Here is a 72,089-nt window from a genome sequence, read left to right as displayed (position 1 = left end):
ATAGCTGAGACTAAACACTGACGGCGCCGGCCCTCCCCGCCCCGCAGAGGCCCGCGCGGCCTCCCTCCGCCGCGGGGACCCGGGGTGGCAGCCGCCGCAACCCCCGTCCTTCCCGCGCCCCGCGCCCTGCCGCCGCCGCCGCCGCCGCCGCCGCCGCCGCCGCCGCAGCCCGCACTCACCTCAAGGGCGCAACCGGCACAGCCGGCCGTCGGCCTCGTTCCCGCCGAAGCGTCTCGGTGCGGTACTCACTGCGCGGGCCGGTTCTTCCCCGGCGGTCGCAGGGGGTTCAGGGATGGGGGGGCGGGGAACGGCCGTCACACGAGCAACGAACCGAAGCGCCGCCTGGTGGCATTTTCCACAGGCCGGCGCCACCGCAGCCGCCTTGGGTCCGCACAGCCCCCTGCCGGCCGCAGCTCTTGCTGTCTCGCCGAGCCGACAAGCCTCCGCGGACAAGGGAGGGAGCCGCGGCGCGAGTCGGAGGCCGGGCGGGGGTGTGCGCAGACTCTTTCCTCTGGGGACTGCGCGCATGCGCACCAGCGGGGCGGGACCCGCGGACCCTGCGTGGGGGCGGGACCCGCGGCCGCTGCGAGGGGGCCGGCCCCGCCCAGGGGCGCTGGTCCGGCTCAGCCAATCGCGAGCGCCGGGTACCTCTTGGCGCGGGCGATTTGAATGGTTCGCGGCCGCCCGAGGTGGCGGCAGGTGGGCACGCCGCTGCCCTTTTGGGAGCTTCTCTGAGATCGGGAGGGGAACCCGCCCCTCGTCCTTTCGCCGGAGCCCCACCCTCCCCAGGCCGCGGGACTGGCGAAAAAAAAAAACAGCTGGGAAAGTAAAACAACACTGACTTCAGGATAACGGTTACCTCTTTGGATGCAAAGAAGGGAATGGGATAAAGGAAAGGTGAAAAAGAAACTTCAAGCATTTGTATACGATCTGATTTCTGAAAAGAAAGATTTTTAAATGCTAACGTTTTGCCACAATGCGTCAATGTTTTAAAGAAATAAAATGTTAATATGTAATTTTATTACATAAAAACCCAAAATATAGCCATGCATATGCACACAGATATGCATATTTTATATGTAAACATAAACAACATGATTCAATGAATAAAATGATAGAGATTTTCTTTATCATTGAGCTTTATTCTTTTCCTGAACTTAAGGTTATTTCAGGTACTTCAGGGCTCCAGAGCTTGCCAGGAGACGCACATGTCCAAGAAGGCCAGTCCCCAGCAGGGAAGCAGGATGGAGCCCCAGGTGCAGGTAGGTCACGGCACGATGGGGGTACTGGGGATGGTCGAAGGCAGGCAGGGAGGCTCGTGGTCAGGCAACGGGGAGGGAAGCATCGGGGTGTATGTGGGGCACAGGTAGGCCAAGGCAGGATGCAGTGAGGGGCGCTGTGTGGGACCCAAGTAGGAAGGGAGGGGAGGGGTGCTTCAGGAGCCAGGGTCGGGCTATCCCCTCCCCCCACCTCCTGCCACCTCCCAAAGCAGCAGCTGAGTCCCTCCTGAGCTCCCTGTCGGACAGGCCCAGCTTTGGCATCTGCGTCCTTGCCCCAAGTTGCTACACGGCTCCCCTCATCTGGAGCCCCCGGCCCACTTTTCTTTCCCACCACAGACCGAATGCATCTTTGGACATGTGGCTGGCTCTGGGATGAAATGTTTCCAGGGCACTTCATTGGCACTCTTAACTCGTGTCATAACACACTGAATTGTTTTATAAGTACGTTTAGAAATAGCTCATTCACAGGAATATCAAACTTCCTCACTCTTGGTCAACATTGACAGATTGTAATTTATCTTAGCATGTTATACATACTCCAGTTAAGTATTTTTCCCCCTTTGTCTGTGATCGTCTACAGAGAAAACTGGCCTGCTAGTAGCTGAGAGTCCATCTCTGCCTTTGCTCTTTCATTTTTCCTGAACTTCCCGTGTGGGATAATTTCTCATATTGCTTTCCCTGATCCTAACTTACTTATTATAATTAAGCGGGGTGTAGGAATAGGAATATAGTATAGTTATGAATGTACAATAACATATATTCCATTATTCTAAATTGATTTAAATTTACTTAAAAATTATAGTTGAAGATAGAGTGCCTCATTTGGAAGGGAAGGGGGTCTACAGAATATTTGCTTTTATAACGGGGGTATTGGGCCTGAAATGATAGCTATGGCCATAAGTTAGCAACGTTTGCTAGGAACTGGGTTGATGTTAACTCTGCTAGTTCTGATCCATAGATCATAGTCCTTTGTAGATCTATGGTCTATTGTAGACTTTGTGTGTTAGGTGCAGCATTTATCACATTTTATGTACCGCATTATATATATGACATTCAGTAGCTTACCCTTCTAAATGAAAAGATAAAAGGACTATAGATGAGTAGATTCTTAGTGAGCTGTTCCCCGCCCTCTCCCATTCCCACTAATTTGCTTAGAGATAGCCAATACAGAAGATTCCTTAAACATGTGGATGAGGATAGAAACTCAATCCTTAACCATTACACAGTTTCAGGACTGCGTTTAAATTAAATTTTAGGCTATCATTAGCAGTGTACCGCTATTCTCAGGTTTCTTTTATAGTCTCTTGTTTCGATGACCTTTTCGTACTTCGGTCTTTGCTTAATTTCATTCAGAGGTAGAAAATACGGTAATTTTTAACAACTCCTTGGTAATTCTGCAAATACAAAGGAAGTTTTAAAAAGGCAGATTTAAAAAGAAAAGAATTGATTTGATTCCAAAGCTGGTATTAACATATTTTAATGCAGAGGAAAGATAAGGAGCAAGATGAATCTTAAGGTTATAAGAGGCCCATCAAATTGACCTACATGAGCTCACAGAAGTTACACGTTTCCTAAGGCCAAGGAACTGTTTCATGACCTTGAAGGGTATATTAGTATTTCTATTCAAGTCATTACATTTTCAAACATTGGAACTGCTCAGATTTGGTTCACTGCACAAACCAATCACTTAGAATGTTAAAGAGCATGACTTTGGTCTCCTGGAGACAGCTCTTCTGTGATTGAGCTCTCCTTTGCACGGCCTGTCTACCTTCCCTTTGAATTTTTTTTTCTTGTTGTTGTTGTTTTTTTTTTTTTTTTCCCCTTGTCAGCCTACATTGTGAATGCAACTGATAGAACAAACACCAACACCTAACACTGGAAACTCTCTCCTCTGAACTCATTTGAAACACATGCTGAGGTTCTCAATCGGCAAGTTTTATAAAATGTCAGAACGTTTTATTAGAGTTGGGAGTGATTGTTGGACTCATTATAATCACACAGGGAGCTTAAGAAAATACTAATGCCTCAGCCCCACCTTCAGAAATTCTGAATTAACTTGTCTGGGGAAGGCTGCAGGCCCCTATGTTTTTAAAAAGTTTTCCAAGCAATTTGAATGTCCAGCCAATTGGAGAACCACTGGGCTAGTCCCATGCGATCAGATAAAAACAGAAATTCATATAGGATTGGACATAGCAAAGGGCACAAAACTAGACATCAGAATAGCTGAGACTAAACACTGACGGCGCCGGCCCTCCCCGCCCCGCAGAGGCCCGCGCGGCCTCCCTCCGCCGCGGGGACCCGGGGTGGCAGCCGCCGCAACCCCCGTCCTTCCCGCGCCCCGCGCCCTGCCGCCGCCGCCGCCGCCGCCGCCGCCGCCGCAGCCCGCACTCACCTCAAGGGCGCAACCGGCACAGCCGGCCGTCGGCCTCGTTCCCGCCGAAGCGTCTCGGTGCGGTACTCACTGCGCGGGCCGGTTCTTCCCCGGCGGTCGCAGGGGGTTCAGGGATGGGGGGGCGGGGAACGGCCGTCACACGAGCAACGAACCGAAGCGCCGCCTGGTGGCATTTTCCACAGGCCGGCGCCACCGCAGCCGCCTTGGGTCCGCACAGCCCCCTGCCGGCCGCAGCTCTTGCTGTCTCGCCGAGCCGACAAGCCTCCGCGGACAAGGGAGGGAGCCGCGGCGCGAGTCGGAGGCCGGGCGGGGGTGTGCGCAGACTCTTTCCTCTGGGGACTGCGCGCATGCGCACCAGCGGGGCGGGACCCGCGGACCCTGCGTGGGGCGGGACCCGCGGCCGCTGCGAGGGGGCCGGCCCCGCCCAGGGGCGCTGGTCCGGCTCAGCCAATCGCGAGCGCCGGGTACCTCTTGGCGCGGGCGATTTGAATGGTTCGCGGCCGCCCGAGGTGGCGGCAGGTGGGCACGCCGCTGCCCTTTTGGGAGCTTCTCTGAGATCGGGAGGGGAACCCGCCCCTCGTCCTTTCGCCGGAGCCCCACCCTCCCCAGGCCGCGGGACTGGCGAAAAAAAAAAACAGCTGGGAAAGTAAAACAACACTGACTTCAGGATAACGGTTACCTCTTTGGATGCAAAGAAGGGAATGGGATAAAGGAAAGGTGAAAAAGAAACTTCAAGCATTTGTATACGATCTGATTTCTGAAAAGAAAGATTTTTAAATGCTAACGTTTTGCCACAATGCGTCAATGTTTTAAAGAAATAAAATGTTAATATGTAATTTTATTACATAAAAACCCAAAATATAGCCATGCATATGCACACAGATATGCATATTTTATATGTAAACATAAACAACATGATTCAATGAATAAAATGATAGAGATTTTCTTTATCATTGAGCTTTATTCTTTTCCTGAACTTAAGGTTATTTCAGGTACTTCAGGGCTCCAGAGCTTGCCAGGAGACGCACATGTCCAAGAAGGCCAGTCCCCAGCAGGGAAGCAGGATGGAGCCCCAGGTGCAGGTAGGTCACGGCACGATGGGGGTACTGGGGATGGTCGAAGGCAGGCAGGGAGGCTCGTGGTCAGGCAACGGGGAGGGAAGCATCGGGGTGTATGTGGGGCACAGGTAGGCCAAGGCAGGATGCAGTGAGGGGCGCTGTGTGGGACCCAAGTAGGAAGGGAGGGGAGGGGTGCTTCAGGAGCCAGGGTCGGGCTATCCCCTCCCCCCACCTCCTGCCACCTCCCAAAGCAGCAGCTGAGTCCCTCCTGAGCTCCCTGTCGGACAGGCCCAGCTTTGGCATCTGCGTCCTTGCCCCAAGTTGCTACACGGCTCCCCTCATCTGGAGCCCCCGGCCCACTTTCCTTTCCCACCACAGACCGAATGCATCTTTGGACATGTGGCTGGCTCTGGGATGAAATGTTTCCAGGGCACTTCATTGGCACTCTTAACTCGTGTCATAACACACTGAATTGTTTTATAAGTACGTTTAGAAATAGCTCATTCACAGGAATATCAAACTTCCTCACTCTTGGTCAACATTGACAGATTGTAATTTATCTTAGCATGTTATACATACTCCAGTTAAGTATTTTTCCCCCTTTGTCTGTGATCGTCTACAGAGAAAACTGGCCTGCTAGTAGCTGAGAGTCCATCTCTGCCTTTGCTCTTTCATTTTTCCTGAACTTCCCGTGTGGGATAATTTCTCATATTGCTTTCCCTGATCCTAACTTACTTATTATAATTAAGCGGGGTGTAGGAATAGGAATATAGTATAGTTATGAATGTACAATAACATATATTCCATTATTCTAAATTGATTTAAATTTACTTAAAAATTATAGTTGAAGATAGAGTGCCTCATTTGGAAGGGAAGGGGGTCTACAGAATATTTGCTTTTATAACGGGGGTATTGGGCCTGAAATGATAGCTATGGCCATAAGTTAGCAACGTTTGCTAGGAACTGGGTTGATGTTAACTCTGCTAGTTCTGATCCATAGATCATAGTCCTTTGTAGATCTATGGTCTATTGTAGACTTTGTGTGTTAGGTGCAGCATTTATCACATTTTATGTACCGCATTATATATATGACATTCAGTAGCTTACCCTTCTAAATGAAAAGATAAAAGGACTATAGATGAGTAGATTCTTAGTGAGCTGTTCCCCGCCCTCTCCCATTCCCACTAATTTGCTTAGAGATAGCCAATACAGAAGATTCCTTAAACATGTGGATGAGGATAGAAACTCAATCCTTAACCATTACACAGTTTCAGGACTGACTTTAAATTAAATTTTAGGCTATCATTAGCAGTGTACCGCTATTCTCAGGTTTCTTTTATAGTCTCTTGTTTCGATGACCTTTTCGTACTTCGGTCTTTGCTTAATTTCATTCAGAGGTAGAAAATACGGTAATTTTTAACAACTCCTTGGTAATTCTGCAAATACAAAGGAAGTTTTAAAAAGGCAGATTTAAAAAGAAAAGAATTGATTTGATTCCAAAGCTGGTATCAAGATATTTTAATGCAGAGGAAAGATAAGGAGCAAGATGAATCTTAAGGTTATAAGAGGCCCATCAAATTGACCTACATGAGCTCACAGAAGTTACACGTTTCCTAAGGCCAAGGAACTGTTTCATGACCTTGAAGGGTATATTAGTATTTCTATTCAAGTCATTACATTTTCAAACATTGGAACTGCTCAGATTTGGTTCACTGCACAAACCAATCACTTAGAATGTTAAAGAGCATGACTTTGGTCTCCTGGAGACAGCTCTTCTGTGATTGAGCTCTCCTTTGCACGGCCTGTCTACCTTCCCTTTGAATTTTTTTTTCTTGTTGTTGTTGTTTTTTTTTTTTTTTCCCCTTGTCAGCCTACATTGTGAATGCAACTGATAGAACAAACACCAACACCTAACACTGGAAACTCTCTCCTCTGAACTCATTTGAAACACATGCTGAGGTTCTCAATCGGCAAGTTTTATAAAATGTCAGAACGTTTTATTAGAGTTGGGAGTGATTGTTGGACTCATTATAATCACACAGGGAGCTTAAGAAAATACTAATGCCTCAGCCCCACCTTCAGAAATTCTGAATTAACTTGTCTGGGGAAGGCTGCAGGCCCCTATGTTTTTAAAAAGTTTTCCAAGCAATTTGAATGTCCAGCCAATTGGAGAACCACTGGGCTAGTCCCATGCGATCAGATAAAAACAGAAATTCATATAGGATTGGACATAGCAAAGGGCACAAAACTAGACATCAGAATAGCTGAGACTAAACACTGACGGCGCCGGCCCTCCCCGCCCCGCAGAGGCCCGCGCGGCCTCCCTCCGCCGCGGGGACCCGGGGTGGCAGCCGCCGCAACCCCCGTCCTTCCCGCGCCCCGCGCCCTGCCGCCGCCGCCGCCGCCGCCGCCGCCGCCGCCGCCGCAGCCCGCACTCACCTCAAGGGCGCAACCGGCACAGCCGGCCGTCGGCCTCGTTCCCGCCGAAGCGTCTCGGTGCGGTACTCACTGCGCGGGCCGGTTCTTCCCCGGCGGTCGCAGGGGGTTCAGGGATGGGGGGGCGGGGAACGGCCGTCACACGAGCAACGAACCGAAGCGCCGCCTGGTGGCATTTTCCACAGGCCGGCGCCACCGCAGCCGCCTTGGGTCCGCACAGCCCCCTGCCGGCCGCAGCTCTTGCTGTCTCGCCGAGCCGACAAGCCTCCGCGGACAAGGGAGGGAGCCGCGGCGCGAGTCGGAGGCCGGGCGGGGGTGTGCGCAGACTCTTTCCTCTGGGGACTGCGCGCATGCGCACCAGCGGGGCGGGACCCGCGGACCCTGCGTGGGGGCGGGACCCGCGGCCGCTGCGAGGGGGCCGGCCCCGCCCAGGGGCGCTGGTCCGGCTCAGCCAATCGCGAGCGCCGGGTACCTCTTGGCGCGGGCGATTTGAATGGTTCGCGGCCGCCCGAGGTGGCGGCAGGTGGGCACGCCGCTGCCCTTTTGGGAGCTTCTCTGAGATCGGGAGGGGAACCCGCCCCTCGTCCTTTCGCCGGAGCCCCACCCTCCCCAGGCCGCGGGACTGGCGAAAAAAAAAAACAGCTGGGAAAGTAAAACAACACTGACTTCAGGATAACGGTTACCTCTTTGGATGCAAAGAAGGGAATGGGATAAAGGAAAGGTGAAAAAGAAACTTCAAGCATTTGTATACGATCTGATTTCTGAAAAGAAAGATTTTTAAATGCTAACGTTTTGCCACAATGCGTCAATGTTTTAAAGAAATAAAATGTTAATATGTAATTTTATTACATAAAAACCCAAAATATAGCCATGCATATGCACACAGATATGCATATTTTATATGTAAACATAAACAACATGATTCAATGAATAAAATGATAGAGATTTTCTTTATCATTGAGCTTTATTCTTTTCCTGAACTTAAGGTTATTTCAGGTACTTCAGGGCTCCAGAGCTTGCCAGGAGACGCACATGTCCAAGAAGGCCAGTCCCCAGCAGGGAAGCAGGATGGAGCCCCAGGTGCAGGTAGGTCACGGCACGATGGGGGTACTGGGGATGGTCGAAGGCAGGCAGGGAGGCTCGGGCTCAGGCAACGGGGAGGGAAGCATCGGGGTGTATGTGGGGCACAGGTAGGCCAAGGCAGGATGCAGTGAGGGGCGCTGTGTGGGACCCAAGTAGGAAGGGAGGGGAGGGGTGCTTCAGGAGCCAGGGTCGGGCTATCCCCTCCCCCCACCTCCTGCCACCTCCCAAAGCAGCAGCTGAGTCCCTCCTGAGCTCCCTGTCGGACAGGCCCAGCTTTGGCATCTGCGTCCTTGCCCCAAGTTGCTACACGGCTCCCCTCATCTGGAGCCCCCGGCCCACTTTCCTTTCCCACCACAGACCGAATGCATCTTTGGACATGTGGCTGGCTCTGGGATGAAATGTTTCCAGGGCACTTCATTGGCACTCTTAACTCGTGTCATAACACACTGAATTGTTTTATAAGTACGTTTAGAAATAGCTCATTCACAGGAATATCAAACTTCCTCACTCTTGGTCAACATTGACAGATTGTAATTTATCTTAGCATGTTATACATACTCCAGTTAAGTATTTTTCCCCCTTTGTCTGTGATCGTCTACAGAGGAAACTGGCCTGCTAGTAGCTGAGAGTCCATCTCTGCCTTTGCTCTTTCATTTTTCCTGAACTTCCCGTGTGGGATAATTTCTCATATTGCTTTCCCTGATCCTAACTTACTTATTATAATTAAGCGGGGTGTAGGAATAGGAATATAGTATAGTTATGAATGTACAATAACATATATTCCATTATTCTAAATTGATTTAAATTTACTTAAAAATTATAGTTGAAGATAGAGTGCCTCATTTGGAAGGGAAGGGGGTCTACAGAATATTTGCTTTTATAACGGGGGTATTGGGCCTGAAATGATAGCTATGGCCATAAGTTAGCAACGTTTGCTAGGAACTGGGTTGATGTTAACTCTGCTAGTTCTGATCCATAGATCATAGTCCTTTGTAGATCTATGGTCTATTGTAGACTTTGTGTGTTAGGTGCAGCATTTATCACATTTTATGTACCGCATTATATATATGACATTCAGTAGCTTACCCTTCTAAATGAAAAGATAAAAGGACTATAGATGAGTAGATTCTTAGTGAGCTGTTCCCCGCCCTCTCCCATTCCCACTAATTTGCTTAGAGATAGCCAATACAGAAGATTCCTTAAACATGTGGATGAGGATAGAAACTCAATCCTTAACCATTACACAGTTTCAGGACTGACTTTAAATTAAATTTTAGGCTATCATTAGCAGTGTACCGCTATTCTCAGGTTTCTTTTATAGTCTCTTGTTTCGATGACCTTTTCGTACTTCGGTCTTTGCTTAATTTCATTCAGAGGTAGAAAATACGGTAATTTTTAACAACTCCTTGGTAATTCTGCAAATACAAAGGAAGTTTTAAAAAGGCAGATTTAAAAAGAAAAGAATTGATTTGATTCCAAAGCTGGTATTAACATATTTTAATGCAGAGGAAAGATAAGGAGCAAGATGAATCTTAAGGTTATAAGAGGCCCATCAAATTGACCTACATGAGCTCACAGAAGTTACACGTTTCCTAAGGCCAAGGAACTGTTTCATGACCTTGAAGGGTATATTAGTATTTCTATTCAAGTCATTACATTTTCAAACATTGGAACTGCTCAGATTTGGTTCACTGCACAAACCAATCACTTAGAATGTTAAAGAGCATGACTTTGGTCTCCTGGAGACAGCTCTTCTGTGATTGAGCTCTCCTTTGCACGGCCTGTCTACCTTCCCTTTGAATTTTTTTTTCTTGTTGTTGTTGTTTTTTTTTTTTTTTTCCCCTTGTCAGCCTACATTGTGAATGCAACTGATAGAACAAACACCAACACCTAACACTGGAAACTCTCTCCTCTGAACTCATTTGAAACACATGCTGAGGTTCTCAATCGGCAAGTTTTATAAAATGTCAGAACGTTTTATTAGAGTTGGGAGTGATTGTTGGACTCATTATAATCACACAGGGAGCTTAAGAAAATACTAATGCCTCAGCCCCACCTTCAGAAATTCTGAATTAACTTGTCTGGGGAAGGCTGCAGGCCCCTATGTTTTTAAAAAGTTTTCCAAGCAATTTGAATGTCCAGCCAATTGGAGAACCACTGGGCTAGTCCCATGCGATCAGATAAAAACAGAAATTCATATAGGATTGGACATAGCAAAGGGCACAAAACTAGACATCAGAATAGCTGAGACTAAACACTGACGGCGCCGGCCCTCCCCGCCCCGCAGAGGCCCGCGCGGCCTCCCTCCGCCGCGGGGACCCGGGGTGGCAGCCGCCGCAACCCCCGTCCTTCCCGCGCCCCGCGCCCTGCCGCCGCCGCCGCCGCCGCCGCCGCCGCCGCAGCCCGCACTCACCTCAAGGGCGCAACCGGCACAGCCGGCCGTCGGCCTCGTTCCCGCCGAAGCGTCTCGGTGCGGTACTCACTGCGCGGGCCGGTTCTTCCCCGGCGGTCGCAGGGGGTTCAGGGATGGGGGGGCGGGGAACGGCCGTCACACGAGCAACGAACCGAAGCGCCGCCTGGTGGCATTTTCCACAGGCCGGCGCCACCGCAGCCGCCTTGGGTCCGCACAGCCCCCTGCCGGCCGCAGCTCTTGCTGTCTCGCCGAGCCGACAAGCCTCCGCGGACAAGGGAGGGAGCCGCGGCGCGAGTCGGAGGCCGGGCGGGGGTGTGCGCAGACTCTTTCCTCTGGGGACTGCGCGCATGCGCACCAGCGGGGCGGGACCCGCGGACCCTGCGTGGGGGCGGGACCCGCGGCCGCTGCGAGGGGGCCGGCCCCGCCCAGGGGCGCTGGTCCGGCTCAGCCAATCGCGAGCGCCGGGTACCTCTTGGCGCGGGCGATTTGAATGGTTCGCGGCCGCCCGAGGTGGCGGCAGGTGGGCACGCCGCTGCCCTTTTGGGAGCTTCTCTGAGATCGGGAGGGGAACCCGCCCCTCGTCCTTTCGCCGGAGCCCCACCCTCCCCAGGCCGCGGGACTGGCGAAAAAAAAAAACAGCTGGGAAAGTAAAACAACACTGACTTCAGGATAACGGTTACCTCTTTGGATGCAAAGAAGGGAATGGGATAAAGGAAAGGTGAAAAAGAAACTTCAAGCATTTGTATACGATCTGATTTCTGAAAAGAAAGATTTTTAAATGCTAACGTTTTGCCACAATGCGTCAATGTTTTAAAGAAATAAAATGTTAATATGTAATTTTATTACATAAAAACCCAAAATATAGCCATGCATATGCACACAGATATGCATATTTTATATGTAAACATAAACAACATGATTCAATGAATAAAATGATAGAGATTTTCTTTATCATTGAGCTTTATTCTTTTCCTGAACTTAAGGTTATTTCAGGTACTTCAGGGCTCCAGAGCTTGCCAGGAGACGCACATGTCCAAGAAGGCCAGTCCCCAGCAGGGAAGCAGGATGGAGCCCCAGGTGCAGGTAGGTCACGGCACGATGGGGGTACTGGGGATGGTCGAAGGCAGGCAGGGAGGCTCGGGCTCAGGCAACGGGGAGGGAAGCATCGGGGTGTATGTGGGGCACAGGTAGGCCAAGGCAGGATGCAGTGAGGGGCGCTGTGTGGGACCCAAGTAGGAAGGGAGGGGAGGGGTGCTTCAGGAGCCAGGGTCGGGCTATCCCCTCCCCCCACCTCCTGCCACCTCCCAAAGCAGCAGCTGAGTCCCTCCTGAGCTCCCTGTCGGACAGGCCCAGCTTTGGCATCTGCGTCCTTGCCCCAAGTTGCTACACGGCTCCCCTCATCTGGAGCCCCCGGCCCACTTTCCTTTCCCACCACAGACCGAATGCATCTTTGGACATGTGGCTGGCTCTGGGATGAAATGTTTCCAGGGCACTTCATTGGCACTCTTAACTCGTGTCATAACACACTGAATTGTTTTATAAGTACGTTTAGAAATAGCTCATTCACAGGAATATCAAACTTCCTCACTCTTGGTCAACATTGACAGATTGTAATTTATCTTAGCATGTTATACATACTCCAGTTAAGTATTTTTCCCCCTTTGTCTGTGATCGTCTACAGAGGAAACTGGCCTGCTAGTAGCTGAGAGTCCATCTCTGCCTTTGCTCTTTCATTTTTCCTGAACTTCCCGTGTGGGATAATTTCTCATATTGCTTTCCCTGATCCTAACTTACTTATTATAATTAAGCGGGGTGTAGGAATAGGAATATAGTATAGTTATGAATGTACAATAACATATATTCCATTATTCTAAATTGATTTAAATTTACTTAAAAATTATAGTTGAAGATAGAGTGCCTCATTTGGAAGGGAAGGGGGTCTACAGAATATTTGCTTTTATAACGGGGGTATTGGGCCTGAAATGATAGCTATGGCCATAAGTTAGCAACGTTTGCTAGGAACTGGGTTGATGTTAACTCTGCTAGTTCTGATCCATAGATCATAGTCCTTTGTAGATCTATGGTCTATTGTAGACTTTGTGTGTTAGGTGCAGCATTTATCACATTTTATGTACCGCATTATATATATGACATTCAGTAGCTTACCCTTCTAAATGAAAAGATAAAAGGACTATAGATGAGTAGATTCTTAGTGAGCTGTTCCCCGCCCTCTCCCATTCCCACTAATTTGCTTAGAGATAGCCAATACAGAAGATTCCTTAAACATGTGGATGAGGATAGAAACTCAATCCTTAACCATTACACAGTTTCAGGACTGACTTTAAATTAAATTTTAGGCTATCATTAGCAGTGTACCGCTATTCTCAGGTTTCTTTTATAGTCTCTTGTTTCGATGACCTTTTCGTACTTCGGTCTTTGCTTAATTTCATTCAGAGGTAGAAAATACGGTAATTTTTAACAACTCCTTGGTAATTCTGCAAATACAAAGGAAGTTTTAAAAAGGCAGATTTAAAAAGAAAAGAATTGATTTGATTCCAAAGCTGGTATCAACATATTTTAATGCAGAGGAAAGATAAGGAGCAAGATGAATCTTAAGGTTATAAGAGGCCCATCAAATTGACCTACATGAGCTCACAGAAGTTACACGTTTCCTAAGGCCAAGGAACTGTTTCATGACCTTGAAGGGTATATTAGTATTTCTATTCAAGTCATTACATTTTCAAACATTGGAACTGCTCAGATTTGGTTCACTGCACAAACCAATCACTTAGAATGTTAAAGAGCATGACTTTGGTCTCCTGGAGACAGCTCTTCTGTGATTGAGCTCTCCTTTGCACGGCCTGTCTACCTTCCCTTTGAATTTTTTTTTCTTGTTGTTGTTGTTTTTTTTTTTTTTTTCCCCTTGTCAGCCTACATTGTGAATGCAACTGATAGAACAAACACCAACACCTAACACTGGAAACTCTCTCCTCTGAACTCATTTGAAACACATGCTGAGGTTCTCAATCGGCAAGTTTTATAAAATGTCAGAACGTTTTATTAGAGTTGGGAGTGATTGTTGGACTCATTATAATCACACAGGGAGCTTAAGAAAATACTAATGCCTCAGCCCCACCTTCAGAAATTCTGAATTAACTTGTCTGGGGAAGGCTGCAGGCCCCTATGTTTTTAAAAAGTTTTCCAAGCAATTTGAATGTCCAGCCAATTGGAGAACCACTGGGCTAGTCCCATGCGATCAGATAAAAACAGAAATTCATATAGGATTGGACATAGCAAAGGGCACAAAACTAGACATCAGAATAGCTGAGACTAAACACTGACGGCGCCGGCCCTCCCCGCCCCGCAGAGGCCCGCGCGGCCTCCCTCCGCCGCGGGGACCCGGGGTGGCAGCCGCCGCAACCCCCGTCCTTCCCGCGCCCCGCGCCCTGCCGCCGCCGCCGCCGCCGCCGCCGCCGCCGCAGCCCGCACTCACCTCAAGGGCGCAACCGGCACAGCCGGCCGTCGGCCTCGTTCCCGCCGAAGCGTCTCGGTGCGGTACTCACTGCGCGGGCCGGTTCTTCCCCGGCGGTCGCAGGGGGTTCAGGGATGGGGGGGCGGGGAACGGCCGTCACACGAGCAACGAACCGAAGCGCCGCCTGGTGGCATTTTCCACAGGCCGGCGCCACCGCAGCCGCCTTGGGTCCGCACAGCCCCCTGCCGGCCGCAGCTCTTGCTGTCTCGCCGAGCCGACAAGCCTCCGCGGACAAGGGAGGGAGCCGGGGCGCGAGTCGGAGGCCGGGCGGGGGTGTGCGCAGACTCTTTCCTCTGGGGACTGCGCGCATGCGCACCAGCGGGGCGGGACCCGCGGACCCTGCGTGGGGGCGGGACCCGCGGCCGCTGCGAGGGGGCCGGCCCCGCCCAGGGGCGCTGGTCCGGCTCAGCCAATCGCGAGCGCCGGGTACCTCTTGGCGCGGGCGATTTGAATGGTTCGCGGCCGCCCGAGGTGGCGGCAGGTGGGCACGCCGCTGCCCTTTTGGGAGCTTCTCTGAGATCGGGAGGGGAACCCGCCCCTCGTCCTTTCGCCGGAGCCCCACCCTCCCCAGGCCGCGGGACTGGCGAAAAAAAAAAACAGCTGGGAAAGTAAAACAACACTGACTTCAGGATAACGGTTACCTCTTTGGATGCAAAGAAGGGAATGGGATAAAGGAAAGGTGAAAAAGAAACTTCAAGCATTTGTATACGATCTGATTTCTGAAAAGAAAGATTTTTAAATGCTAACGTTTTGCCACAATGCGTCAATGTTTTAAAGAAATAAAATGTTAATATGTAATTTTATTACATAAAAACCCAAAATATAGCCATGCATATGCACACAGATATGCATATTTTATATGTAAACATAAACAACATGATTCAATGAATAAAATGATAGAGATTTTCTTTATCATTGAGCTTTATTCTTTTCCTGAACTTAAGGTTATTTCAGGTACTTCAGGGCTCCAGAGCTTGCCAGGAGACGCACATGTCCAAGAAGGCCAGTCCCCAGCAGGGAAGCAGGATGGAGCCCCAGGTGCAGGTAGGTCACGGCACGATGGGGGTACTGGGGATGGTCGAAGGCAGGCAGGGAGGCTCGTGGTCAGGCAACGGGGAGGGAAGCATCGGGGTGTATGTGGGGCACAGGTAGGCCAAGGCAGGATGCAGTGAGGGGCGCTGTGTGGGACCCAAGTAGGAAGGGAGGGGAGGGGTGCTTCAGGAGCCAGGGTCGGGCTATCCCCTCCCCCCACCTCCTGCCACCTCCCAAAGCAGCAGCTGAGTCCCTCCTGAGCTCCCTGTCGGACAGGCCCAGCTTTGGCATCTGCGTCCTTGCCCCAAGTTGCTACACGGCTCCCCTCATCTGGAGCCCCCGGCCCACTTTCCTTTCCCACCACAGACCGAATGCATCTTTGGACATGTGGCTGGCTCTGGGATGAAATGTTTCCAGGGCACTTCATTGGCACTCTTAACTCGTGTCATAACACACTGAATTGTTTTATAAGTACGTTTAGAAATAGCTCATTCACAGGAATATCAAACTTCCTCACTCTTGGTCAACATTGACAGATTGTAATTTATCTTAGCATGTTATACATACTCCAGTTAAGTATTTTTCCCCCTTTGTCTGTGATCGTCTACAGAGAAAACTGGCCTGCTAGTAGCTGAGAGTCCATCTCTGCCTTTGCTCTTTCATTTTTCCTGAACTTCCCGTGTGGGATAATTTCTCATATTGCTTTCCCTGATCCTAACTTACTTATTATAATTAAGCGGGGTGTAGGAATAGGAATATAGTATAGTTATGAATGTACAATAACATATATTCCATTATTCTAAATTGATTTAAATTTACTTAAAAATTATAGTTGAAGATAGAGTGCCTCATTTGGAAGGGAAGGGGGTCTACAGAATATTTGCTTTTATAACGGGGGTATTGGGCCTGAAATGATAGCTATGGCCATAAGTTAGCAACGTTTGCTAGGAACTGGGTTGATGTTAACTCTGCTAGTTCTGATCCATAGATCATAGTCCTTTGTAGATCTATGGTCTATTGTAGACTTTGTGTGTTAGGTGCAGCATTTATCACATTTTATGTACCGCATTATATATATGACATTCAGTAGCTTACCCTTCTAAATGAAAAGATAAAAGGACTATAGATGAGTAGATTCTTAGTGAGCTGTTCCCCGCCCTCTCCCATTCCCACTAATTTGCTTAGAGATAGCCAATACAGAAGATTCCTTAAACATGTGGATGAGGATAGAAACTCAATCCTTAACCATTACACAGTTTCAGGACTGCCTTTAAATTAAATTTTAGGCTATCATTAGCAGTGTACCGCTATTCTCAGGTTTCTTTTATAGTCTCTTGTTTCGATGACCTTTTCGTACTTCGGTCTTTGCTTAATTTCATTCAGAGGTAGAAAATACGGTAATTTTTAACAACTCCTTGGTAATTCTGCAAATACAAAGGAAGTTTTAAAAAGGCAGATTTAAAAAGAAAAGAATTGATTTGATTCCAAAGCTGGTATCAACATATTTTAATGCAGAGGAAAGATAAGGAGCAAGATGAATCTTAAGGTTATAAGAGGCCCATCAAATTGACCTACATGAGCTCACAGAAGTTACACGTTTCCTAAGGCCAAGGAACTGTTTCATGACCTTGAAGGGTATATTAGTATTTCTATTCAAGTCATTACATTTTCAAACATTGGAACTGCTCAGATTTGGTTCACTGCACAAACCAATCACTTAGAATGTTAAAGAGCATGACTTTGGTCTCCTGGAGACAGCTCTTCTGTGATTGAGCTCTCCTTTGCACGGCCTGTCTACCTTCCCTTTGAATTTTTTTTTCTTGTTGTTGTTGTTTTTTTTTTTTTTTTCCCCTTGTCAGCCTACATTGTGAATGCAACTGATAGAACAAACACCAACACCTAACACTGGAAACTCTCTCCTCTGAACTCATTTGAAACACATGCTGAGGTTCTCAATCGGCAAGTTTTATAAAATGTCAGAACGTTTTATTAGAGTTGGGAGTGATTGTTGGACTCATTATAATCACACAGGGAGCTTAAGAAAATACTAATGCCTCAGCCCCACCTTCAGAAATTCTGAATTAACTTGTCTGGGGAAGGCTGCAGGCCCCTATGTTTTTAAAAAGTTTTCCAAGCAATTTGAATGTCCAGCCAATTGGAGAACCACTGGGCTAGTCCCATGCGATCAGATAAAAACAGAAATTCATATAGGATTGGACATAGCAAAGGGCACAAAACTAGACATCAGAATAGCTGAGACTAAACACTGACGGCGCCGGCCCTCCCCGCCCCGCAGAGGCCCGCGCGGCCTCCCTCCGCCGCGGGGACCCGGGGTGGCAGCCGCCGCAACCCCCGTCCTTCCCGCGCCCCGCGCCCCGCGCCCTGCCGCCGCCGCCGCCGCCGCCGCCGCCGCCGCCGCCGCCGCCGCCGCCGCCGCCGCAGCCCGCACTCACCTCAGGGGCGCAACCGGCACAGCCGGCCGTCGGCCTCGTTCCCGCCGAAGCGTCTCGGTGCGGTACTCACTGCGCGGGCCGGTTCTTCCCCGGCGGTCGCAGGGGGTTCAGGGATGGGGGGGCGGGGAACGGCCGTCACACGAGCAACGAACCGAAGCGCCGCCTGGTGGCATTTTCCACAGGCCGGCGCCACCGCAGCCGCCTTGGGTCCGCACAGCCCCCTGCCGGCCGCAGCTCTTGCTGTCTCGCCGAGCCGACAAGCCTCCGCGGACAAGGGAGGGAGCCGCGGCGCGAGTCGGAGGCCGGGCGGGGGTGTGCGCAGACTCTTTCCTCTGGGGACTGCGCGCATGCGCACCAGCGGGGCGGGACCCGCGGACCCTGCGTGGGGGCGGGACCCGCGGCCGCTGCGAGGGGGCCGGCCCCGCCCAGGGGCGCTGGTCCGGCTCAGCCAATCGCGAGCGCCGGGTACCTCTTGGCGCGGGCGATTTGAATGGTTCGCGGCCGCCCGAGGTGGCGGCAGGTGGGCACGCCGCTGCCCTTTTGGGAGCTTCTCTGAGATCGGGAGGGGAACCCGCCCCTCGTCCTTTCGCCGGAGCCCCACCCTCCCCAGGCCGCGGGACTGGCGAAAAAAAAAAACAGCTGGGAAAGTAAAACAACACTGACTTCAGGATAACGGTTACCTCTTTGGATGCAAAGAAGGGAATGGGATAAAGGAAAGGTGAAAAAGAAACTTCAAGCATTTGTATACGATCTGATTTCTGAAAAGAAAGATTTTTAAATGCTAACGTTTTGCCACAATGCGTCAATGTTTTAAAGAAATAAAATGTTAATATGTAATTTTATTACATAAAAACCCAAAATATAGCCATGCATATGCACACAGATATGCATATTTTATATGTAAACATAAACAACATGATTCAATGAATAAAATGATAGAGATTTTCTTTATCATTGAGCTTTATTCTTTTCCTGAACTTAAGGTTATTTCAGGTACTTCAGGGCTCCAGAGCTTGCCAGGAGACGCACATGTCCAAGAAGGCCAGTCCCCAGCAGGGAAGCAGGATGGAGCCCCAGGTGCAGGTAGGTCACGGCACGATGGGGGTACTGGGGATGGTCGAAGGCAGGCAGGGAGGCTCGGGCTCAGGCAACGGGGAGGGAAGCATCGGGGTGTATGTGGGGCACAGGTAGGCCAAGGCAGGATGCAGTGAGGGGCGCTGTGTGGGACCCAAGTAGGAAGGGAGGGGAGGGGTGCTTCAGGAGCCAGGGTCGGGCTATCCCCTCCCCCCACCTCCTGCCACCTCCCAAAGCAGCAGCTGAGTCCCTCCTGAGCTCCCTGTCGGACAGGCCCAGCTTTGGCATCTGCGTCCTTGCCCCAAGTTGCTACACGGCTCCCCTCATCTGGAGCCCCCGGCCCACTTTCCTTTCCCACCACAGACCGAATGCATCTTTGGACATGTGGCTGGCTCTGGGATGAAATGTTTCCAGGGCACTTCATTGGCACTCTTAACTCGTGTCATAACACACTGAATTGTTTTATAAGTACGTTTAGAAATAGCTCATTCACAGGAATATCAAACTTCCTCACTCTTGGTCAACATTGACAGATTGTAATTTATCTTAGCATGTTATACATACTCCAGTTAAGTATTTTTCCCCCTTTGTCTGTGATCGTCTACAGAGAAAACTGGCCTGCTAGTAGCTGAGAGTCCATCTCTGCCTTTGCTCTTTCATTTTTCCTGAACTTCCCGTGTGGGATAATTTCTCATATTGCTTTCCCTGATCCTAACTTACTTATTATAATTAAGCGGGGTGTAGGAATAGGAATATAGTATAGTTATGAATGTACAATAACATATATTCCATTATTCTAAATTGATTTAAATTTACTTAAAAATTATAGTTGAAGATAGAGTGCCTCATTTGGAAGGGAAGGGGGTCTACAGAATATTTGCTTTTATAACGGGGGTATTGGGCCTGAAATGATAGCTATGGCCATAAGTTAGCAACGTTTGCTAGGAACTGGGTTGATGTTAACTCTGCTAGTTCTGATCCATAGATCATAGTCCTTTGTAGATCTATGGTCTATTGTAGACTTTGTGTGTTAGGTGCAGCATTTATCACATTTTATGTACCGCATTATATATATGACATTCAGTAGCTTACCCTTCTAAATGAAAAGATAAAAGGACTATAGATGAGTAGATTCTTAGTGAGCTGTTCCCCGCCCTCTCCCATTCCCACTAATTTGGTTAGAGATAGCCAATACAGAAGATTCCTTAAACATGTGGATGAGGATAGAAACTCAATCCTTAACCATTACACAGTTTCAGGACTGCCTTTAAATTAAATTTTAGGCTATCATTAGCAGTGTACCGCTATTCTCAGGTTTCTTTTATAGTCTCTTGTTTCGATGACCTTTTCGTACTTCGGTCTTTGCTTAATTTCATTCAGAGGTAGAAAATACGGTAATTTTTAACAACTCCTTGGTAATTCTGCAAATACAAAGGAAGTTTTAAAAAGGCAGATTTAAAAAGAAAAGAATTGATTTGATTCCAAAGCTGGTATTAACATATTTTAATGCAGAGGAAAGATAAGGAGCAAGATGAATCTTAAGGTTATAAGAGGCCCATCAAATTGACCTACATGAGCTCACAGAAGTTACACGTTTCCTAAGGCCAAGGAACTGTTTCATGACCTTGAAGGGTATATTAGTATTTCTATTCAAGTCATTACATTTTCAAACATTGGAACTGCTCAGATTTGGTTCACTGCACAAACCAATCACTTAGAATGTTAAAGAGCATGACTTTGGTCTCCTGGAGACAGCTCTTCTGTGATTGAGCTCTCCTTTGCACGGCCTGTCTACCTTCCCTTTGAATTTTTTTTTCTTGTTGTTGTTGTTTTTTTTTTTTTTTTCCCCTTGTCAGCCTACATTGTGAATGCAACTGATAGAACAAACACCAACACCTAACACTGGAAACTCTCTCCTCTGAACTCATTTGAAACACATGCTGAGGTTCTCAATCGGCAAGTTTTATAAAATGTCAGAACGTTTTATTAGAGTTGGGAGTGATTGTTGGACTCATTATAATCACACAGGGAGCTTAAGAAAATACTAATGCCTCAGCCCCACCTTCAGAAATTCTGAATTAACTTGTCTGGGGAAGGCTGCAGGCCCCTATGTTTTTAAAAAGTTTTCCAAGCAATTTGAATGTCCAGCCAATTGGAGAACCACTGGGCTAGTCCCATGCGATCAGATAAAAACAGAAATTCATATAGGATTGGACATAGCAAAGGGCACAAAACTAGACATCAGAATAGCTGAGACTAAACACTGACGGCGCCGGCCCTCCCCGCCCCGCAGAGGCCCGCGCGGCCTCCCTCCGCCGCGGGGACCCGGGGTGGCAGCCGCCGCAACCCCCGTCCTTCCCGCGCCCCGCGCCCCGCGCCCTGCCGCCGCCGCCGCCGCCGCCGCCGCCGCCGCCGCCGCCGCCGCCGCCGCCGCCGCAGCCCGCACTCACCTCAGGGGCGCAACCGGCACAGCCGGCCGTCGGCCTCGTTCCCGCCGAAGCGTCTCGGTGCGGTACTCACTGCGCGGGCCGGTTCTTCCCCGGCGGTCGCAGGGGGTTCAGGGATGGGGGGGCGGGGAACGGCCGTCACACGAGCAACGAACCGAAGCGCCGCCTGGTGGCATTTTCCACAGGCCGGCGCCACCGCAGCCGCCTTGGGTCCGCACAGCCCCCTGCCGGCCGCAGCTCTTGCTGTCTCGCCGAGCCGACAAGCCTCCGCGGACAAGGGAGGGAGCCGCGGCGCGAGTCGGAGGCCGGGCGGGGGTGTGCGCAGACTCTTTCCTCTGGGGACTGCGCGCATGCGCACCAGCGGGGCGGGACCCGCGGACCCTGCGTGGGGGCGGGACCCGCGGCCGCTGCGAGGGGGCCGGCCCCGCCCAGGGGCGCTGGTCCGGCTCAGCCAATCGCGAGCGCCGGGTACCTCTTGGCGCGGGCGATTTGAATGGTTCGCGGCCGCCCGAGGTGGCGGCAGGTGGGCACGCCGCTGCCCTTTTGGGAGCTTCTCTGAGATCGGGAGGGGAACCCGCCCCTCGTCCTTTCGCCGGAGCCCCACCCTCCCCAGGCCGCGGGACTGGCGAAAAAAAAAAACAGCTGGGAAAGTAAAACAACACTGACTTCAGGATAACGGTTACCTCTTTGGATGCAAAGAAGGGAATGGGATAAAGGAAAGGTGAAAAAGAAACTTCAAGCATTTGTATACGATCTGATTTCTGAAAAGAAAGATTTTTAAATGCTAACGTTTTGCCACAATGCGTCAATGTTTTAAAGAAATAAAATGTTAATATGTAATTTTATTACATAAAAACCCAAAATATAGCCATGCATATGCACACAGATATGCATATTTTATATGTAAACATAAACAACATGATTCAATGAATAAAATGATAGAGATTTTCTTTATCATTGAGCTTTATTCTTTTCCTGAACTTAAGGTTATTTCAGGTACTTCAGGGCTCCAGAGCTTGCCAGGAGACGCACATGTCCAAGAAGGCCAGTCCCCAGCAGGGAAGCAGGATGGAGCCCCAGGTGCAGGTAGGTCACGGCACGATGGGGGTACTGGGGATGGTCGAAGGCAGGCAGGGAGGCTCGGGCTCAGGCAACGGGGAGGGAAGCATCGGGGTGTATGTGGGGCACAGGTAGGCCAAGGCAGGATGCAGTGAGGGGCGCTGTGTGGGACCCAAGTAGGAAGGGAGGGGAGGGGTGCTTCAGGAGCCAGGGTCGGGCTATCCCCTCCCCCCACCTCCTGCCACCTCCCAAAGCAGCAGCTGAGTCCCTCCTGAGCTCCCTGTCGGACAGGCCCAGCTTTGGCATCTGCGTCCTTGCCCCAAGTTGCTACACGGCTCCCCTCATCTGGAGCCCCCGGCCCACTTTCCTTTCCCACCACAGACCGAATGCATCTTTGGACATGTGGCTGGCTCTGGGATGAAATGTTTCCAGGGCACTTCATTGGCACTCTTAACTCGTGTCATAACACACTGAATTGTTTTATAAGTACGTTTAGAAATAGCTCATTCACAGGAATATCAAACTTCCTCACTCTTGGTCAACATTGACAGATTGTAATTTATCTTAGCATGTTATACATACTCCAGTTAAGTATTTTTCCCCCTTTGTCTGTGATCGTCTACAGAGAAAACTGGCCTGCTAGTAGCTGAGAGTCCATCTCTGCCTTTGCTCTTTCATTTTTCCTGAACTTCCCGTGTGGGATAATTTCTCATATTGCTTTCCCTGATCCTAACTTACTTATTATAATTAAGCGGGGTGTAGGAATAGGAATATAGTATAGTTATGAATGTACAATAACATATATTCCATTATTCTAAATTGATTTAAATTTACTTAAAAATTATAGTTGAAGATAGAGTGCCTCATTTGGAAGGGAAGGGGGTCTACAGAATATTTGCTTTTATAACGGGGGTATTGGGCCTGAAATGATAGCTATGGCCATAAGTTAGCAACGTTTGCTAGGAACTGGGTTGATGTTAACTCTGCTAGTTCTGATCCATAGATCATAGTCCTTTGTAGATCTATGGTCTATTGTAGACTTTGTGTGTTAGGTGCAGCATTTATCACATTTTATGTACCGCATTATATATATGACATTCAGTAGCTTACCCTTCTAAATGAAAAGATAAAAGGACTATAGATGAGTAGATTCTTAGTGAGCTGTTCCCCGCCCTCTCCCATTCCCACTAATTTGGTTAGAGATAGCCAATACAGAAGATTCCTTAAACATGTGGATGAGGATAGAAACTCAATCCTTAACCATTACACAGTTTCAGGACTGCCTTTAAATTAAATTTTAGGCTATCATTAGCAGTGTACCGCTATTCTCAGGTTTCTTTTATAGTCTCTTGTTTCGATGACCTTTTCGTACTTCGGTCTTTGCTTAATTTCATTCAGAGGTAGAAAATACGGTAATTTTTAACAACTCCTTGGTAATTCTGCAAATACAAAGGAAGTTTTAAAAAGGCAGATTTAAAAAGAAAAGAATTGATTTGATTCCAAAGCTGGTATTAACATATTTTAATGCAGAGGAAAGATAAGGAGCAAGATGAATCTTAAGGTTATAAGAGGCCCATCAAATTGACCTACATGAGCTCACAGAAGTTACACGTTTCCTAAGGCCAAGGAACTGTTTCATGACCTTGAAGGGTATATTAGTATTTCTATTCAAGTCATTACATTTTCAAACATTGGAACTGCTCAGATTTGGTTCACTGCACAAACCAATCACTTAGAATGTTAAAGAGCATGACTTTGGTCTCCTGGAGACAGCTCTTCTGTGATTGAGCTCTCCTTTGCACGGCCTGTCTACCTTCCCTTTGAATTTTTTTTTCTTGTTGTTGTTGTTTTTTTTTTTTTTTTCCCCTTGTCAGCCTACATTGTGAATGCAACTGATAGAACAAACACCAACACCTAACACTGGAAACTCTCTCCTCTGAACTCATTTGAAACACATGCTGAGGTTCTCAATCGGCAAGTTTTATAAAATGTCAGAACGTTTTATTAGAGTTGGGAGTGATTGTTGGACTCATTATAATCACACAGGGAGCTTAAGAAAATACTAATGCCTCAGCCCCACCTTCAGAAATTCTGAATTAACTTGTCTGGGGAAGGCTGCAGGCCCCTATGTTTTTAAAAAGTTTTCCAAGCAATTTGAATGTCCAGCCAATTGGAGAACCACTGGGCTAGTCCCATGCGATCAGATAAAAACAGAAATTCATATAGGATTGGACATAGCAAAGGGCACAAAACTAGACATCAGAATAGCTGAGACTAAACACTGACGGCGCCGGCCCTCCCCGCCCCGCAGAGGCCCGCGCGGCCTCCCTCCGCCGCGGGGACCCGGGGTGGCAGCCGCCGCAACCCCCGTCCTTCCCGCGCCCCGCGCCCCGCGCCCTGCCGCCGCCGCCGCCGCCGCCGCCGCCGCCGCCGCCGCCGCCGCCGCAGCCCGCACTCACCTCAGGGGCGCAACCGGCACAGCCGGCCGTCGGCCTCGTTCCCGCCGAAGCGTCTCGGTGCGGTACTCACTGCGCGGGCCGGTTCTTCCCCGGCGGTCGCAGGGGGTTCAGGGATGGGGGGGCGGGGAACGGCCGTCACACGAGCAACGAACCGAAGCGCCGCCTGGTGGCATTTTCCACAGGCCGGCGCCACCGCAGCCGCCTTGGGTCCGCACAGCCCCCTGCCGGCCGCAGCTCTTGCTGTCTCGCCGAGCCGACAAGCCTCCGCGGACAAGGGAGGGAGCCGCGGCGCGAGTCGGAGGCCGGGCGGGGGTGTGCGCAGACTCTTTCCTCTGGGGACTGCGCGCATGCGCACCAGCGGGGCGGGACCCGCGGACCCTGCGTGGGGGCGGGACCCGCGGCCGCTGCGAGGGGGCCGGCCCCGCCCAGGGGCGCTGGTCCGGCTCAGCCAATCGCGAGCGCCGGGTACCTCTTGGCGCGGGCGATTTGAATGGTTCGCGGCCGCCCGAGGTGGCGGCAGGTGGGCACGCCGCTGCCCTTTTGGGAGCTTCTCTGAGATCGGGAGGGGAACCCGCCCCTCGTCCTTTCGCCGGAGCCCCACCCTCCCCAGGCCGCGGGACTGGCGAAAAAAAAAAACAGCTGGGAAAGTAAAACAACACTGACTTCAGGATAACGGTTACCTCTTTGGATGCAAAGAAGGGAATGGGATAAAGGAAAGGTGAAAAAGAAACTTCAAGCATTTGTATACGATCTGATTTCTGAAAAGAAAGATTTTTAAATGCTAACGTTTTGCCACAATGCGTCAATGTTTTAAAGAAATAAAATGTTAATATGTAATTTTATTACATAAAAACCCAAAATATAGCCATGCATATGCACACAGATATGCATATTTTATATGTAAACATAAACAACATGATTCAATGAATAAAATGATAGAGATTTTCTTTATCATTGAGCTTTATTCTTTTCCTGAACTTAAGGTTATTTCAGGTACTTCAGGGCTCCAGAGCTTGCCAGGAGACGCACATGTCCAAGAAGGCCAGTCCCCAGCAGGGAAGCAGGATGGAGCCCCAGGTGCAGGTAGGTCACGGCACGATGGGGGTACTGGGGATGGTCGAAGGCAGGCAGGGAGGCTCGGGCTCAGGCAACGGGGAGGGAAGCATCGGGGTGTATGTGGGGCACAGGTAGGCCAAGGCAGGATGCAGTGAGGGGCGCTGTGTGGGACCCAAGTAGGAAGGGAGGGGAGGGGTGCTTCAGGAGCCAGGGTCGGGCTATCCCCTCCCCCCACCTCCTGCCACCTCCCAAAGCAGCAGCTGAGTCCCTCCTGAGCTCCCTGTCGGACAGGCCCAGCTTTGGCATCTGCGTCCTTGCCCCAAGTTGCTACACGGCTCCCCTCATCTGGAGCCCCCGGCCCACTTTCCTTTCCCACCACAGACCGAATGCATCTTTGGACATGTGGCTGGCTCTGGGATGAAATGTTTCCAGGGCACTTCATTGGCACTCTTAACTCGTGTCATAACACACTGAATTGTTTTATAAGTACGTTTAGAAATAGCTCATTCACAGGAATATCAAACTTCCTCACTCTTGGTCAACATTGACAGATTGTAATTTATCTTAGCATGTTATACATACTCCAGTTAAGTATTTTTCCCCCTTTGTCTGTGATCGTCTACAGAGAAAACTGGCCTGCTAGTAGCTGAGAGTCCATCTCTGCCTTTGCTCTTTCATTTTTCCTGAACTTCCCGTGTGGGATAATTTCTCATATTGCTTTCCCTGATCCTAACTTACTTATTATAATTAAGCGGGGTGTAGGAATAGGAATATAGTATAGTTATGAATGTACAATAACATATATTCCATTATTCTAAATTGATTTAAATTTACTTAAAAATTATAGTTGAAGATAGAGTGCCTCATTTGGAAGGGAAGGGGGTCTACAGAATATTTGCTTTTATAACGGGGGTATTGGGCCTGAAATGATAGCTATGGCCATAAGTTAGCAACGTTTGCTAGGAACTGGGTTGATGTTAACTCTGCTAGTTCTGATCCATAGATCATAGTCCTTTGTAGATCTATGGTCTATTGTAGACTTTGTGTGTTAGGTGCAGCATTTATCACATTTTATGTACCGCATTATATATATGACATTCAGTAGCTTACCCTTCTAAATGAAAAGATAAAAGGACTATAGATGAGTAGATTCTTAGTGAGCTGTTCCCCGCCCTCTCCCATTCCCACTAATTTGCTTAGAGATAGCCAATACAGAAGATTCCTTAAACATGTGGATGAGGATAGAAACTCAATCCTTAACCATTACACAGTTTCAGGACTGCCTTTAAATTAAATTTTAGGCTATCATTAGCAGTGTACCGCTATTCTCAGGTTTCTTTTATAGTCTCTTGTTTCGATGACCTTTTCGTACTTCGGTCTTTGCTTAATTTCATTCAGAGGTAGAAAATACGGTAATTTTTAACAACTCCTTGGTAATTCTGCAAATACAAAGGAAGTTTTAAAAAGGCAGATTTAAAAAGAAAAGAATTGATTTGATTCCAAAGCTGGTATTAACATATTTTAATGCAGAGGAAAGATAAGGAGCAAGATGAATCTTAAGGTTATAAGAGGCCCATCAAATTGACCTACATGAGCTCACAGAAGTTACACGTTTCCTAAGGCCAAGGAACTGTTTCATGACCTTGAAGGGTATATTAGTATTTCTATTCAAGTCATTACATTTTCAAACATTGGAACTGCTCAGATTTGGTTCACTGCACAAACCAATCACTTAGAATGTTAAAGAGCATGACTTTGGTCTCCTGGAGACAGCTCTTCTGTGATTGAGCTCTCCTTTGCACGGCCTGTCTACCTTCCCTTTGAATTTTTTTTTCTTGTTGTTGTTGTTTTTTTTTTTTTTTTCCCCTTGTCAGCCTACATTGTGAATGCAACTGATAGAACAAACACCAACACCTAACACTGGAAACTCTCTCCTCTGAACTCATTTGAAACACATGCTGAGGTTCTCAATCGGCAAGTTTTATAAAATGTCAGAACGTTTTATTAGAGTTGGGAGTGATTGTTGGACTCATTATAATCACACAGGGAGCTTAAGAAAATACTAATGCCTCAGCCCCACCTTCAGAAATTCTGAATTAACTTGTCTGGGGAAGGCTGCAGGCCCCTATGTTTTTAAAAAGTTTTCCAAGCAATTTGAATGTCCAGCCAATTGGAGAACCACTGGGCTAGTCCCATGCGATCAGATAAAAACAGAAATTCATATAGGATTGGACATAGCAAAGGGCACAAAACTAGACATCAGAATAGCTGAGACTAAACACTGACGGCGCCGGCCCTCCCCGCCCCGCAGAGGCCCGCGCGGCCTCCCTCCGCCGCGGGGACCCGGGGTGGCAGCCGCCGCAACCCCCGTCCTTCCCGCGCCCCGCGCCCCGCGCCCTGCCGCCGCCGCCGCCGCCGCCGCCGCCGCCGCCGCCGCCGCCGCCGCCGCCGCAGCCCGCACTCACCTCAGGGGCGCAACCGGCACAGCCGGCCGTCGGCCTCGTTCCCGCCGAAGCGTCTCGGTGCGGTACTCACTGCGCGGGCCGGTTCTTCCCCGGCGGTCGCAGGGGGTTCAGGGATGGGGGGGCGGGGAACGGCCGTCACACGAGCAACGAACCGAAGCGCCGCCTGGTGGCATTTTCCACAGGCCGGCGCCACCGCAGCCGCCTTGGGTCCGCACAGCCCCCTGCCGGCCGCAGCTCTTGCTGTCTCGCCGAGCCGACAAGCCTCCGCGGACAAGGGAGGGAGCCGCGGCGCGAGTCGGAGGCCGGGCGGGGGTGTGCGCAGACTCTTTCCTCTGGGGACTGCGCGCATGCGCACCAGCGGGGCGGGACCCGCGGACCCTGCGTGGGGGCGGGACCCGCGGCCGCTGCGAGGGGGCCGGCCCCGCCCAGGGGCGCTGGTCCGGCTCAGCCAATCGCGAGCGCCGGGTACCTCTTGGCGCGGGCGATTTGAATGGTTCGCGGCCGCCCGAGGTGGCGGCAGGTGGGCACGCCGCTGCCCTTTTGGGAGCTTCTCTGAGATCGGGAGGGGAACCCGCCCCTCGTCCTTTCGCCGGAGCCCCACCCTCCCCAGGCCGCGGGACTGGCGAAAAAAAAAAACAGCTGGGAAAGTAAAACAACACTGACTTCAGGATAACGGTTACCTCTTTGGATGCAAAGAAGGGAATGGGATAAAGGAAAGGTGAAAAAGAAACTTCAAGCATTTGTATACGATCTGATTTCTGAAAAGAAAGATTTTTAAATGCTAACGTTTTGCCACAATGCGTCAATGTTTTAAAGAAATAAAATGTTAATATGTAATTTTATTACATAAAAACCCAAAATATAGCCATGCATATGCACACAGATATGCATATTTTATATGTAAACATAAACAACATGATTCAATGAATAAAATGATAGAGATTTTCTTTATCATTGAGCTTTATTCTTTTCCTGAACTTAAGGTTATTTCAGGTACTTCAGGGCTCCAGAGCTTGCCAGGAGACGCACATGTCCAAGAAGGCCAGTCCCCAGCAGGGAAGCAGGATGGAGCCCCAGGTGCAGGTAGGTCACGGCACGATGGGGGTACTGGGGATGGTCGAAGGCAGGCAGGGAGGCTCGGGCTCAGGCAACGGGGAGGGAAGCATCGGGGTGTATGTGGGGCACAGGTAGGCCAAGGCAGGATGCAGTGAGGGGCGCTGTGTGGGACCCAAGTAGGAAGGGAGGGGAGGGGTGCTTCAGGAGCCAGGGTCGGGCTATCCCCTCCCCCCACCTCCTGCCACCTCCCAAAGCAGCAGCTGAGTCCCTCCTGAGCTCCCTGTCGGACAGGCCCAGCTTTGGCATCTGCGTCCTTGCCCCAAGTTGCTACACGGCTCCCCTCATCTGGAGCCCCCGGCCCACTTTCCTTTCCCACCACAGACCGAATGCATCTTTGGACATGTGGCTGGCTCTGGGATGAAATGTTTCCAGGGCACTTCATTGGCACTCTTAACTCGTGTCATAACACACTGAATTGTTTTATAAGTACGTTTAGAAATAGCTCATTCACAGGAATATCAAACTTCCTCACTCTTGGTCAACATTGACAGATTGTAATTTATCTTAGCATGTTATACATACTCCAGTTAAGTATTTTTCCCCCTTTGTCTGTGATCGTCTACAGAGAAAACTGGCCTGCTAGTAGCTGAGAGTCCATCTCTGCCTTTGCTCTTTCATTTTTCCTGAACTTCCCGTGTGGGATAATTTCTCATATTGCTTTCCCTGATCCTAACTTACTTATTATAATTAAGCGGGGTGTAGGAATAGGAATATAGTATAGTTATGAATGTACAATAACATATATTCCATTATTCTAAATTGATTTAAATTTACTTAAAAATTATAGTTGAAGATAGAGTGCCTCATTTGGAAGGGAAGGGGGTCTACAGAATATTTGCTTTTATAACGGGGGTATTGGGCCTGAAATGATAGCTATGGCCATAAGTTAGCAACGTTTGCTAGGAACTGGGTTGATGTTAACTCTGCTAGTTCTGATCCATAGATCATAGTCCTTTGTAGATCTATGGTCTATTGTAGACTTTGTGTGTTAGGTGCAGCATTTATCACATTTTATGTACCGCATTATATATATGACATTCAGTAGCTTACCCTTCTAAATGAAAAGATAAAAGGACTATAGATGAGTAGATTCTTAGTGAGCTGTTCCCCGCCCTCTCCCATTCCCACTAATTTGGTTAGAGATAGCCAATACAGAAGATTCCTTAAACATGTGGATGAGGATAGAAACTCAATCCTTAACCATTACACAGTTTCAGGACTGCCTTTAAATTAAATTTTAGGCTATCATTAGCAGTGTACCGCTATTCTCAGGTTTCTTTTATAGTCTCTTGTTTCGATGACCTTTTCGTACTTCGGTCTTTGCTTAATTTCATTCAGAGGTAGAAAATACGGTAATTTTTAACAACTCCTTGGTAATTCTGCAAATACAAAGGAAGTTTTAAAAAGGCAGATTTAAAAAGAAAAGAATTGATTTGATTCCAAAGCTGGTATTAACATATTTTAATGCAGAGGAAAGATAAGGAGCAAGATGAATCTCGACTGTATAAGAGGCCCATCAAATTGACCTACATGAGCTCACAGAAGTTACACGTTTCCTAAGGCCAAGGAACTGTTTCATGACCTTGAAGGGTATATTAGTATTTCTATTCAAGTCATTACATTTTCAAACATTGGAACTGCTCAGATTTGGTTCACTGCACAAACCAATCACTTAGAATGTTAAAGAGCATGACTTTGGTCTCCTGGAGACAGCTCTTCTGTGATTGAGCTCTCCTTTGCACGGCCTGTCTACCTTCCCTTTGAATTTTTTTTTCTTGTTGTTGTTGTTTTTTTTTTTTTTTTTCCCCTTGTCAGCCTACATTGTGAATGCAACTGATAGAACAAACACCAACACCTAACACTGGAAACTCTCTCCTCTGAACTCATTTGAAACACATGCTGAGGTTCTCAATCGGCAAGTTTTATAAAATGTCAGAACGTTTTATTAGAGTTGGGAGTGATTGTTGGACTCATTATAATCACACAGGGAGCTTAAGAAAATACTAATGCCTCAGCCCCACCTTCAGAAATTCTGAATTAACTTGTCTGGGGAAGGCTGCAGGCCCCTATGTTTTTAAAAAGTTTTCCAAGCAATTTGAATGTCCAGCCAATTGGAGAACCACTGGGCTAGTCCCATGCGATCAGATAAAAACAGAAATTCATATAGGATTGGACATAGCAAAGGGCACAAAACTAGACATCAGAATAGCTGAGACTAAACACTGACGGCGCCGGCCCTCCCCGCCCCGCAGAGGCCCGCGCGGCCTCCCTCCGCCGCGGGGACCCGGGGTGGCAGCCGCCGCAACCCCCGTCCTTCCCGCGCCCCGCGCCCCGCGCCCTGCCGCCGCCGCCGCCGCCGCCGCCGCCGCCGCCGCCGCCGCCGCCGCCGCAGCCCGCACTCACCTCAGGGGCGCAACCGGCACAGCCGGCCGTCGGCCTCGTTCCCGCCGAAGCGTCTCGGTGCGGTACTCACTGCGCGGGCCGGTTCTTCCCCGGCGGTCGCAGGGGGTTCAGGGATGGGGGGGCGGGGAACGGCCGTCACACGAGCAACGAACCGAAGCGCCGCCTGGTGGCATTTTCCACAGGCCGGCGCCACCGCAGCCGCCTTGGGTCCGCACAGCCCCCTGCCGGCCGCAGCTCTTGCTGTCTCGCCGAGCCGACAAGCCTCCGCGGACAAGGGAGGGAGCCGCGGCGCGAGTCGGAGGCCGGGCGGGGGTGTGCGCAGACTCTTTCCTCTGGGGACTGCGCGCATGCGCACCAGCGGGGCGGGACCCGCGGACCCTGCGTGGGGGCGGGACCCGCGGCCGCTGCGAGGGGGCCGGCCCCGCCCAGGGGCGCTGGTCCGGCTCAGCCAATCGCGAGCGCCGGGTACCTCTTGGCGCGGGCGATTTGAATGGTTCGCGGCCGCCCGAGGTGGCGGCAGGTGGGCACGCCGCTGCCCTTTTGGGAGCTTCTCTGAGATCGGGAGGGGAACCCGCCCCTCGTCCTTTCGCCGGAGCCCCACCCTCCCCAGGCCGCGGGACTGGCGAAAAAAAAAAACAGCTGGGAAAGTAAAACAACACTGACTTCAGGATAACGGTTACCTCTTTGGATGCAAAGAAGGGAATGGGATAAAGGAAAGGTGAAAAAGAAACTTCAAGCATTTGTATACGATCTGATTTCTGAAAAGAAAGATTTTTAAATGCTAACGTTTTGCCACAATGCGTCAATGTTTTAAAGAAATAAAATGTTAATATGTAATTTTATTACATAAAAACCCAAAATATAGCCATGCATATGCACACAGATATGCATATTTTATATGTAAACATAAACAACATGATTCAATGAATAAAATGATAGAGATTTTCTTTATCATTGAGCTTTATTCTTTTCCTGAACTTAAGGTTATTTCAGGTACTTCAGGGCTCCAGAGCTTGCCAGGAGACGCACATGTCCAAGAAGGCCAGTCCCCAGCAGGGAAGCAGGATGGAGCCCCAGGTGCAGGTAGGTCACGGCACGATGGGGGTACTGGGGATGGTCGAAGGCAGGCAGGGAGGCTCGGGCTCAGGCAACGGGGAGGGAAGCATCGGGGTGTATGTGGGGCACAGGTAGGCCAAGGCAGGATGCAGTGAGGGGCGCTGTGTGGGACCCAAGTAGGAAGGGAGGGGAGGGGTGCTTCAGGAGCCAGGGTCGGGCTATCCCCTCCCCCCACCTCCTGCCACCTCCCAAAGCAGCAGCTGAGTCCCTCCTGAGCTCCCTGTCGGACAGGCCCAGCTTTGGCATCTGCGTCCTTGCCCCAAGTTGCTACACGGCTCCCCTCATCTGGAGCCCCCGGCCCACTTTTCTTTCCCACCACAGACTGAATGCATCTTTGGACATGTGGCTGGCTCTGGGATGAAATGTTTCCAGGGCACTTCATTGGCACTCTTAACTCGTGTCATAACACACTGAATTGTTTTATAAGTACGTTTAGAAATAGCTCATTCACAGGAATATCAAACTTCCTCACTCTTGGTCAACATTGACAGATTGTAATTTATCTTAGCATGTTATACATACTCCAGTTAAGTATTTTTCCCCCTTTGTCTGTGATCGTCTACAGAGGAAACTGGCCTGCTAGTAGCTGAGAGTCCATCTCTGCCTTTGCTCTTTCATTTTTCCTGAACTTCCCGTGTGGGATAATTTCTCATATTGCTTTCCCTGATCCTAACTTACTTATTATAATTAAGCGGGGTGTAGGAATAGGAATATAGTATAGTTATGAATGTACAATAACATATATTCCATTATTCTAAATTGATTTAAATTTACTTAAAAATTATAGTTGAAGATAGAGTGCCTCATTTGGAAGGGAAGGGGGTCTACAGAATATTTGCTTTTATAACGGGGGTATTGGGCCTGAAATGATAGCTATGGCCATAAGTTAGCAACGTTTGCTAGGAACTGGGTTGATGTTAACTCTGCTAGTTCTGATCCATAGATCATAGTCCTTTGTAGATCTATGGTCTATTGTAGACTTTGTGTGTTAGGTGCAGCATTTATCACATTTTATGTACCGCATTATATATATGACATTCAGTAGCTTACCCTTCTAAATGAAAAGATAAAAGGACTATAGATGAGTAGATTCTTAGTGAGCTGTTCCCCGCCCTCTCCCATTCCCACTAATTTGCTTAGAGATAGCCAATACAGAAGATTCCTTAAACATGTGGATGAGGATAGAAACTCAATCCTTAACCATTACACAGTTTCAGGACTGACTTTAAATTAAATTTTAGGCTATCATTAGCAGTGTACCGCTATTCTCAGGTTTCTTTTATAGTCTCTTGTTTCGATGACCTTTTCGTACTTCGGTCTTTGCTTAATTTCATTCAGAGGTAGAAAATACGGTAATTTTTAACAACTCCTTGGTAATTCTGCAAATACAAAGGAAGTTTTAAAAAGGCAGATTTAAAAAGAAAAGAATTGATTTGATTCCAAAGCTGGTATTAACATATTTTAATGCAGAGGAAAGATAAGGAGCAAGATGAATCTTAAGGTTATAAGAGGCCCATCAAATTGACCTACATGAGCTCACAGAAGTTACACGTTTCCTAAGGCCAAGGAACTGTTTCATGACCTTGAAGGGTATATTAGTATTTCTATTCAAGTCATTACATTTTCAAACATTGGAACTGCTCAGATTTGGTTCACTGCACAAACCAATCACTTAGAATGTTAAAGAGCATGACTTTGGTCTCCTGGAGACAGCTCTTCTGTGATTGAGCTCTCCTTTGCACGGCCTGTCTACCTTCCCTTTGAATTTTTTTTTCTTGTTGTTGTTGTTTTTTTTTTTTTTTCCCCTTGTCAGCCTACATTGTGAATGCAACTGATAGAACAAACACCAACACCTAACACTGGAAACTCTCTCCTCTGAACTCATTTGAAACACATGCTGAGGTTCTCAATCGGCAAGTTTTATAAAATGTCAGAACGTTTTATTAGAGTTGGGAGTGATTGTTGGACTCATTATAATCACACAGGGAGCTTAAGAAAATACTAATGCCTCAGCCCCACCTTCAGAAATTCTGAATTAACTTGTCTGGGGAAGGCTGCAGGCCCCTATGTTTTTAAAAAGTTTTCCAAGCAATTTGAATGTCCAGCCAATTGGAGAACCACTGGGCTAGTCCCATGCGATCAGATAAAAACAGAAATTCATATAGGATTGGACATAGCAAAGGGCACAAAACTAGACATCAGAATAGCTGAGACTAAACACTGACGGCGCCGGCCGTCCCCGCCCCGCAGAGGCCCGCGCGGCCTCCCTCCGCCGCGGGGACCCGGGGTGGCAGCCGCCGCAACCCCCGTCCTTCCCGCGCCCCGCGCCCCGCGCCCTGCCGCCGCCGCCGCCGCCGCCGCCGCCGCCGCAGCCCGCACTCACCTCAGGGGCGCAACCGGCACAGCCGGCCGTCGGCCTCGTTCCCGCCGAAGCGTCTCGGTGCGGTACTCACTGCGCGGGCCGGTTCTTCCCCGGCGGTCGCAGGGGGTTCAGGGATGGGGGGGCGGGGAACGGCCGTCACACGAGCAACGAACCGAAGCGCCGCCTGGTGGCATTTTCCACAGGCCGGCGCCACCGCAGCCGCCTTGGGTCCGCACAGCCCCCTGCCGGCCGCAGCTCTTGCTGTCTCGCCGAGCCGACAAGCCTCCGCGGACAAGGGAGGGAGCCGCGGCGCGAGTCGGCGGCCGGGAGGGGGTGTGCGCAGACTCTTTCCTCTGGGGACTGCGCGCATGCGCACCAGCGGGGCGGGACCCGCGGACCCTGCGTGGGGGCGGGACCCGCGGCCGCTGCGAGGGGGCCGGCCCCGCCCAGGGGCGCTGGTCCGGCTCAGCCAATCGCGAGCGCCGGGTACCTCTTGGCGCGGGCGATTTGAATGGTTCGCGGCCGCCCGAGGTGGCGGCAGGTGGGCACGCCGCTGCCCTTTTGGGAGCTTCTCTGAGATCGGGAGGGGAACCCGCCCCTCGTCCTTTCGCCGGAGCCCCACCCTCCCCAGGCCTTGGGACTGGCGAAAAAAAAAAACAGCTGGGAAAGTAAAACAACACTGACTTCAGGATAACGGTTACCTCTTTGGATGCAAAGAAGGGAATGGGATAAAGGAAAGGTGAAAAAGAAACTTCAAGCATTTGTATACGATCTGATTTCTGAAAAGAAAGATTTTTAAATGCTAACGTTTTGCCACAATGCGTCAATGTTTTAAAGAAATAAAATGTTAATATGTAATTTTATTACATAAAAACCCAAAATATAGCCATGCATATGCACACAGATATGCATATTTTATATGTAAACATAAACAACATGATTCAATGAATAAAATGATAGAGATTTTCTTTATCATTGAGCTTTATTCTTTTCCTGAACTTAAGGTTATTTCAGGTACTTCAGGGCTCCAGAGCTTGCCAGGAGACGCACATGTCCAAGAAGGCCAGTCCCCAGCAGGGAAGCAGGATGGAGCCCCAGGTGCAGGTAGGTCACGGCACGATGGGGGTACTGGGGATGGTCGAAGGCAGGCAGGGAGGCTCGGGCTCAGGCAACGGGGAGGGAAGCATCGGGGTGTATGTGGGGCACAGGTAGGCCAAGGCAGGATGCAGTGAGGGGCGCTGTGTGGGACCCAAGTAGGAAGGGAGTGGAGGGGTGCTTCAGGAGCCAGGGTCGGGCTATCCCCTCCCCCCACCTCCTGCCACCTCCCAAAGCAGCAGCTGAGTCCCTCCTGAGCTCCCTGTCGGACAGGCCCAGCTTTGGCATCTGCGTCCTTGCCCCAAGTTGCTACACGGCTCCCCTCATCTGGAGCCCCCGGCCCACTTTTCTTTCCCACCACAGACCGAATGCATCTTTGGACATGTGGCTGGCTCTGGGATGAAATGTTTCCAGGGCACTTCATTGGCACTCTTAACTCGTGTCATAACACACTGAATTGTTTTATAAGTACGTTTAGAAATAGCTCATTCACAGGAATATCAAACTTCCTCACTCTTGGTCAACATTGACAGATTGTAATTTATCTTAGCATGTTATACATACTCCAGTTAAGTATTTTTCCCCCTTTGTCTGTGATCGTCTACAGAGAAAACTGGCCTGCTAGTAGCTGAGAGTCCATCTCTGCCTTTGCTCTTTCATTTTTCCTGAACTTCCCGTGTGGGATAATTTCTCATATTGCTTTCCCTGATCCTAACTTACTTATTATAATTAAGCGGGGTGTAGGAATAGGAATATAGTATAGTTATGAATGTACAATAACATATATTCCATTATTCTAAATTGATTTAAATTTACTTAAAAATTATAGTTGAAGATAGAGTGCCTCATTTGGAAGGGAAGGGGGTCTACAGAATATTTGCTTTTATAACGGGGGTATTGGGCCTGAAATGATAGCTATGGCCATAAGTTAGCAACGTTTGCTAGGAACTGGGTTGATGTTAACTCTGCTAGTTCTGATCCATAGATCATAGTCCTTTGTAGATCTATGGTCTATTGTAGACTTTGTGTGTTAGGTGCAGCATTTATCACATTTTATGTACCGCATTATATATATGACATTCAGTAGCTTACCCTTCTAAATGAAAAGATAAAAGGACTATAGATGAGTAGATTCTTAGTGAGCTGTTCCCCACCCTCTCCCATTCCCACTAATTTGCTTAGAGATAGCCAATACAGAAGATTCCTTAAACATATGGATGAGGATAGAAACTCAATCCTTAACCATTACACAGTTTCAGGACTGACTTTAAATTAAATTTTAGGCTATCATTAGCAGTGTACCGCTATTCTCAGGTTTCTTTTATAGTCTCTTGTTTCGATGACCTTTTCGTACTTCGGTCTTTGCTTAATTTCATTCAGAGGTAGAAAATACGGTAATTTTTAACAACTCCTTGGTAATTCTGCAAATACAAAGGAAGTTTTTAAAAGGCAGATTTAAAAAGAAAAGAATTGATTTGATTCCAAAGCTGGTATTAACATATTTTAATGCAGAGGAAAGATAAGGAGCAAGATGAATCTTAAGGTTATAAGAGGCCCATCAAATTGACCTACATGAGCTCACAGAAGTTACACGTTTCCTAAGGCCAAGGAACTGTTTCATGACCTTGAAGGGTATATTAGTATTTCTATTCAAGTCATTACATTTTCAAACATTGGAACTGCTCAGATTTGGTTCACTGCACAAACCAATCACTTAGAATGTTAAAGAGCATGACTTTGGTCTCCTGGAGACAGCTCTTCTGTGATTGAGCTCTCCTTTGCACGGCCTGTCTACCTTCCCTTTGAATTTTTTTTTCTTGTTGTTGTTGTTTTTTTTTTTTTTTTCCCCTTGTCAGCCTACATTGTGAATGCAACTGATAGAACAAACACCAACACCTAACACTGGAAACTCTCTCCTCTGAACTCATTTGAAACACATGCTGAGGTTCTCAATCGGCAAGTTTTATAAAATGTCAGAACGTTTTATTAGAGTTGGGAGTGATTGTTGGACTCATTATAATCACACAGGGAGCTTAAGAAAATACTAATGCCTCAGCCCCACCTTCAGAAATTCTGAATTAACTTGTCTGGGGAAGGCTGCAGGCCCCTATGTTTTTAAAAAGTTTTCCAAGCAATTTGAATGTCCAGCCAATTGGAGAACCACTGGGCTAGTCCCATGCGATCAGATAAAAACAGAAATTCATATAGGATTGGACATAGCAAAGGGCACAAAACTAGACATCAGAATAGCTGAGACTAAACACTGACGGCGCCGGCCCTCCCCGCCCCGCAGAGGCCCGCGCGGCCTCCCTGCGCCGCGGGGACCCGGGGTGGCAGCCGCCGCAACCCCCGTCCTTCCCGCGCCCCGCGCCCTGCCGCCGCCGCCGCCGCCGCCGCCGCCGCCGCCGCCGCAGCCCGCACTCACCTCAGGGGCGCAACCGGCACAGCCGGCCGTCGGCCTCGTTCCCGCCGAAGCGTCTCGGTGCGGTACTCACTGCGCGGGCCGGTTCTTCCCCGGCGGTCGCAGGGGGTTCAGGGATGGGGGGGCGGGGAACGGCCGTCACACGAGCAACGAACCGAAGCGCCGCCTGGTGGCATTTTCCACAGGCCGGCGCCACCGCAGCCGCCTTGGGTCCGCACAGCCCCCTGCCGGCCGCAGCTCTTGCTGTCTCGCCGAGCCGACAAGCCTCCGCGGACAAGGGAGGGAGCCGCGGCGCGAGTCGGAGGCCGGGAGGGGGTGTGCGCAGACTCTTTCCTCTGGGGACTGCGCGCATGCGCACCAGCGGGGCGGGACCCGCGGACCCTGCGTGGGGGCGGGACCCGCGGCCGCTGCGAGGGGGCCGGCCCCGCCCAGGGGCGCTGGTCCGGCTCAGCCAATCGCGAGCGCCGGGTACCTCTTGGCGCGGGCGATTTGAATGGTTCGCGGCCGCCCGAGGTGGCGGCAGGTGGGCACGCCGCTGCCCTTTTGGGAGCTTCTCTGAGATCGGGAGGGGAACCCGCCCCTCGTCCTTTCGCCGGAGCCCCACCCTCCCCAGGCCTTGGGACTGGCGAAAAAAAAAAACAGCTGGGAAAGTAAAACAACACTGACTTCAGGATAACGGTTACCTCTTTGGATGCAAAGAAGGGAATGGGATAAAGGAAAGGTGAAAAAGAAACTTCAAGCATTTGTATACGATCTGATTTCTGAAAAGAAAGATTTTTAAATGCTAACGTTTTGCCACAATGCGTCAATGTTTTAAAGAAATAAAATGTTAATATGTAATTTTATTACATAAAAACCCAAAATATAGCCATGCATATGCACACAGATATGCATATTTTATATGTAAACATAAACAACATGATTCAATGAATAAAATGATAGAGATTTTCTTTATCATTGAGCTTTATTCTTTTCCTGAACTTAAGGTTATTTCAGGTACTTCAGGGCTCCAGAGCTTGCCAGGAGACGCACATGTCCAAGAAGGCCAGTCCCCAGCAGGGAAGCAGGATGGAGCCCCAGGTGCAGGTAGGTCACGGCACGATGGGGGTACTGGGGATGACGCAGCGCTCGACTGTAGGCTCGGGCTCAGGCAACGGGGAGGGAAGCATCGGGGTGTATGTGGGGCACAGGTAGGCCAAGGCAGGATGCAGTGAGGGGCGCTGTGTGGGACCCAAGTAGGAAGGGAGGGGAGGGGTGCTTCAGGAGCCAGGGTCGGGCTATCCCCTCCCCCCACCTCCTGCCACCTCCCAAAGCAGCAGCTGAGTCCCTCCTGAGCTCCCTGTCGGACAGGCCCAGCTTTGGCATCTGCGTCCTTGCCCCAAGTTGCTACACGGCTCCCCTCATCTGGAGCCCCCGGCCCACTTTTCTTTCCCACCACAGACTGAATGCATCTTTGGACATGTGGCTGGCTCTGGGATGAAATGTTTCCAGGGCACTTCATTGGCACTCTTAACTCGTGTCATAACACACTGAATTGTTTTATAAGTACGTTTAGAAATAGCTCATTCACAGGAATATCAAACTTCCTCACTCTTGGTCAACATTGACAGATTGTAATTTATCTTAGCATGTTATACATACTCCAGTTAAGTATTTTTCCCCCTTTGTCTGTGATCGTCTACAGAGAAAACTGGCCTGCTAGTAGCTGAGAGTCCATCTCTGCCTTTGCTCTTTCATTTTTCCTGAACTTCCCGTGTGGGATAATTTCTCATATTGCTTTCCCTGATCCTAACTTACTTATTATAATTAAGCGGGGTGTAGGAATAGGAATATAGTATAGTTATGAATGTACAATAACATATATTCCATTATTCTAAATTGATTTAAATTTACTTAAAAATTATAGTTGAAGATAGAGTGCCTCATTTGGAAGGGAAGGGGGTCTACAGAATATTTGCTTTTATAACGGGGGTATTGGGCCTGAAATGATAGCTATGGCCATAAGTTAGCAACGTTTGCTAGGAACTGGGTTGATGTTAACTCTGCTAGTTCTGATCCATAGATCATAGTCCTTTGTAGATCTATGGTCTATTGTAGACTTTGTGTGTTAGGTGCAGCATTTATCACATTTTATGTACCGCATTATATATATGACATTCAGTAGCTTACCCTTCTAAATGAAAAGATAAAAGGACTATAGATGAGTAGATTCTTAGTGAGCTGTTCCCCGCCCTCTCCCATTCCCACTAATTTGCTTAGAGATAGCCAATACAGAAGATTCCTTAAACATGTGGATGAGGATAGAAACTCAATCCTTAACCATTACACAGTTTCAGGACTGACTTTAAATTAAATTTTAGGCTATCATTAGCAGTGTACCGCTATTCTCAGGTTTCTTTTATAGTCTCTTGTTTCGATGACCTTTTCGTACTTCGGTCTTTGCTTAATTTCATTCAGAGGTAGAAAATACGGTAATTTTTAACAACTCCTTGGTAATTCTGCAAATACAAAGGAAGTTTTAAAAAGGCAGATTTAAAAAGAAAAGAATTGATTTGATTCCAAAGCTGGTATTAACATATTTTAATGCAGAGGAAAGATAAGGAGCAAGATGAATCTTAAGGTTATAAGAGGCCCATCAAATTGACCTACATGAGCTCACAGAAGTTACACGTTTCCTAAGGCCAAGGAACTGTTTCATGACCTTGAAGGGTATATTAGTATTTCTATTCAAGTCATTACATTTTCAAACATTGGAACTGCTCAGATTTGGTTCACTGCACAAACCAATCACTTAGAATGTTAAAGAGCATGACTTTGGTCTCCTGGAGACAGCTCTTCTGTGATTGAGCTCTCATTTGCACGAACTGTCTACCTTCCCTTTGAATTTTTTTTTCTTGTTGTTGTTGTTTTTTTTTTTTTTTCCCCTTGTCAGCCTACATTGTGAATGCAACTGATAGAACAAACACCAACACCTAACACTGGAAACTCTCTCCTCTGAACTCATTTGAAACACATGCTGAGGTTCTCAATCGGCAAGTTTTATAAAATGTCAGAACGTTTTATTAGAGTTGGGAGTGATTGTTGGACTCATTATAATCACACAGGGAGCTTAAGAAAATACTAATGCCTCAGCCCCACCTTCAGAAATTCTGAATTAACTTGTCTGGGGAAGGCTGCAGGCCCCTATGTTTTGAAAAAGTTTTCCAAGCAATTTGAATGTCCAGCCAATTGGAGAACCACTGGGCTAGTCCCATGCGATCAGATAAAAACAGAAATTCATATAGGATTGGACATAGCAAAGGGCACAAAACTAGACATCAGAATAGCTGAGACTAAACACTGACGGCGCCGGCCCTCCCCGCCCCGCAGAGGCCCGCGCGGCCTCCCTCCGCCGCGGGGACCCGGGGTGGCAGCCGCCGCAACCCCCGTCCTTCCCGCGCCCCGCGCCCTGCCGCCGCCGCCGCCGCCGCCGCCGCCGCCGCCGCCGCCACCGCCGCAGCCCGCACTCACCTCAGGGGCGCAACCGGCACAGCCGGCCGTCGGCCTCGTTCCCGCCGAAGCGTCTCGGTGCGGTACTCACTGCGCGGGCCGGTTCTTCCCCGGCGGTCGCAGGGGGTTCAGGGATGGGGGGGCGGGGAACGGCCGTCACACGAGCAACGAACCGAAGCGCCGCCTGGTGGCATTTTCCACAGGCCGGCGCCACCGCAGCCGCCTTGGGTCCGCACAGCCCCCTGCCGGCCGCAGCTCTTGCTGTCTCGCCGAGCCTACAAGCCTCCGCGGACAGGGGAGGGAGCCGTGGCGCGAGTCGGAGGCCGAGCGGGGGTGTGCGCAGACTCTTTCCTCTTGGGACTGCGCGCATGCGCACCAGCGGGGCGGGACCCGCGGCCCCGCCCAAGGGCGCTGGCCCGGCTCAGCCAATCGCGAGCGCCGGGAACCTCTTGGCGCGGGCGATTTGAATGGTTCGCGGCCGCCCGAGGTGGCGGCAGGTGGGCACGCCGCTGCCCTTTTGGGAGCTTCTCTGAGATCGGGAGGGGAACCCGCCCCTCGTCCTTTCGCCGGAGCCCCACCCTCCATAGGCCGAGGGACTGGCGAAAAAAAAAACAACTGGGAAAATAAAACAACACTGACCAGGATAACGGTTACCTCTTTGGATGCAAAGAAGGGAATGGGATAAAGGAAAGGTGAAAAAGAAACTTCAAGCATTTGTATATGATCTGATTTCTTAAAAGAAAGATTTTTAAATGCTAACGTTTTGCAACAATGCGTCCATGTTTTAAAGAAATAAAATGTTAATATGTAATTTTATTACAAAAAACCCAAAATATAGCCATGCATATGCACACAGATATGCATATTTTATATGTAAACATAAACAACATGATTCAATGAATAAAATGATAGAGATTTTCTTTATCATTGAGCTTTATTCTTTTCCTGAACTTACGGTTATTTCAGGTACTTCAGGGCTCCAGAGCTTGCCAGGAGACGCACATGTCCAAGAAGGCCAGTCCCCAGCAGGGAAGCAGGATGGAGCCCCAGGTGCAGGTAGGTCACGGCACGATGGGGGTACTGGGGATGGTCGAAGGCAGGCAGGGAGGCTCGGGCTCAGGCAACGGGGAGGGAAGCATCGGGGTGTATGTGGGGCACAGGTAGGCCAAGGCAGGATGCAGTGAGGGGCGCTGTGTGGGACCCAAGTAGGAAGGGAGGGGAGGGGTGCTTCAGGAGCCAGGGTCGGGCTATCCCCTCCCCCCACCTCCTGCCACCTCCCAAAGCAGCAGCTGAGTCCCTCCTGAGCTCCCTGTCGGACAGGCCCAGCTTTGGCATCTGCGTCCTTGCCCCAACTTGCTACACGGCTCCCCTCATCTGGAGCCCCTGGCCCACTTTTCTTTCCCACCACAGACTGAATGCATCTTAGGACATGTGGCTGGCTCTGGGATGAAATGTTTCCAGGGCACTTCATTGGCACTCTTAACTCGTGTCATAACACACTGAATTGTTTTATAAGTACGTTTATAAATAGCTCATTCACAAGAATATCAAACTTCCTCACTCTTCGTCAACATTGACAGATTGTAATTTATCTTAGCATGTTATACATACTCCAGTTAAGTATTTTTCCCCCTTTGTCTGTGATCGTCTACAGATAAAACTGGCCTGCTAGTAGCTGAGAGTCCATCTCTGCCTTTGCTCTTTCATTTTTCCTGAACTTCCCGTGTGGGATAATTTCTCATATTGCTTTCCCTGATCCTAACTTACTTATTATAATTAAGCGGGGTGTAGGAATAGGAATATAGTATAGTTATGAATGTACAATAACATATATTCCATTATTCTAAATTGATTTAAATTTACTTAAAAATTATAGTTGAAGATAGAGTGCCTCATTTGGAAGGGAAGGGGGTCTACAGAATATTTGCTTTTATAAAGGGGGTATTGGGTCCGAAATGATAGCTATGGCCATAAGTTAGCAACGTTTGCTAGGAACTGGGTTGATGTTAACTCTGCTAGTTCTGATCCATAGATCATAGTCCTTTGTAGATCTATGGTCTATTGTAGACTTTGTGTGTTAGGTGCAGCATTTATCACATTTTATGTACCGCATTATATATATGACATTCTGTAGCTTACCCTTCTAAATGAAAAGATAAAAGGACTATAGATGAGTAGATTCTTAGTGAGCTGTTCCCCGCCCTCTCCCATTTCCACTAATTTGGTTAGAGATAGCCAATACAGAAGATTCTTTAAACATGTGGATGAGGATAGAAACTCAATCCTTAATCATTACACATTTTCAGGACTGACTTTAAATTGAATTTTAGGCTATTATTAGCAAGGTACCGCTATTCTCAGGTTTCTTTTATAGTCTCTTGTTTCGATGACCATTTCGTACTTCGGTCTTTGCTTAATTTCATTCAGAGGTAGAAAATACGGTAATTTTTAACAACTCCTTTGTAATTCTGCAAATACAAAGGAAGTTTTAAAAAGGCAGATTTAAAAGAAAAGAATTGATTTGATTCCAAAGCTGGTAATAACATATTTTAATGCAGAGGAAAGATAAGGAGCAAGATGAATCTTAAGGTTATAAGAGGCCCATCAAATTGACCTACATGAGCTCACAGAAGTTACATGTTTCCTAAGGCCAAGGAACTGTTTCATGACCTTGAAGGGTATATTGCTATTTCTATTTCAGTCATTACATTTTCAAACATTGGAACTGCTCAGACTTGGTTCACTGCACAAACCAATCACTTAGAATGTTAAAGAGCATGACTTTGGCCTCCTGGAGACAGCTCTTCTGTGATTGAGCTCTCGTTTGCATGGCCTGTCTACCTTCCCTGTGAATTTTTTTTTCTTGTTTTTTTTTTTTTTTTTTTTTTTTTTCCCCCTTGTCAGCCTACATTGTGAATGCAACTGATAGAACAAACACCAACACCTAAACTGGAAATTCTCTCCTCTGAACTCATTTGAAACACATGCTGAGGTTCTCAATCGGCAAGTTTTATAAAATGTCAGAACGCTTTATTAGAGTTGGGAGTGATTGTTGGACTCATTATAATCACACAGGGAGCTTAAGAAAATACTAATTACTCAGACCCACCTTCAGAAATTCTGAATTAACTTGTCTGGGGAAGGCTGCAGGCCCCTATGTTTTGAAAAAGTTTTCCAAGCAATTTGAATGTCCAGCCAATTGGAGAACCACTGGGCTAGTCCCATTCGATCAGATAAAAACAGAAATTCATATAGGATTGGACATAGCAAAGGGCACAAACTAGACATCAGAATAGCTGAGACTAAACACTGACGGCGCCGGCCCTCCCCGCCCCGCAGAGGCCCGCGCGGCCTCCCTCCGCCGCGGGGACCCGGGGTGGCAGCCGCCGCAACCCCTGTCCTTCCCGCGCCCCGCGCCCTGCCGCCGCCGCCGCCCGCACTCACCTCAGGGGCGCAACCGGCACAGCCGGCCGGCGGCCTCGTTGCCGCCGAAGCGTCTCGGTGCGGTACTCACTGCGCGGGCCGGTTCTTCCCCGGCGGTCGCAGGGGGTTCAGGGATGGGGGGGGCGGGGAACGGCCGTCACAGGAGCAACGAACCGAAGCGCCGCCTGGTGGCATTTTCCACAGGCCGGCGCCACCGCAGCCGCCTTGGGTCCGCACAGCCCCCTGCCGGCCGCAGCTCTTGCTGTCTCGCCGAGCCTACAAGCCTCCGCGGACAGGGGAGGGAGCCGCGGCGCGAGTCGGAGGCCGAGCGGGGGTGTGCGCAGACTCTTTCCTCTTGGGACTGCGCGCATGCGCACCAGCGGGGCGGGACCCGCGGCCCCTGCGTGGGGGCGGGACCCGCGGCCGCTGCGAGGGGGCCGGCCCCGCCCAGGGGCGCTGGCCCGGCTCAGCCAATCGCGAGCGCCGGGAACCTCTTGGCGCGGGCGATTTGAATGGTTCGCGGCCGCCCGAGGTGGCGGCAGGTGGGCACGCCGCTGCCCTTTTGGGAGCTTCTCTGAGATCGGGAGGGGAACCCGCCCCTCGTCCTTTCGCCGGAGCCCCACCCTCCATAGGCCGAGGGACTGGCGAAAAAAAAAACAGCTGGGAAAATAAAACAACACTGACCAGGATAACGGTTACCTCTTTGGATGCAAAGAAGGGAATGGGATAAAGGAAAGGTGAAAAAGAAACTTCAAGCATTTGTATATGATCTGATTTCTTAAAAGAAAGATTTTTAAATGCTAACGTTTTGCAACAATGCGTCCATGTTTTAAAGAAATAAAATGTTAATATGTAATTTTATTACAAAAAACCCAAAATATAGCCATGCATATGCACACAGATATGCATATTTTATATGTAAACATAAACAACATGATTCAATGAATAAAATGATAGAGATTTTCTTTATCATTGAGCTTTATTCTTTTCCTGAACTTACGGTTATTTCAGGTACTTCAGGGCTCCAGAGCTTGCCAGGAGACGCACATGTCCAAGAAGGCCAGTCCCCAGCAGGGAAGCAGGATGGAGCCCCAGGTGCAGGTAGGTCACGGCACGATGGGGGTACTGGGGATGGTCGAAGGCAGGCAGGGAGGCTCGGGCTCAGGCAACGGGGAGGGAAGCATCGGGGTGTATGTGGGGCACAGGTAGGCCAAGGCAGGATGCAGTGAGGGGCGCTGTGTGGGACCCAAGTAGGAAGGGAGGGGAGGGGTGCTTCAGGAGCCAGGGTCGGGCTATCCCCTCCCCCCACCTCCTGCCACCTCCCAAAGCAGCAGCTGAGTCCCTCCTGAGCTCCCTGTCGGACAGGCCCAGCTTTGTCATCTGCGTCCTTGCCCCAACTTGCTACACGGCTCCCCTCATCTGGAGCCCCTGGCCCACTTTTCTTTCCCACCACAGACTGAATGCATCTTAGGACATGTGGCTGGCTCTGGGATGAAATGTTTCCAGGGCACTTCATTGGCACTCTTAACTCGTGTCATAACACACTGAATTGTTTTATAAGTACGTTTATAAATAGCTCATTCACAAGAATATCAAACTTCCTCACTCTTCGTCAACATTGACAGATTGTAATTTATCTTAGCATGTTATACATACTCCAGTTAAGTATTTTTCCCCCTTTGTCTGTGATCGTCTACAGATAAAACTGGCCTGCTAGTAGCTGAGAGTCCATCTCTGCCTTTGCTCTTTCATTTTTCCTGAACTTCCCGTGTGGGATAATTTCTCATATTGCTTTCCCTGATCCTAACTTACTTATTATAATTAAGCGGGGTGTAGGAATAGGAATATAGTATAGTTATGAATGTACAATAACATATATTCCATTATTCTAAATTGATTTAAATTTACTTAAAAATTATAGTTGAAGATAGAGTGCCTCATTTGGAAGGGAAGGGGGTCTACAGAATATTTGCTTTTATAAAGGGGGTATTGGGTCCGAAATGATAGCTATGGCCATAAGTTAGCAACGTTTGCTAGGAACTGGGTTGATGTTAACTCTGCTAGTTCTGATCCATAGATCATAGTCCTTTGTAGATCTATGGTCTATTGTAGACTTTGTGTGTTAGGTGCAGCATTTATCACATTTTATGTACCGCATTATATATATGACATTCTGTAGCTTACCCTTCTAAATGAAAAGATAAAAGGACTATAGATGAGTAGATTCTTAGTGAGCTGTTCCCCGCCCTCTCCCATTCCCACTAATTTGCTTAGAGATAGCCAATACAGAAGATTCTTTAAACATGTGGATGAGGATAGAAACTCAATCCTTAATCATTACACATTTTCAGGACTGACTTTAAATTGAATTTTAGGCTATTATTAGCAAGGTACCGCTATTCTCAGGTTTCTTTTATAGTCTCTTGTTTCGATGACCATTTCGTACTTCGGTCTTTGCTTAATTTCATTCAGAGGTAGAAAATACGGTAATTTTTAACAACTCCTTTGTAATTCTGCAAATACAAAGGAAGTTTTAAAAAGGCAGATTTAAAAGAAAAGAATTGATTTGATTCCAAAGCTGGTAATAACATATTTTAATGCAGAGGAAAGATAAGGAGCAAGATGAATCTTAAGGTTATAAGAGGCCCATCAAATTGACCTACATGAGCTCACAGAAGTTACATGTTTCCTAAGGCCAAGGAACTGTTTCATGACCTTGAAGGGTATATTGCTATTTCTATTTCAGTCATTACATTTTCAAACATTGGAACTGCTCAGACTTGGTTCACTGCACAAACCAATCACTTAGAATGTTAAAGAGCATGACTTTGGCCTCCTGGAGACAGCTCTTCTGTGATTGAGCTCTCGTTTGCATGGCCTGTCTACCTTCCCTGTGAATTTTTTTTTCTTGTTTTTTTTTTTTTTTTTTTTTTTTTTCCCCCTTGTCAGCCTACATTGTGAATGCAACTGATAGAACAAACACCAACACCTAAACTGGAAATTCTCTCCTCTGAACTCATTTGAAACACATGCTGAGGTTCTCAATCGGCAAGTTTTATAAAATGTCAGAACGCTTTATTAGAGTTGGGAGTGATTGTTGGACTCATTATAATCACACAGGGAGCTTAAGAAAATACTAATTACTCAGACCCACCTTCAGAAATTCTGAATTAACTTGTCTGGGGAAGGCTGCAGGCCCCTATGTTTTGAAAAAGTTTTCCAAGCAATTTGAATGTCCAGCCAATTGGAGAACCACTGGGCTAGTCCCATTCGATCAGATAAAAACAGAAATTCATATAGGATTGGACATAGCAAAGGGCACAAACTAGACATCAGAATAGCTGAGACTAAACACTGACGGCGCCGGCCCTCCCCGCCCCGCAGAGGCCCGCGCGGCCTCCCTCCGCCGCGGGGACCCGGGGTGGCAGCCGCCGCAACCCCTGTCCTTCCCGCGCCCCGCGCCCTGCCGCCGCCGCCGCCCGCACTCACCTCAGGGGCGCAACCGGCACAGCCGGCCGGCGGCCTCGTTGCCGCCGAAGCGTCTCGGTGCGGTACTCACTGCGCGGGCCGGTTCTTCCCCGGCGGTCGCAGGGGGTTCAGGGATGGGGGGGGCGGGGAACGGCCGTCACACGAGCAACGAACCGAAGCGCCGCCTGGTGGCATTTTCCACAGGCCGGCGCCACCGCAGCCGCCTTGGGTCCGCACAGCCCCCTGCCGGCCGCAGCTCTTGCTGTCTCGCCGAGCCTACAAGCCTCCGCGGACAGGGGAGGGAGCCGCGGCGCGAGTCGGAGGCCGAGCGGGGGTGTGCGCAGACTCTTTCCTCTTGGGACTGCGCGCATGCGCACCAGCGGGGCGGGACCCGCGGCCCCTGCGTGGGGGCGGGACCCGCGGCCGCTGCGAGGGGGCCGGCCCCGCCCAGGGGCGCTGGCCCGGCTCAGCCAATCGCGAGCGCCGGGTACCTCTTGGCGCGGGCGATTTGAATGGTTCGCGGCCGCCCGAGGTGGCGGCAGGTGGGCACGCCGCTGCCCTTTTGGGAGCTTCTCTGAGATCGGGAGGGGAACCCGCCCCTCGTCCTTTCGCCGGAGCCCCACCCTCCCCAGGCCGCGGGACTGGCGAAAAAAAAAACAGCTGGGAAAGTAAAACAACACTGACTTCAGGATAACGGTTACCTCTTTGGATGCAAAGAAGGGAATGGGATAAAGGAAAGGTGAAAAAGAAACTTCAAGCATTTGTATATGATCTGATTTCTTAAAAGAAAGATTTTTAAATGCTAACGTTTTGCCACAATGCTTCAATGTTTTGAAGAAATAAAATGTTAATATGTAATTTTATTACATAAAAACCCAAAATATAGCCATGCATATGCACACAGATATGCATATTTTATATGTAAACATAAACAACATGATTCAATGAATAAAATGATAGAGATTTTCTTTATCATTGAGCTTTATTCTTTTCCTGAACTTACGGTTATTTCAGGTACTTCAGGGCTCCAGAGCTTGCCAGGAGACGCACATGTCCAAGAAGGCCAGTCCCCAGCAGGGAAGCAGGATGGAGCCCCAGGTGCAGGTAGGTCACGGCACGATGGGGGTACTGGGGATGGTCGAAGGCAGGCAGGGAGGCTCGGGGTCAGGCAACGGGGAGGGAAGCATCGGGGTGTATGTGGGGCACAGGTAGGCCAAGGCAGGATGCAGTGAGGGGCGCTGTGTGGGACCCAAGTAGGAAGGGAGGGGAGGGGTGCTTCAGGAGCCAGGGTCGGGCTATCCCCTCCCCCCACCTCCTGCCACCTCCCAAAGCAGCAGCTGAGTCCCTCCTGAGCTCCCTGTCGGACAGGCCCAGCTTTGGCATCTGCGTCCTTGCCCCAACTTGCTACACGGCTCCCCTCATCTGGAGCCTCCGGCCCACTTTTCTTTCCCACCACAGACTGAATGCATCTTTGGACATGTGGCTGGCTCTGGGATGAAATGTTTCCAGGGCACTTCATTGGCACTCTTAACTCGTGTCATAACGCACTGAATTGTTTTATAAGTACGTTTATAAATAGCTCATTCACAAGAATATCAAACTTCCTCACTCTTGGTCAACATTGACAGATTGTCATTTATCTTAGCATGTTATACATACTCCAGTTAAGTATTTTTCCCCCTTTGTCTGTGATCGTCTACAGAGAAAACTGGCCTGCTAGTAGCTGAGAGTCCATCTCTGCCTTTGCTCTTTCATTTTTCCTGAACTTCCCGTGTGGGATAATTTCTCATATTGCTTTCCCTGATCCTAACTTACTTATTATAATTAAGCGGGGTGTAGGAATAGGAATATAGTATAGTTATGAATGTACAATAACATATATTCCATTATTCTAAATTGATTTAAATTTACTTAAAAATTATAGTTGAAGATAGAGTGCCTCATTTGGAAGGGAAGGTGGTCTACAGAATATTTGCTTTCATAAAGGGGGTATTGGATCCGAAATGATAGCTATGGCCATAAGTTAGCAACGTTTGCTAGGAACTGGGTTGATGTTAACACTGCTAGTTCTGATCCATAGATCATAGTCCTTTGTAGATCTATGGTCTATTGTAGACTTTGTGTGTTAGGTGCAGCATTTATCACATTTTATGTACCGCATTATATATATGACATTCTGTAGCTTACCCTTCTAAATGAAAAGATAAAAGGACTATAGATGAGTAGATTCTTAGTGAGCTGTTCCCCGCCCTCTCCCATTTCCACTAATTTGGTTAGAGATAGCCAATACAGAAGATTCCTTAAACATGTGGATGAGGATAGAAACTCAATCCTTAATCATTACACATTTTCAGGACTGACTTTAAATTGAATTTTAGGCTATTATTAGCAAGGTACCGCTATTCTCAGGTTTCTTTTATAGTCTCTTGTTTCGATGACCATTTCGTACTTCGGTCTTTGCTTAATTTCATTCAGAGGTAGAAAATACGGTAATTTTTAACAACTCCTTTGTAATTCTGCAAATACAAAGGAAGTTTTAAAAAGGCAGATTTAAAAGAAAAGAATTGATTTGATTCCAAAGCTGGTAATAACATATTTTAATGCAGAGGAAAGATAAGGAGCAAGATGAATCTTAAGGTTATAAGAGGCCCATCAAATTGACCTACATGAGCTCACAGAAGTTACATGTTTCCTAAGGCCAAGGAACTGTTTCATGACCTTGAAGGGTATATTGCTATTTCTATTTCAGTCAGTACATTTTCAAACATTGGAACTGCTCAGACTTGGTTCACTGCACAAACCAATCACTTAGAATGTTAAAGAGCATGACTTTGGCCTCCTGGAGACAGCTCTTCTGTGATTGAGCTCTCGTTTGCATGGCCTGTCTACCTTCCCTGTGAATTTTTTTTTCTTGTTTTTTTTTTTTTTTTTTTTTTTTCCCCCTTGTCAGCCTACATTGTGAATGCAACTGATAGAACAAACACCAACACCTAAACTGGAAATTCTCTCCTCTGAACTCATTTGAAACACATGCTGAGGTTCTCAATCGGCAAGTTTTATAAAATGTCAGAACGCTTTATTAGAGTTGGGAGTGATTGTTGGACTCATTATAATCACACAGGGAGCTTAAGAAAATACTAATTACTCAGACCCACCTTCAGAAATTCTGAATTAACTTGTCTGGGGAAGGCTGCAGGCCCCTATGTTTTGAAAAAGTTTTCCAAGCAATTTGAATGTCCAGCCAATTGGAGAACCACTGGGCTAGTCCCATTCGATCAGATAAAAACAGAAATTCATATAGGATTGGACATAGCAAAGGGCACAAACTAGACATCAGAATAGCTGAGACTAAACACTGACGGCGCCGGCCCTCCCCGCCCCGCAGAGGCCCGCGCGGCCTCCCTCCGCCGCGGGGACCCGGGGTGGCAGCCGCCGCAACCCCTGTCCTTCCCGCGCCCCGCGCCCTGCCGCCGCCGCCGCCCGCACTCACCTCAGGGGCGCAACCGGCACAGCCGGCCGGCGGCCTCGTTGCCGCCGAAGCGTCTCGGTGCGGTACTCACTGCGCGGGCCGGTTCTTCCCCGGCGGTCGCAGGGGGTTCAGGGATGGGGGGGCGGGGAACGGCCGTCACACGAGCAACGAACCGAAGCGCCGCCTGGTGGCATTTTCCACAGGCCGGCGCCACCGCAGCCGCCTTGGGTCCGCACAGCCCCCTGCCGGCCGCAGCTCTTGCTGTCTCGCCGAGCCTACAAGCCTCCGCGGACAGTGGAGGGAGCCGCGGCGCGAGTCGGAGGCCGAGCGGGGGTGTGCGCAGACTCTTTCCTCTTGGGACTGCGCGCATGCGCACCAGCGGGGCGGGACCCGCGGCCCCTGCGTGGGGGCGGGACCCGCGGCCGCTGCGAGGGGGCCGGCCCCGCCCAGGGGCGCTGGTCCGGCTCAGCCAATCGCGAGCGCCGGGTACCTCTTGGCGCGGGCGATTTGAATGGTTCGCGGCCGCCGGAGGTGGCGGCAGGTGGGCACGCCGCTGCCCTTTTGGGAGCTTCTCTGAGATCGGGAGGGGAACCCGCCCCTCGTCCTTTCGCCGGAGCCCCACCCTCCCCAGGCCGCGGGACTGGCGAAAAAAAAAACAGCTGGGAAAGTAAAACAACACTGACTTCAGGATAACGGTTACCTCTTTGGATGCAAAGAAGGGAATGGGATAAAGGAAAGGTGAAAAAGAAACTTCAAGCATTTGTATATGATCTGATTTCTTAAAAGAAAGATTTTTAAATGCTAACGTTTTGCCACAATGCTTCAATGTTTTGAAGAAATAAAATGTTAATATGTAATTTTATTACATAAAAACCCAAAATATAGCCATGCATATGCACACAGATATGCATATTTTATATGTAAACATAAACAACATGATTCAATGAATAAAATGATAGAGATTTTCTTTATCATTGAGCTTTATTCTTTTCCTGAACTTACGGTTATTTCAGGTACTTCAGGGCTCCAGAGCTTGCCAGGAGACGCACATGTCCAAGAAGGCCAGTCCCCAGCAGGGAAGCAGGATGGAGCCCCAGGTGCAGGTAGGTCACGGCACGATGGGGGTACTGGGGATGGTCGAAGGCAGGCAGGGAGGCTCGGGCTCAGGCAACGGGGAGGGAAGCATCGGGGTGTATGTGGGGCACAGGTAGGCCAAGGCAGGATGCAGTGAGGGGCGCTGTGTGGGACCCAAGTAGGAAGGGAGGGGAGGGGTGCTTCAGGAGCCAGGGTCGGGCTATCCCCTCCCCCCACCTCCTGCCACCTCCCAAAGCAGCAGCTGAGTCCCTCCTGAGCTCCCTGTCGGACAGGCCCAGCTTTGTCATCTGCGTCCTTGCCCCAACTTGCTACACGGCTCCCCTCATCTGGAGCCCCTGGCCCACTTTTCTTTCCCACCACAGACTGAATGCATCTTAGGACATGTGGCTGGCTCTGGGATGAAATGTTTCCAGGGCACTTCATTGGCACTCTTAACTCGTGTCATAACACACTGAATTGTTTTATAAGTACGTTTATAAATAGCTCATTCACAAGAATATCAAACTTCCTCACTCTTCGTCAACATTGACAGATTGTAATTTATCTTAGCATGTTATACATACTCCAGTTAAGTATTTTTCCCCCTTTGTCTGTGATCGTCTACAGATAAAACTGGCCTGCTAGTAGCTGAGAGTCCATCTCTGCCTTTGCTCTTTCATTTTTCCTGAACTTCCCGTGTGGGATAATTTCTCATATTGCTTTCCCTGATCCTAACTTACTTATTATAATTAAGCGGGGTGTAGGAATAGGAATATAGTATAGTTATGAATGTACAATAACATATATTCCATTATTCTAAATTGATTTAAATTTACTTAAAAATTATAGTTGAAGATAGAGTGCCTCATTTGGAAGGGAAGGGGGTCTACAGAATATTTGCTTTTATAAAGGGGGTATTGGGTCCGAAATGATAGCTATGGCCATAAGTTAGCAACGTTTGCTAGGAACTGGGTTGATGTTAACTCTGCTAGTTCTGATCCATAGATCATAGTCCTTTGTAGATCTATGGTCTATTGTAGACTTTGTGTGTTAGGTGCAGCATTTATCACATTTTATGTACCGCATTATATATATGACATTCTGTAGCTTACCCTTCTAAATGAAAAGATAAAAGGACTATAGATGAGTAGATTCTTAGTGAGCTGTTCCCCGCCCTCTCCCATTCCCACTAATTTGCTTAGAGATAGCCAATACAGAAGATTCTTTAAACATGTGGATGAGGATAGAAACTCAATCCTTAATCATTACACATTTTCAGGACTGACTTTAAATTGAATTTTAGGCTATTATTAGCAAGGTACCGCTATTCTCAGGTTTCTTTTATAGTCTCTTGTTTCGATGACCATTTCGTACTTCGGTCTTTGCTTAATTTCATTCAGAGGTAGAAAATACGGTAATTTTTAACAACTCCTTTGTAATTCTGCAAATACAAAGGAAGTTTTAAAAAGGCAGATTTAAAAGAAAAGAATTGATTTGATTCCAAAGCTGGTAATAACATATTTTAATGCAGAGGAAAGATAAGGAGCAAGATGAATCTTAAGGTTATAAGAGGCCCATCAAATTGACCTACATGAGCTCACAGAAGTTACATGTTTCCTAAGGCCAAGGAACTGTTTCATGACCTTGAAGGGTATATTGCTATTTCTATTTCAGTCATTACATTTTCAAACATTGGAACTGCTCAGACTTGGTTCACTGCACAAACCAATCACTTAGAATGTTAAAGAGCATGACTTTGGCCTCCTGGAGACAGCTCTTCTGTGATTGAGCTCTCGTTTGCATGGCCTGTCTACCTTCCCTGTGAATTTTTTTTTCTTGTTTTTTTTTTTTTTTTTTTTTTTTTCCCCCTTGTCAGCCTACATTGTGAATGCAACTGATAGAACAAACACCAACACCTAAACTGGAAATTCTCTCCTCTGAACTCATTTGAAACACATGCTGAGGTTCTCAATCGGCAAGTTTTATAAAATGTCAGAACGCTTTATTAGAGTTGGGAGTGATTGTTGGACTCATTATAATCACACAGGGAGCTTAAGAAAATACTAATTACTCAGACCCACCTTCAGAAATTCTGAATTAACTTGTCTGGGGAAGGCTGCAGGCCCCTATGTTTTGAAAAAGTTTTCCAAGCAATTTGAATGTCCAGCCAATTGGAGAACCACTGGGCTAGTCCCATTCGATCAGATAAAAACAGAAATTCATATAGGATTGGACATAGCAAAGGGCACAAACTAGACATCAGAATAGCTGAGACTAAACACTGACGGCGCCGGCCCTCCCCGCCCCGCAGAGGCCCGCGCGGCCTCCCTCCGCCGCGGGGACCCGGGGTGGCAGCCGCCGCAACCCCTGTCCTTCCCGCGCCCCGCGCCCTGCCGCCGCCGCCGCCCGCACTCACCTCAGGGGCGCAACCGGCACAGCCGGCCGGCGGCCTCGTTGCCGCCGAAGCGTCTCGGTGCGGTACTCACTGCGCGGGCCGGTTCTTCCCCGGCGGTCGCAGGGGGTTCAGGGATGGGGGGGGCGGGGAACGGCCGTCACACGAGCAACGAACCGAAGCGCCGCCTGGTGGCATTTTCCACAGGCCGGCGCCACCGCAGCCGCCTTGGGTCCGCACAGCCCCCTGCCGGCCGCAGCTCTTGCTGTCTCGCCGAGCCTACAAGCCTCCGCGGACAGGGGAGGGAGCCGCGGCGCGAGTCGGAGGCCGAGCGGGGGTGTGCGCAGACTCTTTCCTCTTGGGACTGCGCGCATGCGCACCAGCGGGGCGGGACCCGCGGCCCCTGCGTGGGGGCGGGACCCGCGGCCGCTGCGAGGGGGCCGGCCCCGCCCAGGGGCGCTGGCCCGGCTCAGCCAATCGCGAGCGCCGGGTACCTCTTGGCGCGGGCGATTTGAATGGTTCGCGGCCGCCCGAGGTGGCGGCAGGTGGGCACGCCGCTGCCCTTTTGGGAGCTTCTCTGAGATCGGGAGGGGAACCCGCCCCTCGTCCTTTCGCCGGAGCCCCACCCTCCCCAGGCCGCGGGACTGGCGAAAAAAAAAACAGCTGGGAAAGTAAAACAACACTGACTTCAGGATAACGGTTACCTCTTTGGATGCAAAGAAGGGAATGGGATAAAGGAAAGGTGAAAAAGAAACTTCAAGCATTTGTATATGATCTGATTTCTTAAAAGAAAGATTTTTAAATGCTAACGTTTTGCCACAATGCTTCAATGTTTTGAAGAAATAAAATGTTAATATGTAATTTTATTACATAAAAACCCAAAATATAGCCATGCATATGCACACAGATATGCATATTTTATATGTAAACATAAACAACATGATTCAATGAATAAAATGATAGAGATTTTCTTTATCATTGAGCTTTATTCTTTTCCTGAACTTACGGTTATTTCAGGTACTTCAGGGCTCCAGAGCTTGCCAGGAGACGCACATGTCCAAGAAGGCCAGTCCCCAGCAGGGAAGCAGGATGGAGCCCCAGGTGCAGGTAGGTCACGGCACGATGGGGGTACTGGGGATGGTCGAAGGCAGGCAGGGAGGCTCGGGGTCAGGCAACGGGGAGGGAAGCATCGGGGTGTATGTGGGGCACAGGTAGGCCAAGGCAGGATGCAGTGAGGGGCGCTGTGTGGGACCCAAGTAGGAAGGGAGGGGAGGGGTGCTTCAGGAGCCAGGGTCGGGCTATCCCCTCCCCCCACCTCCTGCCACCTCCCAAAGCAGCAGCTGAGTCCCTCCTGAGCTCCCTGTCGGACAGGCCCAGCTTTGGCATCTGCGTCCTTGCCCCAACTTGCTACACGGCTCCCCTCATCTGGAGCCTCCGGCCCACTTTTCTTTCCCACCACAGACTGAATGCATCTTTGGACATGTGGCTGGCTCTGGGATGAAATGTTTCCAGGGCACTTCATTGGCACTCTTAACTCGTGTCATAACGCACTGAATTGTTTTATAAGTACGTTTATAAATAGCTCATTCACAAGAATATCAAACTTCCTCACTCTTGGTCAACATTGACAGATTGTCATTTATCTTAGCATGTTATACATACTCCAGTTAAGTATTTTTCCCCCTTTGTCTGTGATCGTCTACAGAGAAAACTGGCCTGCTAGTAGCTGAGAGTCCATCTCTGCCTTTGCTCTTTCATTTTTCCTGAACTTCCCGTGTGGGATAATTTCTCATATTGCTTTCCCTGATCCTAACTTACTTATTATAATTAAGCGGGGTGTAGGAATAGGAATATAGTATAGTTATGAATGTACAATAACATATATTCCATTATTCTAAATTGATTTAAATTTACTTAAAAATTATAGTTGAAGATAGAGTGCCTCATTTGGAAGGGAAGGTGGTCTACAGAATATTTGCTTTCATAAAGGGGGTATTGGATCCGAAATGATAGCTATGGCCATAAGTTAGCAACGTTTGCTAGGAACTGGGTTGATGTTAACACTGCTAGTTCTGATCCATAGATCATAGTCCTTTGTAGATCTATGGTCTATTGTAGACTTTGTGTGTTAGGTGCAGCATTTATCACATTTTATGTACCGCATTATATATATGACATTCTGTAGCTTACCCTTCTAAATGAAAAGATAAAAGGACTATAGATGAGTAGATTCTTAGTGAGCTGTTCCCCGCCCTCTCCCATTTCCACTAATTTGGTTAGAGATAGCCAATACAGAAGATTCCTTAAACATGTGGATGAGGATAGAAACTCAATCCTTAATCATTACACATTTTCAGGACTGACTTTAAATTGAATTTTAGGCTATTATTAGCAAGGTACCGCTATTCTCAGGTTTCTTTTATAGTCTCTTGTTTCGATGACCATTTCGTACTTCGGTCTTTGCTTAATTTCATTCAGAGGTAGAAAATACGGTAATTTTTAACAACTCCTTTGTAATTCTGCAAATACAAAGGAAGTTTTAAAAAGGCAGATTTAAAAGAAAAGAATTGATTTGATTCCAAAGCTGGTAATAACATATTTTAATGCAGAGGAAAGATAAGGAGCAAGATGAATCTTAAGGTTATAAGAGGCCCATCAAATTGACCTACATGAGCTCACAGAAGTTACATGTTTCCTAAGGCCAAGGAACTGTTTCATGACCTTGAAGGGTATATTGCTATTTCTATTTCAGTCAGTACATTTTCAAACATTGGAACTGCTCAGACTTGGTTCACTGCACAAACCAATCACTTAGAATGTTAAAGAGCATGACTTTGGCCTCCTGGAGACAGCTCTTCTGTGATTGAGCTCTCGTTTGCATGGCCTGTCTACCTTCCCTGTGAATTTTTTTTTCTTGTTTTTTTTTTTTTTTTTTTTTTTTCCCCCTTGTCAGCCTACATTGTGAATGCAACTGATAGAACAAACACCAACACCTAAACTGGAAATTCTCTCCTCTGAACTCATTTGAAACACATGCTGAGGTTCTCAATCGGCAAGTTTTATAAAATGTCAGAACGCTTTATTAGAGTTGGGAGTGATTGTTGGACTCATTATAATCACACAGGGAGCTTAAGAAAATACTAATTACTCAGACCCACCTTCAGAAATTCTGAATTAACTTGTCTGGGGAAGGCTGCAGGCCCCTATGTTTTGAAAAAGTTTTCCAAGCAATTTGAATGTCCAGCCAATTGGAGAACCACTGGGCTAGTCCCATTCGATCAGATAAAAACAGAAATTCATATAGGATTGGACATAGCAAAGGGCACAAACTAGACATCAGAATAGCTGAGACTAAACACTGACGGCGCCGGCCCTCCCCGCCCCGCAGAGGCCCGCGCGGCCTCCCTCCGCCGCGGGGACCCGGGGTGGCAGCCGCCGCAACCCCTGTCCTTCCCGCGCCCCGCGCCCTGCCGCCGCCGCCGCCCGCACTCACCTCAGGGGCGCAACCGGCACAGCCGGCCGGCGGCCTCGTTGCCGCCGAAGCGTCTCGGTGCGGTACTCACTGCGCGGGCCGGTTCTTCCCCGGCGGTCGCAGGGGGTTCAGGGATGGGGGGGCGGGGAACGGCCGTCACACGAGCAACGAACCGAAGCGCCGCCTGGTGGCATTTTCCACAGGCCGGCGCCACCGCAGCCGCCTTGGGTCCGCACAGCCCCCTGCCGGCCGCAGCTCTTGCTGTCTCGCCGAGCCTACAAGCCTCCGCGGACAGTGGAGGGAGCCGCGGCGCGAGTCGGAGGCCGAGCGGGGGTGTGCGCAGACTCTTTCCTCTTGGGACTGCGCGCATGCGCACCAGCGGGGCGGGACCCGCGGCCCCTGCGTGGGGGCGGGACCCGCGGCCGCTGCGAGGGGGCCGGCCCCGCCCAGGGGCGCTGGTCCGGCTCAGCCAATCGCGAGCGCCGGGTACCTCTTGGCGCGGGCGATTTGAATGGTTCGCGGCCGCCGGAGGTGGCGGCAGGTGGGCACGCCGCTGCCCTTTTGGGAGCTTCTCTGAGATCGGGAGGGGAACCCGCCCCTCGTCCTTTCGCCGGAGCCCCACCCTCCCCAGGCCGCGGGACTGGCGAAAAAAAAAACAGCTGGGAAAGTAAAACAACACTGACTTCAGGATAACGGTTACCTCTTTGGATGCAAAGAAGGGAATGGGATAAAGGAAAGGTGAAAAAGAAACTTCAAGCATTTGTATATGATCTGATTTCTTAAAAGAAAGATTTTTAAATGCTAACGTTTTGCCACAATGCTTCAATGTTTTGAAGAAATAAAATGTTAATATGTAATTTTATTACATAAAAACCCAAAATATAGCCATGCATATGCACACAGATATGCATATTTTATATGTAAACATAAACAACATGATTCAATGAATAAAATGATAGAGATTTTCTTTATCATTGAGCTTTATTCTTTTCCTGAACTTACGGTTATTTCAGGTACTTCAGGGCTCCAGAGCTTGCCAGGAGACGCACATGTCCAAGAAGGCCAGTCCCCAGCAGGGAAGCAGGATGGAGCCCCAGGTGCAGGTAGGTCACGGCACGATGGGGGTACTGGGGATGGTCGAAGGCAGGCAGGGAGGCTCGGGCTCAGGCAACGGGGAGGGAAGCATCGGGGTGTATGTGGGGCACAGGTAGGCCAAGGCAGGATGCAGTGAGGGGCGCTGTGTGGGACCCAAGTAGGAAGGGAGGGGAGGGGTGCTTCAGGAGCCAGGGTCGGGCTATCCCCTCCCCCCACCTCCTGCCACCTCCCAAAGCAGCAGCTGAGTCCCTCCTGAGCTCCCTGTCGGACAGGCCCAGCTTTGGCATCTGCGTCCTTGCCCCAACTTGCTACACGGCTCCCCTCATCTGGAGCCCCTGGCCCACTTTTCTTTCCCACCACAGACTGAATGCATCTTAGGACATGTGGCTGGCTCTGGGATGAAATGTTTCCAGGGCACTTCATTGGCACTCTTAACTCGTGTCATAACACACTGAATTGTTTTATAAGTACGTTTATAAATAGCTCATTCACAAGAATATCAAACTTCCTCACTCTTCGTCAACATTGACAGATTGTCATTTATCTTAGCATGTTATACATACTCCAGTTAAGTATTTTTCCCCCTTTGTCTGTGATCGTCTACAGATAAAACTGGCCTGCTAGTAGCTGAGAGTCCATCTCTGCCTTTGCTCTTTCATTTTTCCTGAACTTCCCGTGTGGGATAATTTCTCATATTGCTTTCCCTGATCCTAACTTACTTATTATAATTAAGCGGGGTGTAGGAATAGGAATATAGTATAGTTATGAATGTACAATAACATATATTCCATTATTCTAAATTTTTTTAAATTTACTTAAAAATTATAGTTGAAGATAGAGTGCCTCATTTGGAAGGGAAGGGGGTCTACAGAATATTTGCTTTTATAAAGGGGGTATTGGGTCCGAAATGATAGCTATGGCCATAAGTTAGCAACGTTTGCTAGGAACTGGGTTGATGTTAACTCTGCTAGTTCTGATGCATAGATCATAGTCCTTTGTAGATCTATGGTCTACTGTAGACTTTGTGTGTTAGGTGCAGCATTTATCACATTTTATGTACCGCATTATATATATGACATTCTGTAGCTTACCCTTCTAAATGAAAAGATAAAAGGACTATAGATGAGTAGATTCTTAGTGAGCTGTTCCCCGCCCTCTCCCATTTCCACTAATTTGGTTAGAGATAGCCAATACAGAAGATTCCTTAAACATGTGGATGAGGATAGAAACTCAATCCTTAATCATTACACATTTTCAGGACTGACTTTAAATTGAATTTTAGGCTATTATTAGCAAGGTACCGCTATTCTCAGGTTTCTTTTATAGTCTCTTGTTTCGATGACCATTTCGTACTTCGGTCTTTGCTTAATTTCATTCAGAGGTAGAAAATACGGTAATTTTTAACAACTCCTTTGTAATTCTGCAAATACAAAGGAAGTTTTAAAAAGGCAGATTTAAAAGAAAAGAATTGATTTGATTCCAAAGCTGGTAATAACATATTTTAATGCAGAGGAAAGATAAGGAGCAAGATGAATCTTAAGGTTATAAGAGGCCCATCAAATTGACCTACATGAGCTCACAGAAGTTACATGTTTCCTAAGGCCAAGGAACTGTTTCATGACCTTGAAGGGTATATTGCTATTTCTATTTCAGTCAGTACATTTTCAAACATTGGAACTGCTCAGACTTGGTTCACTGCACAAACCAATCACTTAGAATGTTAAAGAGCATGACTTTGGCCTCCTGGAGACAGCTCTTCTGTGATTGAGCTCTCGTTTGCATGGCCTGTCTACCTTCCCTGTGAATTTTTTTTTCTTGTTTTTTTTTTTTTTTTTTTTTTTTTTTCCCCCTTGTCAGCCTACATTGTGAATGCAACTGATAGAACAAACACCAACACCTAAACTGGAAATTCTCTCCTCTGAACTCATTTGAAACACATGCTGAGGTTCTCAATCGGCAAGTTTTATAAAATGTCAGAACGCTTTATTAGAGTTGGGAGTGATTGTTGGACTCATTATAATCACACAGGGAGCTTAAGAAAATACTAATTACTCAGACCCACCTTCAGAAATTCTGAATTAACTTGTCTGGGGAAGGCTGCAGGCCCCTATGTTTTGAAAAAGTTTTCCAAGCAATTTGAATGTCCAGCCAATTGGAGAACCACTGGGCTAGTCCCATTCGATCAGATAAAAACAGAAATTCATATAGGATTGGACATAGCAAAGGGCACAAACTAGACATCAGAATAGCTGAGACTAAACACTGACGGCGCCGGCCCTCCCCGCCCCGCAGAGGCCCGCGCGGCCTCCCTCCGCCGCGGGGACCCGGGGTGGCAGCCGCCGCAACCCCTGTCCTTCCCGCGCCCCGCGCCCTGCCGCCGCCGCCGCCCGCACTCACCTCAGGGGCGCAACCGGCACAGCCGGCCGGCGGCCTCGTTGCCGCCGAAGCGTCTCGGTGCGGTACTCACTGCGCGGGCCGGTTCTTCCCCGGCGGTCGCAGGGGGTTCAGGGATGGGGGGGCGGGGAACGGCCGTCACACGAGCAACGAACCGAAGCGCCGCCTGGTGGCATTTTCCACAGGCCGGCGCCACCGCAGCCGCCTTGGGTCCGCACAGCCCCCTGCCGGCCGCAGCTCTTGCTGTCTCGCCGAGCCTACAAGCCTCCGCGGACAGTGGAGGGAGCCGCGGCGCGAGTCGGAGGCCGAGCGGGGGTGTGCGCAGACTCTTTCCTCTTGGGACTGCGCGCATGCGCACCAGCGGGGCGGGACCCGCGGCCCCTGCGTGGGGGCGGGACCCGCGGCCGCTGCGAGGGGGCCGGCCCCGCCCAGGGGCGCTGGTCCGGCTCAGCCAATCGCGAGCGCCGGGTACCTCTTGGCGCGGGCGATTTGAATGGTTCGCGGCCGCCGGAGGTGGCGGCAGGTGGGCACGCCGCTGCCCTTTTGGGAGCTTCTCTGAGATCGGGAGGGGAACCCGCCCCTCGTCCTTTCGCCGGAGCCCCACCCTCCCCAGGCCGCGGGACTGGCGAAAAAAAAAACAGCTGGGAAAGTAAAACAACACTGACTTCAGGATAACGGTTACCTCTTTGGATGCAAAGAAGGGAATGGGATAAAGGAAAGGTGAAAAAGAAACTTCAAGCATTTGTATATGATCTGATTTCTTAAAAGAAAGATTTTTAAATGCTAACGTTTTGCCACAATGCTTCAATGTTTTGAAGAAATAAAATGTTAATATGTAATTTTATTACATAAAAACCCAAAATATAGCCATGCATATGCACACAGATATGCATATTTTATATGTAAACATAAACAACATGATTCAATGAATAAAATGATAGAGATTTTCTTTATCATTGAGCTTTATTCTTTTCCTGAACTTACGGTTATTTCAGGTACTTCAGGGCTCCAGAGCTTGCCAGGAGACGCACATGTCCAAGAAGGCCAGTCCCCAGCAGGGAAGCAGGATGGAGCCCCAGGTGCAGGTAGGTCACGGCACGATGGGGGTACTGGGGATGGTCGAAGGCAGGCAGGGAGGCTCGGGGTCAGGCAACGGGGAGGGAAGCATCGGGGTGTATGTGGGGCACAGGTAGGCCAAGGCAGGATGCAGTGAGGGGCGCTGTGTGGGACCCAAGTAGGAAGGGAGGGGAGGGGTGCTTCAGGAGCCAGGGTCGGGCTATCCCCTCCCCCCACCTCCTGCCACCTCCCAAAGCAGCAGCTGAGTCCCTCCTGAGCTCCCTGTCGGACAGGCCCAGCTTTGGCATCTGCGTCCTTGCCCCAACTTGCTACACGGCTCCCCTCATCTGGAGCCCCCGGCCCACTTTTCTTTCCCACCACAGACTGAATGCATCTTTGGACATGTGGCTGGCTCTGGGATGAAATGTTTCCAGGGCACTTCATTGGCACTCTTAACTCGTGTCATAACGCACTGAATTGTTTTATAAGTACGTTTATAAATAGCTCATTCACAAGAATATCAAACTTCCTCACTCTTGGTCAACATTGACAGATTGTCATTTATCTTAGCATGTTATACATACTCCAGTTAAGTATTTTTCCCCCTTTGTCTGTGATCGTCTACAGATAAAACTGGCCTGCTAGTAGCTGAGAGTCCATCTCTGCCTTTGCTCTTTCATTTTTCCTGAACTTCCCGTGTGGGATAATTTCTCATATTGCTTTCCCTGATCCTAACTTACTTATTATAATTAAGCGGGGTGTAGGAATAGGAATATAGTATAGTTATGAATGTACAATAACATATATTCCATTATTCTAAATTTTTTTAAATTTACTTAAAAATTATAGTTGAAGATAGAGTGCCTCATTTGGAAGGGAAGGGGGTCTACAGAATATTTGCTTTTATAAAGGGGGTATTGGGTCCGAAATGATAGCTATGGCCATAAGTTAGCAACGTTTGCTAGGAACTGGGTTGATGTTAACTCTGCTAGTTCTGATGCATAGATCATAGTCCTTTGTAGATCTATGGTCTATTGTAGACTTTGTGTGTTAGGTGCAGCATTTATCACATTTTATGTACCGCATTATATATATGACATTCTGTAGCTTACCCTTCTAAATGAAAAGATAAAAGGACTATAGATGAGTAGATTCTTAGTGAGCTGTTCCCCGCCCTCTCCCATTCCCACTAATTTGGTTAGAGATAGCCAATACAGAAGATTCTTTAAACATGTGGATGAGGATAGAAACTCAATCCTTAACCATTACACATTTTCAGGACTGACTTTAAATTAAATTTTAGGCTATCATTAGCAAGGTACCGCTATTCTCAGGTTTCTTTTATAGTCTCTTGTTTCGAAGACCTTTTCGTACTTCGGTCTTTGCTTAATTTCATTCAGAGGTAGAAAATATGGTAATTTTTAACACCTCCTTTGTAATTCTGCAAATACAAAGGAAGTTTTAAAAAGGCAGATTTAAAAGAAAAGAATTGATTTGATTCCAAAACTGGTATTAACATATTTTAATGCAGAGGAAAGATAAGGAGCAAGATGAATCTTAAGGTTATAAGAGGCCCATCAAATTGACCTACATGAGCTCACAGAAGTTACATGTTTCCTAAGGCCAAGGAACTGTTTCATGACCTTGAAGGGTATATTACTATTTCTATTTCAGTCAGTACATTTTCAAACATTGGAACTGCTCAGACTTGGTTCACTGCACAAACCAATCACTTAGAATGTTAAAGAGCATGACTTTGGCCTCCTGGAGACAGCTCTTCTGTGATTGAGCTCTCGTTTGCATGGCCTGTCTACCTTCCCTGTGAATTTTTTTTTCTTGTTTTTTTTTTTTTTTTTTTTTTTTTCCCCTTGTCAGCCTACATTGTGAATGCAACTGATAGAACAAACACCAACACCTAACACTGGAAATTCTCTCCTCTGAACTCATTTGAAACACATGCTGAGGTTCTCAATCGGCAAGTTTTATAAAATGTCAGAACGTTTTATTAGAGTTGGGAGTGATTGTTGGACTCATTATAATCACACAGGGAGCTTAAGAAAATACTAATGCCTCAGCCCCACCTTCAGAAATTCTGAATTAACTTGTCTGGGGAAGGCTGCAGGCCCCTATGTTTTGAAAAAGTTTTCCAAGCAATTTGAATGTCCAGCCAATTGGAGAACCACTGGGCTAGTCCCATGCGATCAGATAAAAACAGAAATTCATATAGGATTGGACATAGCAAAGGGCACAAAACTAGACATCAGAATAGCTGAGACTAAACACTGACGGCGCCGGCCCTCCCCGCCCCGCAGAGGCCCGCGCGGCCTCCCTCCGCCGCGGGGACCCGGGGTGGCAGCCGCCGCAACCCCCGTCCTTCCCGCGCCCCGCCGCCGCCGCCGCCGCCGCCCGCACTCACCTCAGGGGCGCAACCGGCACAGCCGGCCGTCGGCCTCGTTGCCGCCGAAGCGTCTTGGTGCGGTTCTCACTGCGCGGGCCGGTTCTTCCCCGGCGGTCGCAGGGGGTTCAGGGATGGGGGGGCGGGGAACGGCCGTCACACGAGCAACGAACCGAAGCGCCGCCTGGTGGCATTTTCCACAGGCCGGCGCCACCGCAGCCGCCTTGGGTCCGCACAGCCCCCTGCCGGCCGCAGCTCTTGCTGTCTCGCCGAGCCGACAAGCCTCCGCGGAAACTGGAGGGAGCCGCAGCGCGAGTCGGAGGCTGGGCGGGGGTGTGCGCAGACTCTTTCCTCTTGGGACTGCGCGCATGCGCACCAGCGGGGCGGGGCACGGGCCCCTGCGTGGGGGCGGGACCCGCGGCCGCTGCGAGGGGGCCGGCCCCGCCCAGGGGCGCTGGTCCGGCTCAGCCAATCGCGAGCGCCGGGTACCTCTTGGCGCGGGCGATTTGAATGGTTCGCGGCCGCCGGAGGTGGCGGCAGGTGGGCACGCCGCTGCCCTTTTGGGAGCTTCTCTGAGATCGGGAGGGGAACCCGCCCCTCGTCCTTTCGCCGGAGCCCCACCCTCCCCAGGCCGCGGGACTGGCGAAAAAAAAAACAGCTGGGAAAGTAAAACAACACTGACTTCAGGATAACGGTTACCTCTTTGGATGCAAAGAAGGGAATGGGATAAAGGAAAGGTGAAAAAGAAACTTCAAGCATTTGTATATGATCTGATTTCTTAAAAGAAAGATTTTTAAATGCTAACGTTTTGCCACAATGCTTCAATGTTTTGAAGAAATAAAATGTTAATATGTAATTTTATTACATAAAAACCCAAAATATAGCCATGCATATGCACACAGATATGCATATTTTATATGTAAACATAAACAACATGATTCAATGAATAAAATGATAGAGATTTTCTTTATCATTGAGCTTTATTCTTTTCCTGAACTTACGGTTATTTCAGGTACTTCAGGGCTCCAGAGCTTGCCAGGAGACGCACATGTCCAAGAAGGCCAGTCCCCAGCAGGGAAGCAGGATGGAGCCCCAGGTGCAGGTAGGTCACGGCACGATGGGGGTACTGGGGATGGTCGAAGGCAGGCAGGGAGGCTCGGGCTCAGGCAACGGGGAGGGAAGCATCGGGGTGTATGTGGGGCACAGGTAGGCCAAGGCAGGATGCAGTGAGGGGCGCTGTGTGGGACCCAAGTAGGAAGGGAGGGGAGGGGTGCTTCAGGAGCCAGGGTCGGGCTATCCCCTCCCCCCACCTCCTGCCACCTCCCAAAGCAGCAGCTGAGTCCCTCCTGAGCTCCCTGTCGGACAGGCCCAGCTTTGGCATCTGCGTCCTTGCCCCAACTTGCTACACGGCTCCCCTCATCTGGAGCCCCCGGCCCACTTTTCTTTCCCACCACAGACTGAATGCATCTTTGGACATGTGGCTGGCTCTGGGATGAAATGTTTCCAGGGCACTTCATTGGCACTCTTAACTCGTGTCATAACGCACTGAATTGTTTTATAAGTACGTTTATAAATAGCTCATTCACAAGAATATCAAACTTCCTCACTCTTGGTCAACATTGACAGATTGTCATTTATCTTAGCATGTTATACATACTCCAGTTAAGTATTTTTCCCCCTTTGTCTGTGATCGTCTACAGAGAAAACTGGCCTGCTAGTAGCTGAGAGTCCATCTCTGCCTTTGCTCTTTCATTTTTCCTGAACTTCCCGTGTGGGATAATTTCTCATATTGCTTTCCCTGATCCTAACTTACTTATTATAATTAAGTGGGGTGTAGGAATAGGAATATAGTATAGTTATGAATGTACAATAACATATATTCCATTATTCTAAATTGATTTAAATTTACTTAAAAATTATAGTTGAAGATAGAGTGCCTCATTTGGAAGGGAAGGGGGTCTACAGAATATTTGCTTTTATAAAGGGGGTATTGGGTCCGAAATGATAGCTATGGCCATAAGTTAGCAACGTTTGCTAGGAACTGGGTTGATGTTAACTCTGCTAGTTCTGATGCATAGATCATAGTCCTTTGTAGATCTATGGTCTATTGTAGACTTTGTGTGTTAGGTGCAGCATTTATCACATTTTATGTACCGCATTATATATATGACATTCTGTAGCTTACCCTTCTAAATGAAAAGATAAAAGGACTATAGATGAGTAGGTTCTTAGTGAGCTGTTCCCCGCCCTCTCCCATTCCCACTAATTTGGTTAGAGATAGCCAATACAGAAGATTCTTTAAACATGTGGATGAGGATAGAAACTCAATCCTTAACCATTACACATTTTCAGGACTGACTTTAAATTAAATTTTAGGCTATCATTAGCAAGGTACCGCTATTCTCAGGTTTCTTTTATAGTCTCTTGTTTCGAAGACCTTTTCGTACTTCGGTCTTTGCTTAATTTCATTCAGAGGTAGAAAATATGGTAATTTTTAACACCTCCTTTGTAATTCTGCAAATACAAAGGAAGTTTTAAAAAGGCAGATTTAAAAGAAAAGAATTGATTTGATTCCAAAACTGGTATTAACATATTTTAATGCAGAGGAAAGATAAGGAGCAAGATGAATCTTAAGGTTATAAGAGGCCCATCAAATTGACCTACATGAGCTCACAGAAGTTACATGTTTCCTAAGGCCAAGGAACTGTTTCATGACCTTGAAGGGTATATTACTATTTCTATTTCAGTCAGTACATTTTCAAACATTGGAACTGCTCAGACTTGGTTCACTGCACAAACCAATCACTTAGAATGTTAAAGAGCATGACTTTGGCCTCCTGGAGACAGCTCTTCTGTGATTGAGCTCTCGTTTGCATGGCCTGTCTACCTTCCCTGTGAATTTTTTTTTTCTTGGTTTTTTTTTTTTTTTTTTTTTTTTTTTTTTTCCCCTTGTCAGCCTACATTGTGAATGCAACTGATAGAACAAACACCAACACCTAACACTGGAAATTCTCTCCTCTGAACTCATTTGAAACACATGCTGAGGTTCTCAATCGGCAAGTTTTATAAAATGTCAGAACGTTTTATTAGAGTTGGGAGTGATTGTTGGACTCATTATAATCACACAGGGAGCTTAAGAAAATACTAATGCCTCAGCCCCACCTTCAGAAATTCTGAATTAACTTGTCTGGGGAAGGCTGCAGGCCCCTATGTTTTGAAAAAGTTTTCCAAGCAATTTGAATGTCCAGCCAATTGGAGAACCACTGGGCTAGTCCCATTGGATCAGATAAAAACAGAAATTCATATAGGATTGGACATAGCAAAGGGCACAAAACTAGACATCAGAATAGCTGAGACTAAACACTGACGGCGCCGGCCCTCCCCGCCCCGCAGAGGCCCGCGCGGCCTCCCTCCGCCGCGGGGACCCGGGGTGGCAGCCGCCGCAACCCCCGTCCTTCCCGCGCCCCGCCGCCGCCGCCGCCGCCGCCCGCACTCACCTCAGGGGCGCAACCGGCACAGCCGGCCGTCGGCCTCGTTGCCGCCGAAGCGTCTTGGTGCGGTTCTCACTGCGCGGGCCGGTTCTTCCCCGGCGGTCGCAGGGGGTTCAGGGATGGGGGGGCGGGGAACGGCCGTCACACGAGCAACGAACCGAAGCGCCGCCTGGTGGCATTTTCCACAGGCCGGCGCCACCGCAGCCGCCTTGGGTCCGCACAGCCCCCTGCCGGCCGCAGCTCTTGCTGTCTCGCCGAGCCGACAAGCCTCCGCGGAAACTGGAGGGAGCCGCAGCGCGAGTCGGAGGCTGGGCGGGGGTGTGCGCAGACTCTTTCCTCTGGGGACTGCGCGCATGCGCACCAGCGGGGCGGGACCCGCGGACCCTGCGTGGGGGCGGGACCCGCGGCCGCTGCGAGGGGGCCGGCCCCGCCCAGGGGCGCTGGTCCGGCTCAGCCAATCGCGAGCGCCGGGTACCTCTTGGCGCGGGCGATTTGAATGGTTCGCGGCCGCCCGAGGTGGCGGCAGGTGGGCACGCCGCTGCCCTTTTGGGAGCTTCTCTGAGATCGGGAGGGGAACCCGCCCCTCGTCCTTTCGCCGGAGCCCCACCCTCCCCAGGCCGCGGGACTGGCGAAAAAAAAAAACAGCTGGGAAAGTAAAACAACACTGACTTCAGGATAACGGTTACCTCTTTGGATGCAAAGAAGGGAATGGGATAAAGGAAAGGTGAAAAAGAAACTTCAAGCATTTGTATACGATCTGATTTCTGAAAAGAAAGATTTTTAAATGCTAACGTTTTGCCACAATGCTTCAATGTTTTGAAGAAATAAAATGTTAATATGTAATTTTATTACATAAAAACCCAAAATATAGCCATGCATATGCACACAGATATGCATATTTTATATGTAAACATAAACAACATGATTCAATGAATAAAATGATAGAGATTTTCTTTATCATTGAGCTTTATTCTTTTCCTGAACTTAAGGTTATTTCAGGTACTTCAGGGCTCCAGAGCTTGCCAGGAGACGCACATGTCCAAGAAGGCCAGTCCCCAGCAGGGAAGCAGGATGGAGCCCCAGGTGCAGGTAGGTCACGGCACGATGGGGGTACTGGGGATGGTCGAAGGGAGGCTCGGGGTCAGGCAACGGGGAGGGAAGCATCGGGGTGTATGTGGGGCACAGGTAGGCCAAGGCAGGATGCAGTGAGGGGCGCTGTGTGGGACCCAAGTAGGAAGGGAGGGGAGGGGTGCTTCAGGAGCCAGGGTCGGGCTATCCCCTCCCCCCACCTCCTGCCACCTCCCAAAGCAGCAGCTGAGTCCCTCCTGAGCTCCCTGTCGGACAGGCCCAGCTTTGGCATCTGCGTCCTTGCCCCAACTTGCTACACGGCTCCCCTCATCTGGAGCCCCCGGCCCACTTTTCTTTCCCACCACAGACTGAATGCATCTTTGGACATGTGGCTGGCTCTGGGATGAAATGTTTCCAGGGCACTTCATTGGCACTCTTAACTCGTGTCATAACGCACTGAATTGTTTTATAAGTACGTTTATAAATAGCTCATTCACAAGAATATCAAACTTCCTCACTCTTGGTCAACATTGACAGATTGTCATTTATCTTAGCATGTTATACATACTCCAGTTAAGTATTTTTCCCCCTTTGTCTGTGATCGTCTACAGATAAAACTGGCCTGCTAGTAGCTGAGAGTCCATCTCTGCCTTTGCTCTTTCATTTTTCCTGAACTTCCCGTGTGGGATAATTTCTCATATTGCTTTCCCTGATCCTAACTTACTTATTATAATTAAGCGGGGTGTAGGAATAGGAATATAGTATAGTTATGAATGTACAATAACATATATTCCATTATTCTAAATTGATTTAAATTTACTTAAAAATTATAGTTGAAGATAGAGTGCCTCATTTGGAAGGGAAGGGGGTCTACAGAATATTTGCTTTTATAAAGGGGGTATTGGGTCCGAAATGATAGCTATGGCCATAAGTTAGCAACGTTTGCTAGGAACTGGGTTGATGTTAACTCTGCTAGTTCTGATGCATAGATCATAGTCCTTTGTAGATCTATGGTCTATTGTAGACTTTGTGTGTTAGGTGCAGCATTTA

Source organism: Camelus dromedarius, chromosome 30, assembly GCF_036321535.1.
Source record: "Camelus dromedarius isolate mCamDro1 chromosome 30, mCamDro1.pat, whole genome shotgun sequence".
Taxonomy (NCBI): domain Eukaryota; kingdom Metazoa; phylum Chordata; class Mammalia; order Artiodactyla; family Camelidae; genus Camelus; species Camelus dromedarius.
Note: the sequence above shows the minus strand (reverse complement) of the source record.